Genomic DNA, 65,073 nt, shown 5'->3' with positions numbered 1-65,073 from the left:
ATGTTTTAGAAAGTTTGTCTTACCTGGGGTACAGTCTTTTTTTTTTCAATTTGACTAGTTTTTTCTTCGAAAACTTGCGGGCAAATTAGGCTTGCGAGGGTGCAAAATGCTGTTTTTTATTGCGTCATTCTTGGCGTGAGAATTTTCGTGGCACGAATGTGTGTCTTTAGTGATGCAAGTTCGTCATTTCCTGTGTCTTAGTTGACGCCAGGTTGTTTGGCGTGAATTTGCGTTTATTATGACGCAAGTTGCGTAATTTCTGGATCTTTGTTGGCACCAAAAAAAAAATTCAACCCACATCCTGTATGCTCCTTGCCTACTTTATGCTCAGAGGGCTATGCTATTTGCTTTTTTGTCAATTTTAGCATTTGCATTTTTCCCCATTCCTGAAACTGCTATATGTGGAAATAAGATATTTCTGTTTAAATGTTATTTTTTTCTTTTACATTTTACAAGATGTCTCAATCTGATCCTGTCTCAGAAGCTGCTGTAGGAACCATGCTGCCTGAACACAGTTCTACCAAAGCTAAGTGTATCTGTTGTAAGCCAGTGGAGATTTTATCTCCAGCTGTAGTATGTAACAGTTGTCATGATAAGCTTTTGCATGCAGAAAAGGTTTCTATTAGTGCTAGCACAGTATCTGTTGTTCCTTCAACATCTAAAGTACATGATATCCCTGTTGATATGAAAAATGATATTGCTGATGCAATACAGAAGGCTATGGCTGCTATACCGCCTTTAAATAAACTTAAAAGGTCTTTTAAAACTTCTCATAATACTGATGAAATTTCTAATGACCGACAACATACTGATATATCCACCTCTGATGAGGATCTCTCTGATGAGGAAGATCCTACTTCAGACATTGACCCTAATAAATCTTACCTTTTTAAGATTGAGTATATTTGTTCTTTGTTAAAAGAAGTGTTGATAACTTTGGATACTGAGGAGTCTGGACCTCTTAATAATAAATCAATTAAATGTTTAAATTCTGTCTATAAACCTCCTGTGATTACTCCTGAGGTTTTTCCTGTTCCTGATGCTATTTCTGATGCAATTGCTAAGGAATGGTCTAAGCTTGGTACTTCTCTTGTTCCTTCTTCAAGGTTTAAAATGTTGTATCCTTTGCCAGTAGCTAAATTAGAGTTTTGGGGAAAAGTTCCTAAGGTTGATGGGGCTATTGCTACTCTTGCTAAGCATATTACTAATCCTATGGAAGATAGTACCTCTTTTAAAGGGACACTGAACCCAAAAATTATGTTTTGTAATTCAAAAAGAGCATGCAATTTTAAGCAACTTTCTAATTTACTCCTATTATCAATTTTTCTTTGTTCTCTTGCTATCTTTATTTGAAAAAGAAGGCATCTATGCTTTTTTGGGTTCAGAACTCTGGACAGCAATTTTTTTATTGGTGGATGAATTTATCCACCAATCAGCAAGGACAACCCAGGTTGTTCACCAAAAATGGGCCGGCATCTAAATTTACATTCTTGCATTTTAAATAAAGATACCAAGAGAATGAAGAAAATATAATAATAGGAGTAAATTAGAAAGTTGCTTAAAATGTCATGCTCAATCTGAATCATGAAAGAAAATTTTTGGGTACAGTGTCCCTTTAAGGATCCTTTAGATAGGAACATTGAATCTTATCTAAGGAAAGCTTATTTACATTGTGGCTATATTGTCAGACCTGCCATTTCTATGGCTGATGTTACGGCTGCATCAACGTTTTGGTTGGATAGCTTAGCACATAGGGAAAAAGATTCTGATTTGCATAGCATTGTTCGTTTGCTTCAACATGCTAATCATTTAATCTGTGATGCTATTTTTAATATCATCAAGATTGATGTTAGATCTATGTCTTTGGCTATTTAGCTAGAAGAGCTTTATGGCTCAAATCATGGAATGCTGACATGGTATCTAAATCTAGGTTACTATCTCTATCATTCCAGGGTAATAATTTGTTTGGTTCTCAGTTGGATTCTATTATTTCCACTATTACTGGTGGGAAATTAGTTTTTTGCCCCAAGATAAAGTCTAAGGGTAAATCTAACTCATTGGATTCAGAATATTGTCTCTCAAAATAAGACCTCCTGTGAGAAGATTTTTTTTCTCTCATGTTCCAACAAATCCTGTGAAAAGCTCAGCCTTTCTGAGTATGTTTCAGATCTAGAGCCTTTCAGTGGTAATTTACCAGTTCCACTTCTGGAACAGGGTCTGGGTTTTATTCAATCTATTCATTGTCCGGAAGAAGGAAAATTCTTTCAAACCAGTTTTGGATCTGAAGTTTTTGAATAATTTTGTAAGGGTCTCCAACTTTCAAGATAGTGACTATAATGGACTATTCTACCCTTTTTTTCAGCAAGGTCATTACAGGAAGCGTATCTTCACATTACAATTCATCCAGACCACTATCAGTTTCTCAGATTCTGTTTTCTAGACAAGCATTACCAATTTGTTGCTCTTCCATTTGGCCTAGCAACAGCTCCAAGAATCTTTTCAAAGGTTCTCAGTGCCCTTCTATCTGTAATCAGAGAGCAGGGTATTGCGGGGTTTCCTTATTTGGACGATATCTTGGTACTAATCTTTACATTTAGGAGAATCTCACACAAATCAACTTGTGTTGTTTCTTCAAAAACATGGTTGGAGGATCAAATTACCAGAGTTTCTTGATTCCTCAGACAAGGGTCACCTTTTTAGGTTTCCAGATAGATTCAGTGTCCATGACTCTGTCTTTAACAGACAAGAGACAAAGGAAATTGGTTCTGCCTGAAGAAACCTTCAGTCTTGATCATTCCCTTCAGTGGCTATGTGCATGGAAGTTTTAGGTCTCATGACTGCAGCATCGGACGTGATCCCCTTTGCTCAATTTCATATGAGACCCTCTGCAGCTTTGCATGCTTAATCAATGGTGCAGCGATTTATACTTGGATATCACAGTTGATATACTTAAATCCCAACATTCACTCTCTGTGTCCTGGTGGTTGGACCATCATCAGATTATTCAACGGGCCTCTTTTGTTCATCCTTCCTGGACTGTGATTTCAACACATGCAAGTCTCACAGGTTGGGAAGCTGTCTGGGGGTCTCTGACAGCACAATGAGTTTGAAATCCTCAAGAGGCGAGGTTACCAATCAATATTTTAGAACTCCATGCTATTTTCAGGGCTCTTCAAGCTTGGTCTCTATTAAAAAGAGAATCATTCATTCATTTTCAGACAGACAATATCACAACTGTGGCATATTGTCAATCATCAGGGAGGGATTTGCAGTCCCTTTTGCGATGAAAGAAGTATCTCGGATACTTTCTTGGATGGAATCCAACTCCTGTCTAATTTCTGTGATACATATCCCAGGTGTAGACAATTGGGAAGCAGATTATCTCAGTCATCAGTCTTTACATCCAGACGAGTGGTCTCTCCGTCCAGATGTATTTTGTCAGATTGTACAAATGTGGGGTCTTCCCGAAATAGATCTGATAGCTTTCCATCAAAACAAGAAGCTTCCCAGGTACCTTTCCAGGTCCAGGGAACCTCAGGCGGAGATGGTGGATGTGTTAGCAGTTCCTTGTTTTACTGACCTGCTTACATTTTTCCGCCTCTCGTTCTTCTTCCAAGGGTGATCTCCAAGATAATAATGGAACAATCGCATGTGTTTCTGATAGCACCGGCATGGCCTCACAGGTTTTGGTATGCAGATCTTGTCCGGATGTCCAGTTGCCAACCTTGGCCACTTCCCTTAAGGCCAGACCTTCTGTCTCAAGGGCTGTTTTCCATCAGGATCTCAAATCGCTAAATTTGAAGGTATGGAAATTGAACGCTTAGTGCTTAGTCATAGAGGTTTCCCTGACTCAGTGATTAATACTATATTACAGGCTTGTAAGTCTGTTTCAAGGAAGATATATTATCGGGTGTTTTTCTCATAAATTCTCTCGGCATTCTTTTAGAATTCCTAGAATTTTACAGTTTCTTCAGAATGGTTTGGATAAAGGTTTGTCTGCAAGTACTTTGAAGGGACACATCTCTGCTCTTTCTGTTTTATTTCATAGAAAGATTGCTAAACTTCCTGACATTCACTGTTTTGGTTCGTATCAAGCTTGTTGTTAAATCAATCTCTCCTCCTTGGAGTCTTAATTTGGTTTTGAAGGCTTTGCAGGCTCCTCCTTTTGAGCCTATGCATTCTTTAGATATTAAACTACTTTCTTGGAAAGTGTTGTTTCTTTTGGCTATCTCTTCAGCTAGAAGAGTTTCTGAATTGTCTGCTCTCTCTTGTGAGTCTCCTTTTCTGATTTTCCATCAGGATAAGGCTGTTTTGCGGACTTCGTATACATTTTTTCCTAAGCTTGTGAATTCTAACAACATTAGTAGAGAACTTGTTGTTCATTCCTTGTGTCCTAATCCTAAGAATACTCTTGAAAGATCTTCTTTGGATGTTGTAAGAGCTTTGAAATATGTTGAAGCTACTAAAGATTTCAGAAGACTTCAAGTAGTCTATTTGTTGTTTTTTCTGGTCCTAGGAAAGGTTAGAAAGCCTCTGCCATTTCTTTGGCATCTTGGTTAACGCTTTTGATTCACAAGGCTTATGTGGAGGCGGGACAGTCTCCGCCTCAGAGAATTCCAGCTCATTCTACTAGATCAGTGTATATATATATATATATATATATATATATATATATAATATACAAAACACATATTTAGACATTTATATGTACAGTATGTATCTATGTTAAAGCCCTTTGCAGCCTTTTTTTTCTAACACTTAAAACCTCATATCTTTGAGCCCTTATAACTTTTTACTGCAATTTTTTTAAAATAATTTTTATTAGATGGTGTTATTATGTAACTATAATGTATAACTAATGTATAACTGTACTTTTAAATGTATTTTTGTAACAGTTAAAGGGACAGTCTACACCAGAATTGTTATTGTTTAAAAAGATAGATAATCCCTTTATTACCTATTCCCCAGTTTTGCATAACCAACAGGGTTATATTAATACACTTTTTACCTCTGTGATTACCTTAAATCTAAGCCTCTGCAGACTGCCCCCTTATTCCAGTTTCTTTTGACAGACTTGCATTTTACCCAATCAGTGCTGACTCCTAGGTAACTCTACGGGTGTGAGCACAATGTTATCTATATGGAACACATGAACTAATGCCCTCTAGTTGTAAAAAACTGTGAAAATGCCCTGAGATAAGAGGCGGCCTTTAAGGGCTAAGAAATTAGCATTTGAGCCTACCTAGATTTAGCTTTAAACTAAGAGAACAAAGCAAAATTGGTGATAAAAGTAAATTGGAAAGTTGTTTAAAAATACATGCCCCATCCTTTTGAGGTGCTCTGTACCACCTCGGCTATCCCAAGACACCTAATATCACTTCTATATAGACTGCTGTTGGGGGGGGGGATGAGACTGTGATGCCTACCTATGTAGCTGCTTGGCATAGAGAGCTGGGGATGGAAATTGAAATGAAGACATGGTTGTTGATATTTGACAAAGCAAGAAAAGCTTCAGTCTCTGTGAGACTTCAGGAGATGCACTTCAAATTTCTCAGTAGGTGGTATTTGACCCCTCAGAGGATAAAGAAAATATATCCACATACGAGTGTTGGAGGGGCTGCGGCAAAAGAGGGGACACTCTTACACATATGGTGGCATTGCCCTTGTATCCAGCCCTTCTGGGAAAGTGTTTTTCGAGAGAGTGGCCGACTTCTGAAGGTTATACTGCCTCCAAATCCAATTTTTTTAATATAGCAGGAAATGCCCAAATTGGCCGAGGACGCAAAACGTCCATTGCTCCTATTGATGCTGAATTGTGACAAGGGGCTTATACCAAAATACTGGAAATCCTTAGAGGTGCCAAGTGTCAGGGAGTGGAGGGCTGGGGTTGGGGACCTGCTCTGCCTAGAAAGATTTCATTACCTTCGGACTTGGGAAGCTTGTGACACATGAATATATGACACTGCTATGGCAGGGTAGAGAGGTGTGAGGTTAGTTCTCTATTTGACAAGTGTTTGGTATGCACCCACCGGAGATTTTACTAAACGTCAAACCACCCCTTTTTCTTTTTTTTTTCTCTCCTTCTCTTCTTCCCGTCCTCTGATTTCTCCCCTATTCCTCCCTAATTTTCTCTTTCCTTTTTCTCCCCCTTATGAAACCCTGGTCCCATAATGGACAATAGGATCCTTACATCTACTAACTCTCTGTTCAATGAGGTTAAGAACAGAGGTCTTCATATTTATACCAAGGTTAGCCAGGGTACGAATAAATTCTTAAATTTTCAAAACTAGCGACTCCATGAAAACCTAATGAACATGTAATCTATATGTTAACAATGAACATTTTCTTTCTATAACTTTTTTTTGCTGCTTATATAGACTGTGACATAGTTGTTTTGTACACTGGCCCATAATAAAGTATATTCAGTATCAGTATTAGTATAAGTAACACTTCATTGTAAAGAGAAAAAATCTCTAAATTAGGAATGATGTGACTCCTCGATATGCCATAGTTAATATAAAAATTGCAATGATATATATCAGTTTTAATGTGATAATATAGGAGGGTACAGAATTTGTCTGCTTTCAACTACAAATAAATCTGCAAACCCATGAGACCATTTATTTAAGGACAGTAATCTATATGTAAGATGATTGATGACAATGATGAATACTTGAGGGGACAGTAAACATCCTGTAGTTACAAGACATTTCTAAACGTTTTAAAACAAATTAACATCCTTTTTACTGCAATTGTTTTTCAATAGCCACCATTTGCCTTATTTGAAAAAGCAAATCTGAGCTTTAGTCTACAGACAACAAAGTTAGCTACAGTCATAATGATAGTATAAAAACATAATTTATGTAAGAACTTACCTGATAAATTCATTTCTTTCATATTAGCAAGAGTCCATGAGCTAGTGACGTATGGGATATACATTCCTACCAGGAGGGGCAAAGTTTCCCAAACCTCAAAATGCCTATAAATACACCCCTCACCACACCCACAATTCAGTTTAACGAATAGCCAAGAAGTGGGGTGATAAAAAAGTGCGAAAGCATATAAAATAAGGAATTGGAATAATTGTGCTTTATACAAAAATCATAACCACCCAAAAAAGGGCGGGCCTCATGGACTCTTGCTAATATGAAAGAAATGAATTTATCAGGTAAGTTCTTACATAAATTATGTTTTCTTTCATGTAATTAGCAAGAGTCCATGAGCTAGTGACGTATGGGATAATGATTACCCAAGATGTGGATCTTTCCACGCAAGAGTCACTAGAGAGGGAGGGATAAAATAAAGACAGCCAATTCCTGCTGAAAATAATCCACACCCAAAATAAAGTTTAATGAAAAACATAAGCAGAAGATTCAAACTGAAACCGCTGCCTGAAGTATTTTTCTACCAAAAACTGCTTCAGAAGAAGAAAATACATCAAAATGGTAGAATTTAGTAAAAGTATGCAAAGAGGACCAAGTTGCTGCTTTGCAAATCTGATCAATCGAAGCTTCATTCCTAAACGCCCAGGAAGTAGAAACTGACCTAGTAGAATGAGCTGTAATCCTTTGAGGTGGAGATTTACCCGACTCAACATAGGCAAGATGAATTAAAGATTTCAACCAAGATGCCAAAGAAATGGCAGAAACTTTCTGGCCTTTTCTAGAACCAGAAAAGATAACAAATAAACTAGAAGTCTTTCGGAAAGACTTAGTAGCTTCAACATAATATTTCAAAGCTCTAACAACATCCAAAGAATGCAATGATTTCTCCTTAGAATTCTTAGGATTAGGACATAATGAAGGAACCTCAATTTCCCTACTAATGTTGTTAGAATTCACAACTTTAGGTAAAAATTCAAAAGAAGTTCGCAACACTGCCTTATCCTGATGAAAAATCAGAAAAGGAGACTCACAAGAAAGAGCAGATAATTCAGAAACTCTTCTGGCAGAAGAGATTGCCAAAAGGAACAAAACTTTCCAAGAAAGTAATTTAATGTCCAATGAATGCATAGGTTCAAACGGAGGAGCTTGAAGAGCCCCCAGAACCAAATTCAAACTCCAAGGAGGAGAAATTGACTTAATGACAGGTTTTATACGAACCAAAGCTTGTACAAAACAATGAATATCAGGAAGATTAGCAATCTTTCTGTGAAAAAGAACAGAAAGAGCAGAGATTTGTCCTTTCAAAGAACTGAAGAAACTGTAAAATTCTCGGAATTCTAAAAGAATGCCAAGAAAAATGATGAGAAAGACACCAAGAAATATAAGTCTTCCAGACTCTATAATATATCTCTCTGGATACAGATTTACGAGCCTGTAACATAGTATTAATCACAGAGTCAGAGAAACCTCTTTGACCAAGAATCAAGCGTTCAATCTCCATACCTTTAAATTTAAGGATTTGAGATCCTGATGGAAAAAAGGACCTTGCGACAGAAGGTCTGGTCGTAGCAGAAGAGTCCACGGATGGCAAGAGGCCATCCGGACAAGATCCGCATACCAAAACCTGTGAGGCCATGCCGGAGCTACCAGCAGAACAAACGAGCATTCCTTCAGAATCTTGGAGATTACTCTTGGAAGAAGAACTAGAGGCGGAAAGATATAAGCAGGATGATACTTCCAAGGAAGTGATAATGCATCCACTGCTTCCGCCTGAGGATCCCGGGATCTGGACAGATACCTGGGAAGTTTCTTGTTTAAATGAGACGCCATCAGATCTATTTCTGGAAGCTCCCACATTTGAACAATCTGAAGAAATACCTCTGGGTGAAGAGACCATTCGCCCGGATGCAACGTTTGGCGACTGAGATAATCCGCTTCCCAATTGTCTATACCTGGGATATGAACCGCAGAGATTAGACAGGAGCTGGATTCCGCCCAAACCAGAATTCGAGATACTTCTTTCATAGCCAGAGGACTGTGAGTCCCTCCTTGATGATTGATGTATGCCACAGTAGTGACATTGTCTGTCTGAAAACAAATGAACGATTCTCTCTTCAGAAGAGGCCAAGACTGAAGAGCTCTGAAAATTGCACGGAGTTCCAAAATATTGATCGGTAATCTCACCTCCTGAGATTCCCAAACTCCTTGTGCCGTCAGAGATCCCCACACAGCTCCCCAACCTGTGAGACTTGCATCTGTTGAAATTACAGTCCAGGTCGGAAGCACAAAAGAAGCCCCCTGAATTAAACGATGGTGATCTGTCCACCACGTTAGAGAGTGTCGTACAATCGGTTTTAAAGATATTAATTGAGATATCTTTGTGTAATCCTTGCACCATTGATTCAGTATACAGAGCTGAAGAGGTCGCATGTGAAAACGAGCAAAGGGGATCGCGTCCGATGCAGCAGTCATAAGACCTAGAATTTCCATGCATAAGGCTACCGAAGGGAATGATTGTGACTGAAGGTTTCGACAAGCTGAAATCAATTTTAGACGTCTCTTGTCTGTTAAAGACAGAGTCATGGACACTGAATCTATCTGGAAACCCAGAAAGGTTACCCTTGTCTGCGGAATCAATGAACTTTTTGGTGAATTGATCCTCCAACCATGATCTTGAAGAAACAACACAAGTCGATTCGTATGAGATTCTGCTAAATGTAAAGACTGAGCAAGTACCAAGATATCGTCCAAATAAGGAAATACCACAATACCCTGTTCTCTGATTACAGACAGAAGGGCACCGAGAACCTTTGTAAAAATTCTTGGAGCTGTAGCTAGGCCAAACGGCAGAGCCACAAACTGGTAATGCTTGTCCAGAAAAGAGAATCTCAGGAACTGATAATGATCTGGATGAATCGGAATATGCAGATATGCATCCTGTAAATCTATTGTGGACATAAAATGCCCTTGCTGAACAAAAGGCAAGATAGTCCTTACAGTTACCATTTTGAACGTTGGTATCCTTACATAACGATTCAATATTTTTAGATCCAGAACTGGTCTGAAGGAATTCTCCTTCTTTGGTACAATGAAGAGATTTGAATAAAACCCCATCCCCTGTTCCAGAACTGGAACTGGCATAATTACTCCAGCCAACTCTAGATCTGAAACACAATTCAGAAATGCTTGAGCTTTCACTGGATTTACTGGGACACGGGAAAGAAAAAATCTCTTTGCAGGAGGTCTCATCTTGAAACCAATTCTGTACCCTTCTGAAACAATGTTCTGAATCCAAAGATTGTGAACAGAATTGATCAAAATTTCTTTGAAAAAACGTAACCTGCCCCCTACCAGCTGAGCTGGAATGAGGGCTGCACCTTCATGTGGACTTAGAAGCAGGCTTTGCCTTTCTAGAAGGCTTGGATTTATTCCAGACTGGAGATGGTTTCCAAACTGAAACTGCTCCTGAGGATGAAGGATCAGGCTTTTGTTCTTTGTTGAAACGAAAGGAACGAAATCGATTATTAGCCCTGTATTTACTCTTAGATTTTTTATCCTGTGGTAAAAAAGTTCCTTTCCCACCAGTAACAGTTGAGATAATGGAATCCAACTGAGAACCAAATAATTTGTTACCCTGGAAAGAAATGGAAAGTAGAGTTGATTTAGAAGCCATATCAGCATTCCAAGTTTTAAGCCATAAAGCTCTTCTAGCTAAAATAGCTAGAGACATAAACCTGACATCAACTCTGATAATATCAAAAATGGCATCACAGATAAAATTATTAGCATGCTGAAGAAGAATAATAATATTATGAGAATCATGATCTGTTACTTGTTGTGCTAAAGTCTCCAACCAAAAAGTTGAAGCTGCAGCAACATCAGCCAAAGATATAGCAGGTCTAAGAAGATTACCTGAACACAGATAAGCTATTCTTAGAAAGGATTCAATTTTCCTATCTAAAGGATCTTTAAACGAAGTACCATCTGACGTAGGAATAGTAGTACGTTTAGCAAGGGTAGAAATAGCCCCATCGACTTTAGGGATTTTGTCCCAAAATTCTAATCTGTCAGACGGCACAGGATATAATTGCTTAAAACATTTAGAAGGAGTAAATGAATTACCCAATTTATCCCATTCTCTGGAAATTACTTCAGAAATAGCATTAGGAACAGGAAAAACTTCTGGAATAACCACAGGAGATTTAAATACCTTATCTAAACGTTTAGAATTAGTAACAAGAGGACCAGAATCCTCTATTTCTAAAGCAATTAGTACTTCTTTAAGTAAAGAACGAATAAATTCCATTTTAAATAAATATGAAGATTTATCAGCATCAATCTCTGAGACAGAATCCTCTGAACCAGAAGAGTCATCAGAATCAGAATGATGATGTTCATTTAAAAATTCATCTGTAGAGAGAGAAGTTTTAAAAGATTTTTTATGTTTACTAGAAGGAGAAATAACAGACATAGCCTTCTTGATGGATTCAGAAACAAAATCTCTTATGTTATCAGGAACATTCTGCACCTTAGATGTTGAGGGAACTGCAACAGGCAATGGTACATTACTAAAGGAAATATTATCTGCTTTAACAAGTTTGTCATGACAATTAATACAAACAACAGCCGGAGGAATAGCTACCAAAAGTTTACAGCAGATACACTTAGCTTTGGTAGTTCCAGCACTAGACAGCGATTTTCCTGAAGTATCTTCTGACTCAGATGCAACGTGAGACATCTTGCAATATGTAAGAGAAAAAACAACATATAAAGCAAAATTGATCAAATTCCTTAAATGACAGTTTCAGGAATGGGAAAAAATGCCAATAAACAAGCTTCTAGTAACCAGAAGCAAAGAAAAAATGAGACTGAAATAATGTGGAGACAAAAGCGACGCCCATATTTTTTGGCGCCAAATAATACGCCCACATTGTTTGGTGCCTAAATGCTTTTTGGCGCCAAAAATGACACCACATCCGGAACGCCGACATTTTTGGCGCAAAAGGACGTCAAAAAATGACGCAACTTCCGGCGACACGTATGACGCCGGAAACAGAAAAGATTTTTTTGCGCCAAAAAAGTCTGCGCCAAGAATGACGCAATAAAATGAAGCATTTTCAGCCCCCGCGAGCCTAACAGCCCACAGGGAAAAAAAGTCAAATTTTTAAGGTAAGAAAAAATGATTGATTCAAATGCATTATCCCAAATATGAAACTGACTGTCTGAAAATAAGGAATGTTGAACATATTTAGAACTTTATAAATAAAGTGCCCAACCATAGCTTAGAGTGTCACAGAAAATAAGATTTACTTACCCCAGGACACTCATCTACATGTTTGTAGAAAGCCAAACCAGTACTGAAACGAAAATCAGCAGAGGTAATGGTATATAAATAAGAGTATATCGTCGATCTGAAAAGGGAGGTAAGAGATGAATCTCTACGACCGATAACAGAGAACCTATGAAATAGACCCCGTAGAAGGAGATCACTGCATTCAAATAGGCAATACTCTCCTCACATCCCTCTGACATTCACTGCACGCTGAGAGGAAAACCGGGCTCCAACTTGCTGCGGAGCGCATATCAACGTAGAATCTAGCACAAACTTACTTCACCACCTCCATAGGAGGCAAAGTTTGTAAAACTGAATTGTGGGTGTGGTGAGGGGTGTATTTATAGGCATTTTGAGGTTTGGGAAACTTTGCCCCTCCTGGTAGGAATGTATATCCCATACGTCACTAGCTCATGGACTCTTGCTAATTACATGAAAGAAATACATTGTTTTACAGTTATTATCAGTTACAGAAAGGTATGTAGCAAGGTTAGCCTTGAGAAGTCAGTAGAATGCATTTAAAGTTCTGAGAATTAGAAAGTCTTCAATTTTTTGAACCTAGTGACATGAAAAGAATGCAAAATTAATATATATATATATATATATATATATATATATATATATATATATATATATATATATATATTGCAAAATTGTTTCATTAGGCATAACTAAAGGGACAGGATATGTTATATAAAGTGCAGAATTATGTAACATAAGAAGGATAGTCTTTGCTATTATTAAATAATGAAAAATACTGAATTTGGCATCTGAAACTTTACTTACATTGTAAGCGCAGCCGTCCACTTTAGCACAGAAGGTTATTAACAAGTGTCATGGGCTGGCTGTCTAATGACAGGGAGACAGATCATGTCATTCAGCTACTGTAGCATGCTCCTGTGATAAGGCAAAGCTATTGGATGCTTTACCTAGCACAGAAGCACACTACATTTAGTTGAAACGCTCAAACTGTCAAGCTTGTGACACATTTGTTAAAAATTTTGCTGTGCCATAGAGGATGGCTGCACTTTCCATACTTTTAAACATTTTTTTAATAGGAAAGAGTATCCTTATGTTACACTATTCAGCTCTATGACATTCCCTGCCTATTTAGTTAGGCATAATGAAACAATTGAGCAATATAAATATTTATTTTGCTCTGTTTTCATGTAATTAGGCTATGAAAAAGACTTTCTAAAGCACAGAATGTTTTATATAAAAATCTCAAGATTTGACTTTCCCTTTAATCACCTAGACAACATAGATTACATACGGAGAGCAACTTTGCACTTCTGCGAACCCGTATTCATATAAATATACACATACAAATACATAAATATATATGTATACATTCATAAGAGAAATATTAATAAATGTGTCCCAATGGATCCCTATGCAAAACTCCTTTTCTAACGCCTGACATTTCATAACTTTGAACCTTTATAACTTTTTAATGCAATAAAATGTATTTATCATTTTATCAGACAGTGTTAATATGAGTGTTACTATACTGTCCAATGTATTTTTGATATGTTTTATGCAACTTTTTAATCAGTTTTTTAGAAGCGTTGTTAACCAAAGTGCAAACCACGATCACAAGAGTGTGATCGCATAAGGGGGTAGATTTATTAGAAATACTTGTGCAATGATAAATGCCAACAGCTTATGCTGTCGGCATTTAGCAAGGCCGCGCGGACATGATTTGATACAGAGAATCATGTCCACTCGACCCTTTGTAAATCTACCCCTTACTATCAACATGTAATAGGAGTAAAATTACATTTGCGCTCTTAAAGTCGCAATTTTGCCCAAATGCGAGCGCACGGAAGTGTGCGCTTAAACGGACATGTTAGGTTAGGGGGGTTAGCTGGTTAGGGGGTATTTTATGATGGAGTGTGTGGCAGTTTAAGGGTTAATAGAGTAGAGGGGACTGTGATGGGCTATGCAGCTGGTTAGAGGTTAATAGGGTAAAGGGGACTTTGCGGTGGACAATCTGGCAGTTTAGGGGTTAATAGTGCAGTGGGCAATTTGTGCTGGCTTTGTGGCAGTTTAGGGGTTATTAGAGTAGGGGGCTTATGGCGATTCGGGTTAGCGCCTGAGTATAGGTGCTTTTTCCACTTTTCTCTCTCCATTGAAGTCTAAGGGAAGTACATTAATGCAGTCACAATATTCTAACTTCTGCTCTTTCAGTGCGTCGGGATAGCACGCAAGCAAAAAATATTTACTTTCAACTTGTTATACATGCGCTACCAAAAGAGAGCAAAGAGCAGAAGTCAGGCGGAGTGGGAGCGGGAATTACCGATCCACTCATAATCTAGCCCAGTATGGCAACTCAGGTCTTTTATTATCATAATCCTGCTAGCCCTAGCGAGAGCCTAGTTAAGAGAAAAATCACCAAGCTGGTCCTGGATATCATTGAATATATTAGGGAAATGGAAGAATATGTGCATAACCCCCTATGGTACTATTGACGTGCATATATTGTATGGGCACAGTGGCAGAGTAATCAGATCTAATCCATAAAACTATCTGCTCAATATTTTTTTTAAGCTCCTTTTTACTGGTGAAGTCAAAGGTGTAAGGGGAGTCTTTAGCCCACCCCCCCCCCTTTTTTATCTTTTCTCTTCTAGGGCCTGAACATCTAAAACTCACCACCATGGAGAGAAATCACACAAAATCTTTGGGAGTTTTTTTAGACCTTATATTGTAATACAGGAGTCTTTCCTTCAAACAGAGAAGCCTGCATAGTGAGATAAACATCTCTTAAAGGAACACAAAACCCCCCAAAATGATTTCATATTTAGATAGAGCATAACTTTTTAAACAACTTTCCAATTGACTTCTTTTATTTAATTTTTCTTCATTCTCTTGATATCCTTTGTTGAAAAGAATATCTAGATAGGCTCAGGAGCTGGGAGCTAGCTGTTTATTAGTGTCTGCGCATATATGCCTCTTGTGATTGGCTTACCGATCTGTTCAGCTAGTTCCCAGTAGAGCATTGCTGCTCCTTCAAGAAAGGATACCAAGAAAATAAATCAAAATTGAAAATAGAAGTAAATTAGAAAAATGTTTACAATTGTATGCTTTATCTAAATAATGAAAGAACAATTTTGTGTTTCATGTCCCTTTAATGTAAAAATTGCATTTCTAAAATGATTTGAGGGGCCGCGCTGTTCTGTCGAGACTACTGAGATCATCTCACCAGATCAGAGAGCTTTAGATCATCCGGCCCCTAGTCTCAACCTGTTTATCACTAGGTCAATTACACTTGACTTGATACATTACCGTATTCTGATAATCACTGATATATGCAGAGATGTAATTATATTATTGATACCCAACGCTATCTCCCTACCAGAAGTCTGATGCCTCAACACTTTAGGGCTCATGCCTCAAATCAGAGTTATAATGTATTTGTCCCTCTCTATTCCTCATCTGTGTCACATATCTGAATATGCTATGGCCTAATAGTTTATGCTTCTTGAATTACTAGCTTTTCAGAGATGTTCTGCTGCCTTCCTAGTTTAAGCTTTTATGTTCCATTCATTATTACTGTGATTTCTACTCTTCTAAAGTTCTCTCACTATTTGATCTTATGAAAGCAGATGGCTAATTGTGCTTTTTAACTATACCGTTATTTTATGATCTAAGAGTTACTGATGCATCTCTGTTTTCTTGGAGTTTTGACTGTGTACAATTTCATAATGTGAGTAAATTGGAAAGGTTTTTTTACTTTTTATTACAAACTCTAACTGAATCATGTAAGTTTAATTTTAACTTTAGTGTCCCTTAAAGGGACATTAAACACTTTGAGATGGTAATATAAAATGATAAATTGTATATAATAAAACAACTCTGCAATATATTGCATTATTTATTTTGTCCTCTTTGCCTGTAATTCCATTCTGAAATTGTGAGCTTTTCAGTTCCCGTTAGAAATGGAAGTGCAGAACACTGTTAAATCCAGCACAACCATTGGCTGCACACTCTAGTGACCTATTTATAACTGACCCTAATTGGCCACAGCAGAGAAAGTAACACAAGTTACAACATGGCAGCTCCCAGTGTTTTATAGACACTAAAACTTTACACTTATTTTGTCACTTTTTAAACAACTAATGAAACTTTAAAAAATACATCTACATGTTAGTCATGGACTAATCTTTTCTTTATGCATCATTCTATCTAGCATGTATTTAGTGTTTAATGTCCCTTTAAGCTTCAGTTGTAAATAAAGGAATTTAAGGAATGAAGCATTTATTTTCTAAAAACAAACCAACAACTTATGTTCTGTGCTTTTAATCATTCACTGCCTCCACCTCTTCATAAAGCAATTTTATTTTTTTTGACACTTGGTTATTCCAGCTACTAATGGCTGACTATGAAAGTCTATAGCTGTGCACTACAATGCCGCTGCTAGACTGAAACCTCAGCTTGCGCTGCTATAGACTTACATAGAGCAGGGGGTTAGCTCCTGTTTGCTGTACTGCCGCATGTCAAAAGAAAAAAAAAATGCTTTGTGGAGGGGGGTTGATTAAAAGCACGGAAACTAAAGTAAATTTTCATAGAAATGAAGCACTTTCATTTCTTAAACTTAGTTACATTTAACCCCTGAAGCTTAACGTATATAAAGCACTTTGAATGACTTTACCATCACTGTAAAAGTTGCAATATTCCAATTTTGCTCACGCATTCAGAGGTGAAGGCAAATTCAATGTGCAGCTGCAATTTTCATAACCTGACTAACTTTTATACTGATTTTATTTGTTATAACATTCTAGATTTATATAGAATTAGAAAGTTATATTAATATAAAGTATGTATCAAATTAGGATATTTTCTTATTTGATTGGCGCTTATTTTTAGAAATGCATAATTATGCAGCCCTGCGTGACTAGCTGACCGTGCAATTTCAGAAATCAGCCATTTTGGAATATAAGATTCCTAAGAGTAACATTTTGTACTAGAGAGGGTCTATAGCATATTTTGAACATTCACAAAATAAATAAAAAATAAGAATTACAATAGCTTGTGACTAGAGTGTGATGTTCTATCTAGGGGATGACGACCATAGCAGGGTAGGTTGAATATTTGGCTAACAGAGCGCCTAGCATCATTATGTTTGCAGGATATATTACTGTGCTACTTAAGTCTAAAAAAAAAAAAAAAGAAGGCACTTTTCTCATTCCCCTTTGGTTATTTACCATAGAAAATCCAAAAATGTCCCCTCTACCTTTTAACTGCCACCTGAAGCATAACGGTAATGTAGAATTTACCATAGTTATTAACAAAATATTTATTTAGTTTATTAATAAAGGGACATAAAACCCAACATGTTTTTTTTCATGATTCAAGTAGAGCATGCAACTTTAAAGAACTTTTAAATTTACTTTGTTCTCTTTGTATCCTTTTTTAAAAAGAATACATTGTTAGGCTCAGGAGCTGGCTGCTCATATCTGCCTGTTGTCATTGGCTTACAGATGTTTTCAGCTAGCTGCAACAAATGCATTGCTGCTCTTTCAATAAAGGATACCAAGAAGACAAGGCACAATTAATAATATAAGTACATTAGAAAGTTGTTTAAAATTGTATGTTCTATCTCAATAATGAAAGAACATTTTGGGATTCATTTGTCCTTAACCTTATATTACTGACAGGCAAGTAAAATTGGGGTACACATGATAAAAGTTGTTTTTTCACTTTCCTATTTTGCCTTTATTTACAGCTTCAGGACAAAGTCATGCAAGAACTGTTAATGAATACTCAGGATAGCTTGGGATATGCATTAGGGTAGAGTATATGGGGCTTTCTGGTTTCTGCCATCAAAATGTGTTTTTGTGTTGGAAATGTGTACATTTAATTTTTATTTTTTTCTCATGCAAAGTGTATTCCACAACAAAGCAAGAAGAGATGATGAACAAAAACTGCACAAATGTCATGGATGTAAATTCATTGCTGTCGGGTTCTGGCCGCAATAAATTTGCCTGTCAGTTTACAACTAACATGCTTGGAAACTGCTCTGGGAAAGATGATCCAACCTTTGGCTTCGCATCTGGACAGCCCTGCATTCTTATTAAAATGAACAGGGTAAGCTTTTTTTTTATGAGGATTTAATCAAGATTCAGCAATAAATCACAAAGGTTAATCAAATGTATATATTATAAATTAATAAACTAAAGAATGTTTCTATCAACAAAAAACTCTACACTCTATCTGCCTTATTTATGCTGCGTGTAAGCATATCTGCCTCAAGACTACAGTTTGTTATTTAAAGGGGCACTAAACCCAAATTTGTTATTTTATGATTCAGATAGAGCATGCAATTTTAAGCAGCTTTCTAATTTACTCCTATTATCATTTTGTCTTTGTTCTCTTGCTATATTTATTTGAAAAGCAAGAATGAAAGCTTAGGAGCCGGACCATTTTTGGTTGAGAACCTGGGTTGAGTTTGCTGATTGGTGGCTTAATGTAGCCACCAATCAGCAAGCGCTATCCAGGGTGCTAAATCAAAAATGGACCGGCTCTTTAGCTTAGGTTCCTGCTTTTTCAAATAAAGATAGCAAGAGAATGAGGAAAAAATAATAATAAGAGTAAATTAGAAAGTTGCTTAAAATTGTATGCTCTATCTGATTCATGAAAGAAAAGAAAACAATTGGGTTTAGTGTCCCTTTAAAACTACTTAATTTATAACTGCAGAAAATTATGAATTTCAGAGAGGGCCATAATAGTTAAAAAGTTACATGCTCTAGTTTCTTATAGCATGTAATTTTAAAACTAGTGACCCTTCAGTGATATGTGTTTAACCCCCACAAAAGGGTTATATGTTTAACCCCTTTACAGGGTGGTTGTAGATATGTGGTATATATGTGTGTGTATGTACGTGTGTTATTTTTATTTTATTTTTTTTCCAAAAAGCTTTATTGAATTAACATAGACAGAGTGTTCTTTTTATTTATATAAATAAACTGGCATTCAAAAGTTTGGGGTCACTCAAACATTTTCTTATTTTCCATGAAAACATACATGAATTGAGTTTGAATAGGAAATTTAGTCATTGACAAGGTTAGAAATAATGAATTGTAAGTGAAATAATAACTATGTCCGTCAAACTTTGCTTTTGTCAAAGAATCCTTCACGTGCAGCAATTACAGCCTTGCAGACCTTTGGTATTCGAATTGTCAATTTTTTGAGGTAATCTGAAGAGATTTCAGCCCCTGCTTCTTGAAGCACCTCCCACAAGTTGGATTGGCTTTATGCGCACTTCTTACGTACCATACAGTCAAGCTGCTCCCACAACAGTTCAATAGGGTTACGGTCAGCTAACTGCATCTTCCCTTAATAGTTCTTTCATAGTTTTGAGCTCTGCTTTGGGTCATTGTCCTGTTGTAGGAGGAAATTGTCTCCAATCAAGCGCAGCCCACAGGGTATGGCATTGTGAACCAAAATGGAGTGCTAACCTACCTTCTTCAAGTTCCCTTTGACCATGTATAAATCTCCCTCTTTACCACCACACCATCACATTGCCTCCAACATGTTTGAAATGTGGCGTCAAGCAATCCTCCAGCGTCTTTTCATTTGGTCTGCATCCCACAAATATTTTTATTTCTGATCCTTACATCTCAAACTTAGATTCATTTGTCCGAAACACTTTTTTCCAATCTTCTTTTGCCCATCATAGCGGCAGATTACAAGTGGAGTGCATACTTTTGCGCCAGAGCGATAAGGGGTTTATCGCGGTGGTTTGTGCATTTATGTAAGAACTTACCTGATACATTCATTTATTTCATAGTGGCGAGAGTCCACAAGCTTGTTACTGATGGGGTATACATTCCTACCAGGAGGAGGCAAAGTTTCCCAGACATCAAAAGCCTATAAATAACCCGCCCACCTCACTCATACCTCAGTTTAACACATAGCCAAGAGGTGAGGTGTTTAAGGAGGAGCTGTAATTCTCTGAGGCGGAGATTGGCCTGCCTCCAAATAAGCTTTGTGAATTGAGTTTTAACCAAGATGCTAATGAAATGGCAGAGGCTTTCTGACCTTTTCTGGAACCATAAAAAAGAACAGAAGTCTGCCTAAAATCCTTAGTAGCATCAACATAGTATTTAAAAGCTCTTACTACATCCAAAGAGTTTAAAGATCTTTCAAGAGTAGATCTAGGATTAGGACATAAGGAAGGAACAATAATTTCCCTACTAATGTTAGAATTCACAACGTAAGGTAAAAATTTGAAAGAAGTCTGCAAAACTGCTTTATCTTGATGGAAAATCAGATAAGGAGACTCACAAGAGAGAGCAGACAATTCTGAAACTCTTCTAGCAGAAGAGATAGCCAACAGAAACAACACTTTCGAAGAAAGTAATTTAATATCCAAAGAATGCATAGGCTCAAAAGGAGGAGCCCTTTAGAATATTTAGTACCAGATTTAGACTCCAAGTATGAGAAATAGATTTAACCTCTTAAGGACATATGACGGAATTTTTCCGTCATAAAATAATTGAGCAAACTGAAAGCTGTGTCCTTAAAGGGTTAATGACAGGTTTAATACAAATTAAAGCCTGAGCAAAACAGTGAATATCAGGAAGTTTAGCAATCTTTTTGTGAAATAAAACAAAAAGAGCTGAGATTTGTCCTTTCAAAGTACTGGCAGACAAACCTTTATCCAAACCATCTTGAAGAACCCTAGGTATCCTGAAAGAATGCCAGGAATAATCATGAGAAGAGCACCATGAAATATATGTTTTCCAAACCTAATGGTAAATCTTCCTTGAAACAGGCTTGTGAGCCTGAATCATAGTGTTAATCACAGAGTCAGAGAAACCTCTATGACTGAGGACTAAAAGTTCAATTTCAATGCCATTAAGTATAGAGATTTGAGATCTGGATGGAAGAACAGACCTTGGGATAGAAGGTCTGGTCTTAAAGGAAGAGGCCAAAGCAGACAACTCAATATTTAAACAAGGTCCGCATACTAAATCCTGTGTGGCTATGCTGGAGCTATCAGAAACACATAAGATTGCTGCTAGAGCATCTAACATCTTTGCCTGAGGATCCCTGGAGCTTCAGAGGTATCTGTGAAGTTTGTTGTTCAGACGAGAGACCATCTATTTCTGGAGGGCCTCACATCTGTACAATTTAATAGAATAGATCTGGATATAGACCACTCCCCCAGATGTAGAGATTGACGGCTGAGATAATCCGCTTCCCAGTTGTCTACACGTGGGATATAAATTGCAGTGATTAGACAAGAGAGTATTCGAGATATTTCTTTCATAGCTAGGGGACTATGAGTCCCCCCTTGATAATTGACATGTGCCACTGTTGTGATATTGTCTGTCTGAAAACGAATGTAAGGTTCTCTCTTTAATAGAGGCCAAGTCTGAAAAGCTCTAAATAGAGCATGGAGTTCCAGAATATTGATTAGTAACCTCGCCTCTCGAGGATATCAAACTCCCCAACCTGTAAGACTTGCATCTGTTGTGATCACAGACCAGGTAGGACAAAGAAAGGAGGCCCCTTGAAGAATAAAGTGGTGGTTTAACCACCAAGTCAGAGAAAGCTGTGCATCAGGATTTAAGAAAATCAGTTGTGATACCTGAGTGTAATCCTTGCACCATTGGTGTAACATGCAAAGTTGTAGAGGTCTCAAATGAAAATGAGCAAAGAGGATTGCATCCAATGCTGCAATCATGAGACCTAAAACATCCATACACATGGCAATTGAAGGCAATGATAGGGACTGAAGGCAATGATAGGGAGTGAAGGTTTAGACAAGCTGAAACCAATTTAAATCGTCTCTTTTCTGTTAGGGATAGAGTCATGGACACTGAATCTATCTGAAAACCTAAAAAGTTGACCTTTGTCTGAGAAATCAAGAAACTCTTTGGTAAATTAATCCTCCAACCATGTCTTTGAAGGAATGACAATAGTTGTTTTGTGTGAGATTCTGCTAAATGAAAATATTGAGCTAGTAGCAAGATATCATCCAAATAAGGAAACACCGCAATACCCTGCTCTCTGATTACAGATAGAAGGGCATCAAGAATCTTTGATAATATTCTCTGAGCTATTGCTAGGCCTAATGGAAGAGCGAAAAATTGGTAAGAAAATCAATAATGATCTGGGTGAATTTGGATGTGAAGGTAAGCATCCTGTAAGTCTATTGTGGACATAAAGTGACCTTGCTGAACAAAAGGCAAAATGGTCCTTATAATCAACATCTTGAGTCAGGACTCTTACAAATCAATTTAAAGTTTTCAGATCCAAAATTGGTCAGAAAGAACTTTCCTTCTTTGGGACACTGAAAAGATTTGAATAGAAACCCAACCCCTGTTCCTGTGGATGAACTGGGACAATCATCCCCAAAAGTTCTAGATCTTAAACACATTTCAGAAATGCTTGGGCCTTCACTGGGTTCTTTGGTACATGGGTGAGAAAGAATCTTCTTCCCACGAGAGGTCTTATTCTGAATACAATTCAATACCCCTGAGAAATAATATTCTGAATCCACTGATTTTGGACAGAATCTGCCCAAAATTCTTGAAACAGTTTTAGTCTGCCCCCACCAGAAGAACTTTATTGGGGGCAGCACTTTTACGCAGGCTTAGGGGCCAGATTTGGTTTCTTAAATGGTTTGGATTTATTTCAATTTGGAGATGGTCTCCAATTAGAGCCAGAGGCTTTAGGGGATGGAACAGTTTTCTGTTCTCTATTCTGATGAAAGGAACGAAAACGGTTAGAAGCTTTAGATTTGCACTTAGATTTTTTATCTTGAGGCAAAGATACTAAGATACAAAGATACTAAGAGAAAAAAAGGGAAGAGAAAACAAAAAGGAAGAGAAAAACAGTATGCCCTATGCCAGCACAATCCATTAAGGGGAATATAGAAAAGATAAAGCTATCAGGTGGTGGCTACTGGTCTGAGAGAAACACAAGCCCCGCTCCCAAAAACACTGTATTGCTAGCAGATGAATTTACAAAAAGAAGTATTTATTAAACAATTCATACATATAAACTTAAAACAATAAATGATAAGTGCCTATATAAAATTGGTACCAATCCTCCAAAAGCCATTGGGAAACACAAAAAATCCCCTTTAAATGAAAAGAGCTCAAAAAGGATGATGATAGATGATAGTAATAAGGTGACTGATGTCAGCGTCTATGAGCCTTCATAGATTAAAAAAGAACAGCTAATATGATACTCCCATATGCTTATTTCACATCAGAGTCTCTTTCACATAGAGTCCATGCCAAATAACAGACAATATTCCAAGCAAGTGACAACGAGCACATAAGCAGTGAGAATAAAGCAGCAGGCAATTTCGGAGAATGTTAGCTAGCAGGGAAGCAGCTGAAACACAGCTTAAATTTCTGGGAGGGATTACAAACCACAAGGAAAGTTACGCCTTAAAAAAGCCGCATTGAGTATCCCCAGCGGCGAAGCATGTGTAGTGTTTTGCTTTACTACCTCGGCAAGGCCAGTCAAGCATCCTAATCCACTCTGACCATTTGGATGACTGCATGCCATACTGGCCACATAGACCAAGCTACAAAGTTTCAGCAATAGCAATCCACATTGGGAGATACAGGGGGAACGCTAATGACCTGGATAGCCGTAAACAAATCAACATATACATGGCCTCGGTACAGCCATGAAGATTGGTGAGACCTAACCTCTCTCTCGCTTTATCATTAGGGTCCCTTAGGCGAGGGCAAGCCCTCAGTAGGTCATACCCTGCAAGTGAGAAATACTTAGTTGTGATCTGGGAACCTGTACTCAATGTCCATATTTACGGATGGTCTGTATTGCATGGACTGCCTAAATGTCGCTCCATTGCTAACCTGTCTGTGCATTGCATGAACTGCTTCCCTGCTAGCTAACATTCTCCGAAATTTCCTGCTGCTTTATTTTTGCTACTTATGTGCTCATTGTCACTTGCTTGGAATATTGTGTGTTATTTGGCATGGACTCTATGTGAAAGAGACTCTGATGTGAAATAAGCATACAGTATGGGAGTATCATATGAGCTGTTCTTTTTTTCATCTATGAAGGCTTATAGACACTGACATCAGTCACCTTATCCCATTACTATAATCATAATTGTTTTGAGCTCTTTTGATTAAAAGGGAATTTTTTGTCTTTCTCGATGGCCATTGGAGGATTGGTACCAATTTTATATAGGCACTTAGTTATTGTTTTAAGTTTATATGTATGAATTGTTTAAATACTGCTTTTTGTAAATTCATCTGCTAGCAATACAGTGTTTTTGGGAGAGGGGTTTGTGTTTCTCTCTGACCAGTAGCAGACATCCCAACCAGCAAAAACTACTTTCAGGGAGGTGGCTTCACTAGCTACTGCGCCGCCACCCCCACCCTCGCAGTAATATATTGGACACCTTGAAACCCTAAATAAGATAGAGACTTATCATTAAAGTAGCTTCCCGCTAAAGTCACATTAAAAAAAAAATTGCTTTATTGCTCACCCACATAAAACAAACCTATTTTCCAGTGATCGTATGCTTGTTGAATGCTTAAATATTTTAGAATACGAAGTTTAATTACGTGCAGTAAATAAGGTAGTATTTTTGTTTTTATTTGATTAAAATCAGTGGGGACTTTTTGGTTACTGATGCATGCTTTGAGGGTTCTATAACGTCCCAGTAACTAAAGGCATTCCTTAAAGAAACACTTTTCTGAATTTTGGCCACATTGGATCATGGTACTTGGAGTTTCAGGGACATTGCATTCCATTTGCTGGCATCAGGGAGCCGCTATTACAATCAGGGAGACTCCCTGAACTTCAAGGAGAGTTGGGATGTCTGCAGTAGCCACCACCCCCTGCGCTGATAGCTTTATCTTTCCTATATTCCCCTTAATAGATTGTGCTATTCCTTTTATTTCTCTTAATATTTATTATACCCCCTTGCACCCCTGGAAACATTATTTTTTAGATATTCAGGGTTATCCATTATATTATCTGATTGGGATTTAGCTGGTGCACCGCCACCCTCTTTATATATGTGTTTGTACAGATGTATTTAAGTATTTGTGTTTTACTGTATATTTACTGTAAATATTTTACATTCAAATGTTCTTCACTTACAATACTTTTTATTGTACATACATATATATATATATATATATATATATATATACAGGGAGTGCAGAATTATTAGGCAAATTAGTATTTTGACCACATCATCCTCTTTATGCATGTTGTCTTACTCCAAGCTGTATAGGCTCGAAAGCCTACTACCAATTAAGCATATTAGGTGATGTGCATCTCTGTAATGAGAAGGGGTGTGGTCTAATGACATCAACTCCCTATATCAGGTGTGCATAATTATTAGGCAACTTCCTTTCCTTTGACGAAATGGGTCAAAAGAAGGACTTGACAGGCTCAGAAAAGTAAAAAATAGTGAGATATCTTGCAGAGGGATGCAGCACTCTTAAAATTGCAAAGCTTCTAAAGCGTGATCATCGAACAATCAAGCGTTTCATTCAAAATAGTCAACAGGGTCGCAAGAAGCATGTGGAAAATCCAAGGCGCAAAATAACTGCCCATGAACTGAGAAAAGTCAAGCGTGCAGCTGCCAAGATGCCACTTGCCACCAGTTTGGCCATATTTAAGAGCTGCAACATCACTGGAGTGCCCAAAAGCACAAGGTGTGCAATACTCAGAGACATGGCCAAGGTAAGAAAGGCTGAAAGACGACCACCACTGAACAAGACACACAAGCTGAAACATCAAGACTGGGCCAAGAAATATCTCAAGACTGATTTTTCTAAGGTTTTATGGACTGATGAAATGAGAGTGAGTCTTGATGGGCCAGATGGATGGGCCCGTGGCTGTATTGGTAAAGGGCAGAGAGCTCCAGTCCGACTCCGACGCCAGCAAGGTGGAGGTGGAGTACTGGTTTGGGCTGGTATCATCAAAGATGAGCTTGTGGGGCCTTTTCAGGTTGAGGATGGAGTCAAGCTCAACTCCCAGTCCTACTGCCAGTTTCTGGAAGACACCTTCTTCAAGCAGTGGTACAGGAAGAAGTCTGCATCCTTCAAGAAAAACATGATTTTCATGCAGGACAATGCTCCATCACACGCGTCCAAGTACTCCACAGGTTGGCTGGCAAGAAAGGGTATAAAAGAAGAAAATCTAATGACATGGCCTCCTTGTTCACCTGATCTGAACCCCATTGAGAATCTGTGGTCCATCATCAAATGTGAGATTTACAAGGAGGGAAAACAGTACACCTCTCTGAACAGTATCTGGGAGGCTGTGGTTGCTGCTGCACGCAATGTTGATGGTGAACAGATCAAAACACTGACAGAATCCATGGATGGCAGGCTTTTGAGTGTCCTTGCAAAGAAAGGTGGCTATATTGGTCACTGATTTGTTTTGTTTTTGAATGTCAAAAATGTATATTTGTGAATGTTGAGATGTTATATTGGTTTCACTGGTAAAAATAAATAATTGAAATGGGTATATATTTGTTTTTTGTTAAGTTGCCTAATAATTATGCACAGTAATAGTCACCTGCACACACAAATATCCCCCTAAAATAGCTATAACTAAAAACAAACTAAAAACTACTTCCAAAACTATTCAGCTTTGATATTAATGAGTTTTTTGGGTTCATTGAGAACATGGTTGTTTTTCAATAATAAAATTAATCCTCAAAAATACAACTTGCCTAATAATTCTGCACTCCCTGTATATATATATATATATATATATATATATATATATATATATATATGAAAGGGCAAGTAGAATGTTACAGACCAGATCACTGGAATGATAACAAAAAGCACTAATAGATATGCGCCAGTATTGAAAAAGAAAGAATTGCAGCTATTGTGATAAAAAATAGAGCAGGTGTTAGTAAAACACTCGCACCTGTTCAGATGTGTAAATGTAGAAGGAGAAAGGGTTTCAACAGCGCAAATAATTTCTATACTATAACATGAAACATAAAAAAGCAATAGGACATATAAAAACCAAATGCAAAATGACAAAACCAATATAAAAAAGTCAATAAAGATAGTAATTATCTCTATATAACTCATGATTCCAATGTAGAAATTAGATGGGTTAATATTCCCCTTACCAGAATATACCTCAATCTAATTAGGTAAGTTGCCGCAACTGGTAGAGGGTGATGCAATTCCAGTGTGTATATATGAAGAACAGTGTTGTGCCATCCACCACTATATCAGCCTTTCTCTCTTCTATAATATCCCTGGGGAGGAAAAATCACGGAAGAACACCTACTCCAAGAGGTGGATTGCACGACACTGATCTTCATATATACACACTGGAATTGCATCACCCTCTACCAGTTGCGGCAACTTATCTCATTAGATTGAGGTATATTCTGGTAAGGGGAATATTAACCCATCTAATTTCTACATTGGAATCATCAGTTATATAGAGATAATTACTATCTTTATTGACTTTTTTACATTGGTTTTGTCATTTTGCATTTGTTTTTTATATGTCCTATTGCTTTTTTATGTTTCATGTTATAGTATAGAAATTATTTGCGATGTTGAAACCCTTTCTCCTTCTATATATTTATATATATATTTATATATATATATATATATATATATATATATATATATATATATACCTATATATCTATTCCTAAAGATATATAGGTATATATATGTATTTTACATTAGGAGTATGAGATATGTATAGAAATATATATTTAATAATAAAAAGTACATTATTTTCTATGTGAAGAACATAGAAATGTTAAATATGTGTAACGCTTCGGGGATCGCAACTTAAGACTAGCGCTGTTGGGTTAGTGCACATGAAGAATTGCTATTGTCAATGTGTGTTCTTGAAATATTATATATAAAAAATAATTTATGTAAGAACTTACCTGATAAATTCATTTATTTCATATTGGCAAGAGTCCATGAGCTAGTGACATATGGGATATACAATCCTACCAGGAGGGGCAAAGCTTCCCAAACATCAAAATGCCTATAAATACACCCCTCACCACACCCACAATTCAGTTTAACGAATAGCCAAGTAGTGGCAGGATAAAATAAGGAGTAAAAAAGCATACAAAAAAGAGGAACTGGAAATAAAATTGTGCTTTTATACAAAAATCATAACCACCATTAATTTCTTTCATATTGGCAAGAGTCCATGAGCTAGTGACGTATGGGATATACAATCCTACCAGGAGGGGCAAAGTTTCCCAACCCTCAAAATGCCTATAAATACACCACCCACCAAACCAACAATTCAGTTTAACGAATAACCAAGAAGTGGGGTGATAAGAAAGGAGCAAAAAGCATCAACAAGGAATTGGAATAATTGTGCTTTATACAAAAAAATCATAACCACCATAAAAAGGGTGGGTCCCATGGACTCTTGCCAATATGAAAGAAATTCATTTATCAGGTAAGTTCTTACATAAATTATGTTTTATTTCATGTAATTGGCAAGAGTCCATGAGCTAAAGACGTATGAAATAGCAAACACCAAAGATGTGGAACTCCACGCAAGAGTCACTAGAGAGGGAGGGATAAAAATAAAGACAGCCAATTCCGCTGAAAAAATAAATCCACAACCCAAATCAAAAGTTTTAATCTTATAATGAAAAAAAATGAAATTATAAGCAGAAGAATCAAACTGAAACAGCTGCCTGAAGTACTTTTATACCAAAAACTGCTTCTGAAGAAGAGAAAACATCAAAATGATAGAATTTAGTAAAAGTATGCAAAGAAGACCAAGTTGCTGCTTTGCAAATCTGATCAACAGAAGCTTCATTCTTAAAAGCCCAGGAAGTGGAAACTGACCTAGTAGAATGAGCCGTAATCCTCTGAGGCGGGGATTTACCCGACTCCAAATAAGCATGATGAATCAAAAGCTTTAACCAAGATGCCAAAGAAATGGCAGAAACCTTCTGACCTTTCCTAGAACCAGAAAAGATAACAGACTAGAAGTCTTCCTGAAATCTGTAGTAGCTTCAACATAATATTTCGAAGCTCTTACCACATCCAAAGAATGTAAGGATCTCTTCAGAGAATTCTTAGGATTAGTACACAAAGAAGGGACAACAATTTCTCTACTGATGTTGTTGGAGTTCACAACTTTAGGTAAAAATTTAAACGAAGTCCGCAAAACCGCCTTATCCTGATGAAAAATCAGAAAAGGAGACTCACAAGAAAGAGCAGATAAATCAGAAACTCTTCAAGCAGAAGAGATGGCCAAAAAGGAACAACACTTTCCAAAAAAGTAATTTAATGTCCAGAGAATGCATAGGCTCAAACGGAGGAGCCTGTAAAGCCTACAAAACCAAATTAAGACTCCAAGGAGGAGAAATTGATTTAATGACAGGCTTGATATGAACCAAAGCCTATACAAAACAATGAATATCAGGAAGTTTAGCAATTTTTCTGTGGAACAGAACAGAAAGAGCAGAGATTTGTCCTTTCAAAGAACTTGCAGACAAACCCTTATCTAAACCATCCTGAAGAAACTGTAAAATTCTAGGAATTCTAAAAGAATGCCAAGAGAATTTATGAGAAGAGCACCATGAGATGTAAGTCTTCCAAACTCGATAATAAATCTTTCTAGACACAGATTTACGAGCCTGCAACATAGTATTAATCACTGAGTCAGAGAAACCTCTATGACTAAGCACTAAGCGTTCAATTTCCATACCATCAAATTTAATGATTTGAGATCCTGATGGAAAAACGAACCATGAGATATAAGTTCTGGCCTTAATGGAAGTGGCCAAGGTTGGCAACTGGACATCCGAACAAGATCCATATACCAAAACCTGCAGCCACCAGCAGCACAAACAATTGCTCCATGATGATTTTGAAAATTACTCTTGAAAGAAGAACTAGAGGCGGAAAAATATAAGCAGGTTGATAACGCCAAGGAAGTGTCATTGCATCCACTGCTTCCGCCTGAGGATCCCTGGACCTGGATAGGTACCTGAGAAGTTTCTTGTTTAGATGAGATGCCATCAGATCTATTTCTGGAAGCCCCCACATCTGAACAATTTGAAAAAACACATCTGGGTGAAGAGACCACTCTCCCGGATGTAAAGCTTGACGACTGAGATAATCCGCTTCCCAATTGTCTATACCTGGGATATGGACCGCAGAAATTAGACAGGAGCTTGATTTTGCCCAAACAAGTATCCAAGTTACTTCTTTCATATCCTGAGCACTGTGAGTCCCACCCTGATGATTGACATATGCCACAGTTGTGACATTGTCTGTCTGAAAACCAATAAACATCTCTCTCTTCAATAGAAGCCAAAACTGAAGAGCTCTGAGAATCGCACAGAGTTCCAAAATATTGATTGGAAATCTCGCCTCTTGAGATTTCCAAACCCCTTGTGCGGTCAGAGATCCCCAGACAGCTTCCCAACCTAAAAGACTTGCATCTGTTGTGATCACGGTCCAGGTTGGATGAACCAAAGAGACCAGTAGAACTATACGATGGTGATCTAACCACCAAGTCAGAGATAGTTGAATATTGGGATTCAAGGATATTAAATGTGATATCCTAGTATAATCCCTGCACCATTAATTCAGCATTAAAAACTGGAGAGGTCTCATATGAAAACGAGCAAAAGGAATCGAGTCCGATGCTGCAGTCATGAGACCTAAAACTTCCATGCATATAGCTACTGAAAGAAATAATAGAGACTGAAGGTTCTGACAAGCTGAACTCAATATAAATTGTCTCTTGTCTGTTAGAGACAAAGACATTGACACAATCTATCTGGAAACCTAAAAAAGGTGACCCTTGTCTGAGGAATCAAGGAACTTTTTTGGTAAAATGATCCTCCAACCATGTCTATGAAGAAACAACAGAAGTTGAATCATATGAGATTCTGCAGAACGAAAAGACTGAGCAAGTACCAAGATATCGTCCAAATAAGGAAACACAGAGAACCTTTGAAAAGATTCCTAGAGCTGTCGCTAGGCCAGAAAGGAAGAGCAACAAATTGGTAATGCTTGTCTAAAAAGAGAATCTCAGAAAATGAAAATAATCTGAATGAAAGATAATATGAAGATATGCATCCTGTAAGTCTATTGTGGGCAAATAATGCCCTTGCTGAACAAAAGGCAGAATAGACCTTATAATCACCATTCTGAAAGATGGTACTCTTACATGACAATTCAAAAGATTTTCTTTCTTTGGGACAATGAATAGTTCTGAATAAAACCCCAGATCCAGTTCTTGAAACAGAACTGGTATGAATACCCCAGATAACTCCAGGTCTGAAACACACTTCAGGAAAGTCTGAGCCTTTACTGGGATTGCTGGAATATGTGAGAGAGAAAAAGACTTCTCACAGGCGGTCTTACTCTGAAACCTATTCTGTACCCCAATCTAAGGAGTTTGGACCGAATTGAACCAAATAACTTTAGAAAAATCTTAACCTACCCCCTACCAGCTAAGCTGGAATAAGGGCCGCACCTTCATGCGAATTTGGGGGCTGGTTTTGACCTCTTAAATGGCTTGAATTCATTCCATTTTGAAGAAAGCTTCCAATTAGAAACATATTACTTGGGGAAGAATTAGGTTTCTATTCCTTATTAAGAACAAAAAGGTAATAAGCTTAAAATTTACCCTTAGAACTTAATCTTGAGGCAAAAAAACTCCCTTCCCCACAGTAACAGTTTTAAGTATTGCATCCAACTGTGAACCAAATAATGTATTACCTTGGAAGGAAAGAAAATAGAAATCTGGATTTAGAAATCAGTCAGCATTCCAAGATTTAAGCCATAAAGTTCTTCTAGCTAAAATAGCTAAAGACATAGATTTAACCTCAATTTTGATAATATCAAAAAATGGCATCACAAATGAAATTATTAGCATGTTGAATCAAGTTAACAATGCTAAACAAATCATAATCCGATACTTGTTGTGCTAAAGTTTCCAACCAAAAAAGATGAAACAGCTGCAACGTCAGCAAAAGAAATTACAGGCCTAAGAAAAGGACCTGAAAATAAATTAATTTTCCTTAGATAAGATACAAGTTTCCCATCTGAAAGATCTTTAAAATAAATACTATTTTCCATAGGAATAGTAGTACGTTTAGCAAGAGTAGAGATAGCCCCATTAACTTTGGGGATCTTTTCCCAAAACTCCAAACTAACTGCTGGCAAAGGATACAATTTTTAAAACCTTAAAGAAGGAATAAAAGAAGTACCAGGCCTATTCCATTCCCTAGCATTAGGAACTGGAAAAAAAAACCTCTGAAGTAACCACAGGAGGTTAATAAACAGAATTTAAATGTTAGCTAGCCTTAAAATCAAGAGGACTAGTCTCCTCAATATCCAATATAATCAACACTTTTTCAACAAAGAACGAATGTACTCCATTTAAAAATAAAAAAGTAGATTTGTTAGTGTCAATATCTGATGAAGGATATTCTGAATCAGATAAATCCTCATCAGAGAAGGATAATTCCTTCATTTGAAAATTCATCAACTAAATGAGAAGTTTAAAAAAGACCTTTACATTTTATTAGAAGGTGGGATGGCAGACAAAGCCTTCTGAATAGAATCAGAAAAATATTCTTATAAATTCCTAGGTATATCTTGTACATCAGGGGCGCGATCCGATATGCAGCGTAGTTTGCTGCGCAAGCGAGGGAACCCCCGCCGCCCGCAGTTTCAGCTCACAACTCGAGCTATCCTATATACGGCGCCGTCAGATGCTAAAGTGCCGTAAGTCTCACAAACCAGCGATGTCCAGAAATCTGCGTGAGTACAAATTTCTGGAGTCGCCAGTGACTTATGGCACTTTAGAAACTTCCAGCGCCTACAAAAGCTGACTAAATTATAAAATCTCCCGTACTGTCTAACATGCCTCCCTAACATAGCCCGACACGTATACCCCTCTATCCGCTATCCCCCCTCACTATCCTAACAATAAAAAAAATGTATTAACCCCTAAACCGCCGCTCCCGGACCCCGCCGCCACCTATTAAAGTTAATATCCCCTAAACCCCGCTCCTGGACCCCGCCGCCAGCTATATTAAATATATAACCCCCTAATGTGAGCCCCTACCCCGCCGCCATCTACCTTACCTACCCCCTAAAGTGAGCCCCTACCCCGCGCCATCTATTTTAAAATTATTAACCCCTAATTTAATCCCCCTACACCGCCGCCACCTATATTAAATTATTTAACACCTAATCTAATCCCCCTACCCCGCCGCCACCTATATTAAATTATTTAACCCCTAATCTAATCCCCCTACCCCGCCGCCACCTATATTAAATTAATTAACCCCTAATCTAATCCCCCTACCCCACCGCCACCTATATTAAATTAATTAACCCCTAATCTAATCCCCCTACCCCGCCGCCAGCTATATTAAATTATTTAACCCCTAAAATACTAAACTATCCCTACCACTAAACCTAAGTCTAACCCTACAAATAAACCTGAAAAGGGCTTTTTGCGTGGCATTACCCCAAAGTAAACTGCTCTATTGCCAGCCCTTAAAAGTGCTTTTTGCGGGGCATGCCCCAAAGAATTCAGCTCTTTTACCAGCCCTTAAAAGGGCTTTTGGTGGGGCTTTGTCACAAAGTAAACAGCTCTTTTGCCTACAATCTAAATCCTCCTACACCGCCGCCACCTATAATAAATTTATTAACCCCTAATCTAATCCCCCTACACCTCCGCCACCTATATTAAACACATTAACCCCTAATCTAATCCCCCTACACCGCCGCCAGCTTTATTAACTATATTAACCCTAATTATATTAGGGTTAAAATAGTTAATATAGTTATTATATTATATATTAACTATATTAACCCTAATTATATTAGGGTTAAAATAGTTAATATCGTTATTATATAATATATATATTAAGTATAATAACCCTATCTAACTCTAACATCCCTAACTAAACTCTTATTAAAATAAATCTAATATTAATATTATTAATTAAAATATTAAATCTAAATACTTACCTATAAAATAAACCTTAAGATAGCTACAATATAATTAATAATTACATTGTAGCTATTTTAGGGTTTATATTTATTTTACAGGTAACTTGGTATTTATTTTAACTAGGTACAATAGCTATTAAATAGTTAATAACTATTTAATAGCTACCTAGTTAAAATAATTACCAATTTACCTGTAAAATAAATCCTAACCTAAGTTACAAATACACCTACACTATCAATAAATTAAATAAACTACAAATATCTAAACTAAAATACAATTAAATAAACTAAACTAAATTACAAAAAAAAAAACACTAAATTACAAAAAAAAAAAAGATTACAAGATTTTTAAGCTAATTACACCTATTCTAAGCCCCCTAATAAAATAATAAAGCCCCCCAAAATAAAAAAAATTCCCTACCCTATTCTAAATTAAAAAAGTTAGCTCTTTTACCTTACCAGCCCTTAAAAAGGCCTTTTGCGGGGCATTCCCCAAAGAAAACTGCTCTTTTGCCTGAAAAAAAAAAACACAATACCACCCCCCAACATTACAACCCACCACCCACATACCCCTACTCTAACCCAAACCCCCCTTAAATAAAGCTAACACTACCCCCTGAAGATCTCCCTACCTTGTATTCACCCAGCCGGGCAGAACTCTTCATCCGATCCGGCGATGTCTTCAATCAAGCGGCAGTGAAGTCTTCTTCCATCCGGGCGATGTCTTCAAGCAAGCGGCAGAGAGTCTTCTTCCATCCAGCGATGTCTTCAAGCAAGCGGCAGAGAGTCTTCTTCCATCCGGTGATGTCTTCAAGCAAAGCGGCATCTTCAATCTTCTTTCTTCGCTCCTCCGCCGCGGAGCATCCATCCGGCACGACGACTTCCCGACGAATGATGTTCCTTTAAATGACGTCATCCAAGATGGCGTCCGTCGAATTCCGATTGGCTGATAGGATTCTATCAGCCAATCGGAATAATGGTAGAAAAATCTGATTGGCTGATTGAATCAGCCAATCAGATTCAAGTTCAATCCGATTGGCTGAACCAATCAGCCAATCAGATTGAACTTGAATCTGATTGGCTGATTCAATCAGCCAATCAGATTTTTCAACCTTAATTCCGATTGGCTGATAGAATCCTATCAGCCAATCAAAATTCGACGGACGCCATCTTGGATGACGTAATTTAAAGGAACATCATTCATCAGGAAGTCGTCGTGCCGGGTGGATGCTCCGTGGCGGAGGAGCGAAGAAAGAAGATTGAAGATGCCGCTTTGCTTGAAGACATCACCGGATGGAAGAAGACTCTCTGCCGCTTGCTTGAAGACATCGCCGGATGGAAGAAGACTCTCTGCCGCTTGCCTGAAGACATCACCCAGATGGAAGAAGACTTCACTGCCGCTTGATTGAAGACATCGCCCGGATCGGATGAAGAGTTCTGCCCGGCTGGGTGAATACAAGGTAGGGAGATCTTCAGGGGGGTAGTGTTAGCTTTATTTAAGGGGGGTTTGGGTTAGAGTAGGGGTATGTGGGTGGTGGGTTGTAATGTTGGGGGGTGGTATTGTGGGGGGTTTTTCAGGCAAAAGAGCAGTTTTCTTTGGGGCATGCCCCGCAAAAGGCCCTTTTAAGGGCTGGTAAGGTAAAAGAGCTAACTTTTTTAATTTAGAATAGGGTAGGGAATTTTTTTTATTTTGGGGGGTTTTATTATTTTATTAGGGGGCTTAGAATAGGTGTAATTAGCTTAAAAATCTTGTAATCTTTTTTTATTTTTTGTAATTTAGTGTTTATTTTGTAATTTAGTTTAGTTTATTTAATTGTATTTTAGTTAAGATATTTGTAGTTTATTTAATTTATTGATAGTGTAGGTGTATTTGTAACTTAGGTTAGGATTTATTTTACAGGTAAATTGGTAATTATTTTAACTAGGTAGCTATTAAATAGTTATTAACTATTTAATAGCTATTTTACCTAGTTAAAATAAATACCAAGTTACCTGTAAAATAAATATAAACCCTAAAATAGCTACAATGTAATTATTAATTATATTGTAGCTATCTTAGGGTTTATTTTATAGGTAAGTATTTAGATTTAAATAGGAATATTTTAATTAATAGTATTAATATTAGATTTATTTTAATAAGAGTTTAGTTAGGGATGTTAGAGTTAGATAGGGTTATTATACTTAATATATATATATATAATATAATATAATAACGATATTAACTATATTAACCCTAATATAATTAGGGTTAATATAGTTAATATATATATATATAATATAATAACTATATTAACTATATTAACCCTAATATAATTAGGGTTAATATAGTTAATATAGCTGGCGGCGGTGTAGGGGGATTAGATTAGGGGTTAATGTGTTTAATATAGGTGGCGGCGGTGTAGGGGGATTAGATTAGGGGTTAATACATTTATTATAGGTGGCGGCGGTGTAGGGGGATTTAGATTGTAGCCAAAAGAGCTGTTTACTTTGTGACAAAGCCCCACCAAAAGCCCTTTTAAGGGCTGGTAAAAGAGCTGAATTCTTTGGGGCATGCCCCGCAAAAAGCCCTTTTAAGGGCTGGCAATAGAGCAGTTTACTTTGGGGTAATGTCACGCAAAAAGACATTGCGCATGCGTTAGGTGTTAGGTTTTATTTAGCAGATAGCGGTTGACAGCTAGATAGACATTGCGCATGCGTTAGGTGTTAGGTTTATTTTGTAGCTAGTTTAGGGAGTTACGGGGCTCCAATAGACAGCGTAAGGCTTACTACGGCTGCTTTTTGTGGTGAGGTGAAAATGGAGTAAGATTTCTCAATTTTCGCCACGTAAGTCCTTACGCTGTATATTGGAAACCAAACTGCGCTGGTTTGGTATACCTGCCTATGGCCCAAAAAACTACGGGCGACGGCAGAAATATACGAGCGTAACTTCTAGGTTACGCCGTATATAGGATATCAAACCAGCTCAAAATTCAGCGTTGCCGGCATTTGCGGGCGACGCTGCATATCGGATCGGGCCCCAGATGTTAAAAGAATAGCAATAGACAATGCATTAATACTGATGGACATTTTCTCTGCATGTAAAAGTTTATCATGATAACTAATTACAAACCATAGCTAAAGATAAAAATTCATAACATTAAAATAAATGAACTTAGCTTTGGTAGGACTGATATCAGTCAGCAGGAATCCAACAGTGTTTTCTGATACAGGAACGGTTTTGAGATATCTTGCAAATGTAAGAGAAAAAACAACATATAAAGCAAAATATCAATTTCCTTATATGACAGTTTTAGGAATGGGAAAGAAATGCAAAACAAAATAAGCCTCTGAAAACCAGAAGCAAAAAGAAATGAAGTCTTAAATAATGTAAAAAGTTTGGCGCCAAGAATGACGCCCACAACTGACAAAATATTTTTTGGCGCCAAAAACGTCTGCAACAAAAATGAGCGTCATAGATGACGCAACCACGTGAAAAATCTCGGCGCCGGAAATGACAAAATTACGTCAACAAACGTAATTCTCGTGCCAAAAAAGTCTTGCGCCAAGAATGACGCAATAAATTATAGCATTTTGCGCTCCCGCGAGCCTAACAGCCCGCAATTTAGAAAAGAGAGTCAATTTGAAAACTTCAGGTAAGAATTTTTTTTTTTTTATATGCATTTCCCAAATATGAAACTGACAGTCTGCAAAAAGGAAATATACTGATAAACCTGAATCATGGTAAATATAAGTACAAACATATATTTCGAACTTTAAATATAAAATGCCAAACCATAGCTGAGAGTGTCTTAAATAAAGGAAACATACTTACCAAAAGACACTCATCTACATAAAGTAGATAGCCAAACCAGAAACGAGAATCAGCAGAGGTAATGGTATATAAGAGTATATCATCGATCTGAAAAGGGAGGTAGGAGATGAATCTCTACAACCGATAACAGAAAACCTATGAAATAGATCCCCGTTAGGATGACCATTGTATTCAATAGGTAATACTCCCTTCACATCCCTCTGTCATTCACTGCACTCTGAGAGGAACCGGGCTTCAAAAAAGCTGAGAAGCGCATATCAACGTAGAAATCTAGCACAAACTTACTTTACCACCTCCATAGGAGGCAAAGTTTGTAAAACTGAATTGTGGGTGTGGTGGGGGGTGTATTTATAGGCATTTTGAGGGTTGGGAAACTTTGCCCCTCCTGGTAGGATTGTATATCCCATACTTCACTAGCTCACGGACTCTTGCCAATTACATGAAAGAAACAGCTATTTCCACTAAAAAAATAAAATCCACAAAAAAAATAAGTCTCTCATAAATTTCAAGAAAAAACTTAAATTATAAGCAGAAGAATCAAACTGAGACAGATGCCTGAAGAACTTTTCTACCAAAAACTGCTTCAGAAGAAGCAAATACATCAAAATGGTAAAATTTACTAAATGTATGCAAAGAAGACAAAGTTGCAGCTTTGCAAATCTGATCAACGGAAGCTTCATTCTTAAAAGCCCAAGAAGTGGCAACGTATCTAGTAGAATGAGCTGTAATTCTCTGAGGCGGAGACTGTTCTGCCTCCAAATAAGCCTTGTGAATCAAAAGCTTTAGCCAAGATGCCAAAGAAATGGCAGAGGCTTTCTGACCATTCCTAGGACAAGAGAAAACAACAAATAGACTAGAAGTCTTCCTGAAATCTTTAGTAGCTTTGACATAATATCAAAGCTCTTACAACATCCAAAGAATGTAAAGATCTTTCAAGAGTATTCTTAGGATTAGAACACAAGGAAAGAACAAGACTGTCTTTACTAATGTTGTTAGAATTCACAACCTTAGGAAGACATTTAAACAAAGTCTGCAAAACAGCCTTATCCTGATTAAAAATCAGAAAAGGAGACTTACAAGAGAGAGCAGACAATTCAGAAACTCTTCTAGCTGAAGAGATAACCAAAAGAAACAACACTTTCCAAGAAAGTAGTTTAATATCCAAATAATGCATAGGCTCAAAAGGAGGAGCCTGCAAAGCCTTCAAAACCAAATTAAGACTCCAAGGAGGAGAGATTGAATTAACAGGCTTGATATGAACCAAAGCCTGAACAAAACAGTGAATATCAGGAAGTTTAGCAATCTTTCTATGAAATAAAACAGCAGAAATTTGTCCCTTCAAAGTACTTGCAGACAAACCTTTATCCAAACCATCCTGAAGAAACTGTAAATTTCTAGGAATTCTAAAAGAATGCCAAGAGAATTTATGAGAAAAACACAATGAAATATAGGTTTTCCAAACTCGATAATAAATCTTTCTTGAAACAGACTTACGAGCCTGTAGCATAGTATTAATCACTGAGTCAGAGAAACCTCTATGACTAAGCACTATGCATTCAATTTACATACCTTCAAATTTAGAGATTTGAGATCCTGATGGAAAAATGGCCCTTGAGACAGAAGGTCTGGCCTTAAAGGAAGTGGCCAAGGTTGGCAACTGGACATCCGGCAAGTACCACATACCAAAACCTGTGAGGCCATGCTGGTGCTATCAGAAACACACGAGATTGTTCCATTATGATCTTGGAGATCACCCTTAGAAGAAGAACTAGAGGCGGAAAAATGTAAGCAGGTTAGTAAAACCAAGGACCTGCTAATGCATCCACCATCTCCGCCTGAGGATCCCTGGACCTGGAAAGGTACCTGTGAAGCTTCTTGTTTAGATGGGAAGCCATCAGATCTATTTCGGGAACACCCCACATTTGTACAATCTGACAAAATACATCTGGATGGAGAGAACTCAGAATATTGTGATGCAGCAAAGTATATGTTTTTTTATGGCTTCAGTGGTTGGTGTATACAGTCCTCTCTAGAAGATCAGTTGAGAGAAAGCTGTTTGCTGGTTACCAGGAAGTTTGTAGCATTGGAAAAACCCATTATGCTTGATATATCACTTTCAGTACAAGTGCCCCTACCATTGTTCGGAATCGGCATACGAAGAGGGAGGTGTGTTAGCATCCAGCGTTCCTGATTGGCCACACGGAACTTGGTCCGGCTTGAGGATTGGTTGTTGCCGTTGTGAGTCTTCCGGGCGACGCTGAGGTCCCGGCCCGCGTGGTTAGGCACGTTCAAGTGCCGCCCTGCTTGTGAGTACCCTTTTTCCTCTTACTTACATGTCCGGGTCCTTTACGTTATCACCCTATTGGCGCCTTCCTGTTTCCCCACTACAGATTTCCTAACCGTCGACATACGTTACAGAAGAGCGGCCTCACATCGGATTGTTTCAACTGATTTTCGCTTCCGTTACCGTAGGCGCACCTCCATCAAGAACTTTTTTTGTTTTTGATTTCTTGTTCCCACTGGATGGAGAGACCACTCGCCTGGATGTAAAGATTGATGACTGAGATAATCCGCTTCCCAATTGTCTACACCTGGGACATGTATCGCAGAAATTAGACAGGAGTTGGATTCCACCCAAGAAAGTATCCAAGATATTTCTTTCATAGCTAAAGGACTGTGAGTCCCCCCTGATGATAGACATATGCCACAGTTGTGATATTGTCTGTCTGAAAATAAATGAATGAATCTCTCTTTAAAAGAGGCCAAGCCTGAGCCCTGCAAATAGCACATAGTTCTAAAATATTGATTGGTAACCTCACGTCTTGAGGATTCCAAACTCCTTGTGCTGTCAGAGACCCCGAGACAACTCCCCAACCTGTGAGACTTGCATCTGTTGAAATCACAGTCCAGGAAGGACAAACAAAAGAGGCCCCTTGAATAATCAGATGATGATCCAACCACCAGGACAGAGAGAGTTGAATGTTGGGATTTAAGTATATCAACTGTGATATCCGAGTATAATCCCTGCACCATTGATTCAGCATTCAAAGTTGCAGAGGTCTAATATGAAAAAGAGCAAAGGGGATCGCGTCCGATGCTGCAGTCATAAGACCTAAAACTTCCATGCACATAGCCACTGAAGAGAATGATCCAGACTGAAGGTTTCGACAGGCAGAAACCAATTTCATTTGTTTCTTGTCTGTTAAAGACAGAGTCATAGACCCTGAATCTATTTGGAAACCTAAAACGGTGACCCTTGTCTGAGGAATCAAGAAACTCTTTGGTAAATTGATCCTCCAACCATGTTTTTGAAGAAACAACACAAGTTGATTTGTGTGAGATTCTGCTAAATAAAAAGATTGAGCCAGTACCAAGATATCGTCCAAATAAGGAAATACTGCAATACCCTGCTCTCTAATTACAGATAGAAGGGCACCGAGAACCTTCAAAAAGATTCTTGGAGCTGTTGTTAGGCCAAACGGAAGAGCAACAAATTGGTAATGCTTGTGTAGAAAAGAGAATCTGAGAAACTGATAGAGGACTGGATGAATCGGAATGTGAAGATACGCATCCTGTAAGTCTATTGAGAACATGTAATGACCTTGCTGAACAAAAGGCAGAATAGTCCTTATAGTCACCATCTTGGAAGTTGGGACCCTTACAAATTGATTCAAAAACTTCAGATCCATGACTGGTCTGAAAGAATTTTCCTTCTTCGGGAGAATGAATAGATTTGAATAAAAACCCAGACCCTGTTCCAGAAGTGGAACTGGTACAATTACTCCTGAAAGCTCTAGATCTGAAACACACTTCAGAAAGGCCTGAGCTTTCACAGGATTTGTTGGAATGTGAGAGAAACATTTTTCTCACAGGAGGTCTTATTCTAAAACCTATTCAATACCCCTGAGAAACAATATTCTGAATCCAATGATTCTGAACGGAACCTGCCCAAATGTCTTGAAATAATTTCAATCTTCCCCCCACCAGCAGAACTTGATTGAGGTCCGCACCTTCATGCAGACTTGGGGGCTGGCTTTGGTTTCTTATAAGGCTTGGTTTTATTCCAACAGAATTTGGCTTCCAATTGGAGCCAGAGTCTATAAGGGAAGGAGTGGTTTTTCTGTTCTCTATTCTGACGAAAGGAACAAAACCGATTAGAAGCTTTAGATTTACCCTTAGTTTTTTTATCTTGGGGCAAAAAAACTCCTTTCCCCCCAGTAATACTGGAAATAATAGAATCCAACTGGGAACCAAACAAATTATTAGCAGTGAACAAGTGCTGTTTGAGCACGAAACATGTCTGCTCTGTGCACCTGCTTTACAACCAGGATTTTATCATGTCCTCCTATTTAGGACGAATTGTTTGTTTTTAAATTTTGTCCCAATAAACATTTTTCACTTTTTACTACAAGGACTTTGAGCGCTTTTTACCCTCTACGTGGATATCTTGGTTTATAGCGTGTGGAACAGACACGCTGGAATCAGCTGCCTCAGTCCTCATCTAACCAGGAATCATTGAATCCAGCCCACTCTCCAACAGAGCCGTTACAACGTATACTATTTACCGGATGGTTTTCTTTGCAGCGCTCCGTTGTGCAGGTTAGTGAATGGCAAACAAATTATTACCCTGGAATGATAGAGAAAGTAACCTAGATTTAGATTCCATGTCAACATTCCATGATTTGAGCCATAAAGCTCTTCTAGCTAAAATAGCCAAAGACATAGATTTAACATCAATCTTGATGATATCAAAAATAGCATCACAGATGAAATGATTAGCATGTTGAAGCAAACAAACAATGCTATGTAAATCAGAATCTTTTTCCCTATGTGCTAAGCTATCCAACCAAAAATTTGATGCAGCCGCAACATCGGCCATAGAAATGGCGGGTCTGAGAATATAGCCAGAATGTAAATAAGCTTTCCTTAGATAAGATTCAATTTTTCTATCTAAAGGATCCTTAAAAGAGCTGCTATCTTCCATAGGAATAGTAGTACGCTTAGCAAGAGTAGAAATAGCCACATCAACCTTAGGGACTTTTTCCCAAAACTCTAATTTAGCTATTGGCAAAGGATACAGCTTTTTAAACCTTGAAGAAGGAACAAATGAAGTACCAAGCTTAGACTATTCCTTAGCAATCACATCAGAAATAGCATCAGGAACAGGGAAAACCTCAGGAGTAATCACAGGAGGTTTATGAACAAAATTTAAATGTTTACTGGATTTATTATCAAGAGGTCCAGACTCCTCAATATCAAAAGTTATCAACACTTCTTTTAACAAAGAACGAATATACTCAATCTTAAAAAGATAAGATGATTTATCAGTGTCAATGTCTGAAGAAGGATCTTCCAAATCAGAGAGATCCTCATCAGAGGTGGATATATCAGTATGTTGTTGGTCATTACAAATTTCATCAGTATTATGAGAAGTTTTAAAAGACCTTTTACGTTTATTTGAAGGCAGTATAGCAGCCATAGCCTTCTGTATTGCATCAGCAATATAATTTTTCATATCAACAGGAATATTATGTACTTTAGATGTTGAAGGAACAACAGATACTGTACTAGCACTAATAAAAACATTTTCTGCATGCAAAAGCTTATCATGACAACTGTTACATACTACAGCTGGAGATATAATATCCACAAGTGTACAACAGATACACTTAGCTTTGGTAGAACTGTGTTCAGGCAGCATGGTTCCTACAGCAGCTTCTGAGACAGGATCAGATTGAGACATCTTGTAAAATGTAAAAAAAAAAATAACATTAAAACAGAAATATCTTATTTCCACATATAGCAGTTTCAGGAATGGGGAAAAATGCAAATGCTAAAATTGACAAAAAAAGCAAATAGCATAGCCCTCTGAGCATTAAGAAGGCAAGGAGCATATAGGAAGTGGGGTAAAATAAATCTACATTTTTGTCGCCAAGTATGACGCACAATGCAAGAGGAAGTTTAAATTTTTTGGGGCGCCAACATATATCCAGAAATGACGCAACTCGCGCCAAACAACCTGGCGTCAACTAAGATGCAGGAAATTACGAACTTGCGTCACTACAGACGCACATTTGTGCCAAAAAAATTCTCCCGCTAAGAATGATGCAATAAAAACCAGCATTTTGCGCCCTCGCGAGCCTAATTTGCCCGCAAGTTTCAAAGAAAAAACAAGTCAAATTGAAAAAAAGACAATACCCCAGGTAAGACAAACGTCCTAAAACATCATTCCCATAATGAAACTGCCAGACTGCAAAGTAAAATACATATATTTAAAACTTTATATTAATACATAAAGCGCCAAACCATAGCTGAGAGTGTCTTTAAAAAAAAAAAAAGATACATACTTACCAAAAGACACCCATCCACATATAGCAGATAGCCAAACCAGTACTGAAAACTAACAGCAGAGGTAATGGTATACAAGAGTATATCGTCGATCTGAAAAGAGAGGTAGGAGATGAATGCCTACGACCGATAACAGAGAACCCTTGAATTGGGTTTCAGAATGCTTAGAAGCGCATATCATAGAAGAAATCATAAAAATCAAGCACAAACTTACTTCACCACCTCCATAGGAGGCAAAGTTTGTAAAATTAAATTGTGGGTGTGGTGAAGGGTGTATTTATAGGCATTTTGAGGTTTGGGAAACGTTGCCCCTCCTGGTAGTATTGTATATCCCATACGTCACTAGCTCATGGACTCTTGGCAATTACATGAAAGAAATATAAATTATTAAAATATTATTATACATTATATTATTATACATTTATTTTTACACTAGCTTCCTTTAAACCAGGATTTGTTTTGTACATTTGAGTTAACACACATTTCTTGACTTATTCCCATGCTTTTTAAAATATATAACTGAAAAAACCCCATAAACCTTATATACTTTTTATCTTAAATTTAGATTATAAATTTTATGCCTGGCAACAAGACAGCGCCCTATGTAAACTGCACATCAAATGTAAGTATACTACAAAAATAAAATGACATCTTGCACTTTATATCCTGTTACACCAACTGAAAAAACTTTTCGATCATAATATACTGTATGTTATGTGTAGTAAAAAAAAAATGCAATTTACTTTTATAATTTATTATGTCCTATCTACATGTATAATCCTGCACATAGTGGGCTTTCCAATTCCAACTAGAATTGGTAGTGCAAACTCCAGACTGAGAATGCTATATTCCATACAGATGATGTTTATTAGTTATTTATAGAATTCCTTAAAGAGACAGAAAAGTCAATATTAAAAATTCCTAATTCAGAAAGAGCAACTTTCAAATTTACTTCTTTTATCAAATTTATTTTGTTCTCTTAGTATTCTTAGTTGAAGAGTAAGTCTAGGTATGCTTATAGGAGCTTATGGGTGTGCACATGTCTAACAACCTATCGCCTAGATTACGAGTCTTGCCTAGATTACGAGAGGTCCCAATGCTGCTTTTTAACGCCCGCTGGTATTACGAGTCTGGCAGGTACAGGTGTACCGCTCACTTTTTTTCCGCGACTCGAGCATACCGCAAATCCACTTACGTCAATTGCGTATCCTATCCTTTTAATGGGATTTGCCTAATGCCGGTATTGCGAGTCTTGGAAAAAGTGAGCGGTACACCCTCTCCTGTCAAGACTCCTACCGCATTTAAAAGTCAGTAGTTAAGAGTTTTATGGGCTAACGCCGTAACATAAAACTCTTAAATAAAGTGCTAAAAAGTACACTAACACCTATTAACCCCTAAACCGAGCACCCCCCCCCCCCACCCACATTGCAAACACTTAAATACATTTTTAACCCCTAATCTGCCGACTGGACATCGCCGCCACTTCAATAAATATATTAACCCCTAAACCGCCACACTCCCGCCTTGCAAACATTAGTTAAATTTTATTAACCCCTAATCTGACGTCCCTAACATCGCCGACACCTACCTACATTTATTAAACCCTAATCTGCCGCCCCCAACATCGCCACAACTATATTAAATTTATTAACCCCAACAACCCCTAACTTAAATATAATTTAAATACATCTAAATAAAAATACTATTATTAACTAAATAATTCCTATTTAAAACTAAATACTTACCTATAAAATAAACTCTAAGCTACCTACAATATAGCTAATAGTTACATTGTAGCTAGCTTAGGGTTTATTTTTATTTTACAGGCAAGTTTGTATTTATTTAACTAGGTACAATAGTTATTAAATAGTTATTAACTATTTAATAACTTCCTAGTTAAAATAACTGCAAATTTACCTGTAAAATAAACCTTAACCTAAGTTACAACTACACCTACCACTACACTATAATTAAGTTAATTACCTAAACTAACTACAATTAATTACAATTAAATTAAATAAACTAAAGTACAAAAAAACAAACACTAAATTACAGAAAATAATAAAATAATTACAATTTTTTAAAACTAATTACACCTAATCCCCCTAATAAAATAAAAAAGCCCCCCAAAAGAAAAAAAATCCCTACCCTATACTAAATTACAAATAGCCCTTAAAAGGGCCTTTTGCGGGCATTGCCCCAAAGTAATCAGCTCTTTTACCTGTAAAAAAAAAGACAATACCCCCCAACATTAAAACCCACCACCCAACCCACACACCCAACGCTGCTCTAAAACCCACCCAATCCCCCCTTAATAAAACCTAACACTAACCCCTTGAAGATCACCCTACCTTGAGACGTCTTCACCCAACCGGGCAGAAGTGGTCCTCCAGACGGCCAGAAGTCTTAGATTTAGGGGTTAACAACTTTATTATAGTGGTGGCGGCGGTGGCAGATTAGGGGTTAATGAGTGTAGTTAGGTGGTGGCGACATTGGGGGTGGCAGATTAGGTGTTAATAAATAAAAAGTAGGTGTCGGTGATGTTGGGGGCAGCAGATTAGGGGTTCATAAGTATAATGTAGGTCGCGGCAGTTTACGGAGCGGCTGATTAGGGGTTAATAATATAATGCAGGTGTCGGCGATGTTGGGGCGGCAGGTTTAGGCGTTAATAAGTGTAAGATTAGGGGTGTTTAGACTCTGGGTTCATGTTAGGGTGTTAGGTGTAGACATAAAAGTATTTTCCCATAGGAATCCATGGGGCTGCGTTAGGAGCTGAATGCTGCTTTTTTGCAGGTGTTTTTTTTCAGCCGGCTCTGCCCCTTTGATTCCTATGGGGAAATCGTGCACAAGCACGTTTAGCCAGCTTACCGTAAACAGCGCTGGTATTGCGGTGAGATATGGAGCTAAATTCTGCTCTACGCTCAACTTTTTGCGGCTAACGCCGGGTTTAAAAATACCTATAATACCAGCGTTACTTTAGGTGAGCGGTAAGGAAAAACTGTGCATTAGCCACGCATACCATTACCGACAAAAACTCGTAATCTAGCCGTATGGCAGTAGCATTTGCAACTATGTATAACACCACTAATAATCTTAGGTAGGCTGATAGAAGCTTAGGAGCATGTTTGTGTCTTTAATAATTTATGGTAGCAATGGTTGCAATTACAGTATGTATAACATTTCTACAAACACTGTTGTTAATAGACATGTGCCCTTGGATCCTTCGTTAGGATCCGAATGCGGAAGAAGGTGACCACTTTTGGCATTTGGCTCTTTTCAAAGCCAGATTTATTCTTGTGAAAGTTTAACACAATAAGATCAGGGCAAATCCAGATCTTAGTTTGTTAAACTTCACAAGAATAAATCTGGCTCCGAAAAGAGCTGAATGCCACAAGCAGCGACCTTCTTCTGCATTTGGATCCTAACAAAGGATCCAAATGCACCTATCTATTTGCAAACACCGCTGACACGTGGGTAAAGACACGTGCATGCTCCTGAGCATACATAGGATTACTCTTTAATAAAGGATACCAAGAGAAATTAGCACACTTGATAATCAAAGTAAATTGAAATGTTGCTTCAAACTGCATGTTCTATCCAATACATTTCTTTAATTTTGACTTTACTGTCCCTTTAATTGTCCTAAGCAGAGATAAAAAGCAGTATTTATTATTTTCAATATTTAAATAATTAAGTTTGCTTGAATACATTATACTGTATAGTTTTGATTTAGTAAATGTTCCTGTTCTTATAAGCCCTTTGTTATACTAAACAGAGTGAAGACATGGGACCATTAGAATATTTTCCACCAGGAGGGACATTCGGCTTACAGTACTTCCCTTACTATGGGAAAAAAGCTCAGGTATTTTCATCATAATTCGTTTGATTGAAAGATAAGTGTTCTCTGGTTTATAAGTGATTACATACCTGTTATTTTCTGTTTGCTTTTTTTACCAGCCAAACTATACCAATCCATTGGTAGCAGTGAAATTCCTAAATGTTGTAAAGAACACCGATATACCTGTGGTATGTAAAATAGTTGGACATGGAATTTCTACAGACAATCCTCATGACCCCTATGAAGGAAAAGTGTCATTCAGCCTTAAAATAGAAAACTGAGTTACAAGATAAAATGCAAACATTTGCAAGGTAAGTTTACATAGCAGATATGCTTTATTATGTTATCTTGCACAGAGAAGGTGAAAATAGTTTTGGAGACTGTGGTGTTTGTGAGATAAGGTAACTTACTTCAAGGTGACACAGAGTTCGATGTGAAATGCATATCCAGCTATAACTGATAGCTATATCAGTATTCTTATTTACAAGAAAACAGTATCACCTGCATGCAAGAAAAACACACTGTGCAGCCACACTAAACTATATTTCTGAGTTACATAAGAGTTAAATGTATGTCTCAGTTGTGTAGTTCAATCTAGGATGCAACCAAACTTTCCAGACCACACCAGTTCGAGAAAGATCAGAGCTAACAGGTAAAGAGGTGAAACAGCACTAAGCAAATGCAAATAAAAGTATATGGGGAGCAGAGTCTGTGACTGAACCATATTGCAAGAGAGAAATAAAGATCCTCACAGTGAAATGTAAAGGGAGATTAAGCACCTCTTGCATTTCTTCACAAATTAAGCTTGTTCTCACCCTCCCCTTGAGAGCAAAAATATAATTTATGCTTACCTGATAAATTAATTTCTTTCATGGTGATGAGAGTCCATGAGTTACTCCTGGGAATTTCACTTCTGTCCACTAGGAGGAGGCAAAGATTCCCAAAACGCCAAGAGCCCTTAAAGCCCCTCCAACTTTACTGGTAAGCCAGGCTGACATATAGCCAAGCATGGAGATAAGAAAGATAGGAAAGGACAAAAAAAAAGTAGCAGGTAAAAAAGAGGCGTCTACTTAAACTGCCGCCAGAAAAATAATATATATATATATAAAATTAAAATCTAGCAAAAAAATGGTTGGGTCTCGTTGACTCTCACCACCAGGAAAGAAATTAATTTATCAGGAAAGCATAAATTATATTTTCTTTCATAAAGGTAATGAGAGTCCACATGCCATTACCTCTGGGAAACTTATAACTAAGCTGCTGATGAATACATGAGTAATTTGGGTGAGACAATATATCCTTTAAATCAAACACTCTTTTTTAAAAAAAATATCAACGGTCCAGAAACTACTGCTTGAAGGATTTTCCTACTAAAAGCCACTTCAGAACAAGTAAAAACATCAAAAAAGAAGAATATAGAAAAGATATGTAAAGAAGAACCAGCACCCATAACTGTGTTCAAATATACAGCCTCCAACTTGTAAAGCAGATAAGCTACCTGCTAGGCAACACTGGTCTGTTCCCAATTAGCTGCCTTGCAAATTGTATCAACAGAAGCCTCATTCTAAAAAAAAACAAGAAAAAGTAACTGACCTAAGAGAATGAGCAGTACAATGTTTAGGAGGAGGCTAACCCACCTCCAATAAACTTATCAATCAACAGCTAAGCACAAACAAACTAGAGGTTTGTCTAAAATCCTTAGGAGCCTGCAAATTGAATTTCAAAGTCCTAACAACATCCAAAATAAGAAGAAGCTTCTCCTTAGAATATTTTTAGATTAGAAAAAAAAGTAAGAATCAAACTAATTCTGAAAACTGCCTTATCCTGATGGCAAACAAGATAAGAAAGTCCACAGAAATGAGCAGACAACAGCAGGAATTACCTAAAGAAACAAAACCTTCCAAGAAAAAAAGTGAGTATTTAAATGGTGCATAGACTTAAAAAAACAACCTGCTAAATTTTTAGAACCAAATTAAGGTTCCAAAGAGAGGAAATTGGTTTTACCACTGGCTTGATCCTGACTAAAGCTGGAACAAAACTCTGAAAGTCAGGAAGGTTAGCATACTTCTTGAGAATCAAAATTGAAAATCCAAAATCAGGCTCTTTAAAAAATGTGCGGATAAACCCTTATCTTGAAGAAACTGAAGACTTCAAGGAATTCTATAAGAGTGCCAGCTAACATACTTTACAAACCAAAAAAAAGGTCTTCCAAACACTATGAAAAACCTTTTTTGTCAAAGGATAACGGTCCTGAATCAAGATCTCAATAACAGAAACAAAAAAAACATTTCTGTTTAAAAACTAAACATTCAATCTCCAAGCCATCAAGTTGAAAGATTTGAGACAGAAGGTCGTGGATCATAGGAAGAGGCCATCGAGCAAACTAAAGATATGCACCAGATCCCCAAACCAGGATCTGTGAGGAAAAGTTGGAGCAATCAGAATTACTTATGATACTTCCTGCATGATCCGGGCTATCATCACTCTTGGCAACAGAACAAGAGATGGAAAGATATAAGCTAGACAAAACAGTCAAGAAGCTATTAGAACAACCACAAACTCCACCTGAGGATCCCTGTACCTCTCAAAATGATTGGGGAGCTTGTTGTTCAACAGAGAAGCCATCAGAACTATTTCTTGAAGACCCAATTGATCCACAATTTGATAGAAAACTTCTAAATGAAGAAACACTCCTCTGAATGAAGAGAAGCCTGCTTCCCAAAAGCTCACTCCTGGAATATGAACTGAAAAAATGTAACAAAGATTAGTCTCTGCCCAGAACAAAATTCAGTACAACTCCCTCATTGCAAGGTAACTGTGAGTTACTTCTTGATGATAGAAGTAAGCCACCACTGTGAAATTGCCTGATTGGAAACACAGATACACAGATAAATATTACCCCTCCACCAGTTAAGGCTAAAGCAAACAGAGGAGTGATATAAATCCACTAAACAATGAGCAAGGCGTGCTAACTAACGGCTAGATTTAGAGTTTTGTCGGTAACGACCCAAAAAGCTAACGCTGGCTTTTTTCTGGCCGCACCATAAAAATAACTCTGGTATTGAGAGTCCACATAAAGGCTGTGTTAGGCTCCAAAAAAGGAGCGTAGAGCATATTTAACGCAACTTCAACTCTCGATACCAGAGTTGCTTACGCAAGCGGCCAGCCTCAAAAACGTGCTCGTGCACGATTCCCCCATAGGAAACAATGGGGCTGTTTGAGCTGAAAAAAAACCTAACACCTGCAAAAAAGCCGCGTTCAGCTCCTAACGCAGCACCATTGTTTCCTATGGGGAAACACTTCCTACGTCTGCACCTAACACTCTAACATGTACCCCGAGTCTAAACACCCCTAACCTTACACTTATTAACCCCTAATCTGCCGCCCCCGCTATCGCTGACCCCTGCATATTATTATTAACCCCTAATCTGCCGCTTCGTAAACCGCCGCTACTTACATTATCCCTATGTACCCCTAATCTGCTGCCCTAACATCGCCGACCCCTATATTATATTTATTAACCCCTAATCTGCCCCCCACAACGTCGCCTCCACCTAACTACACTTATTAACCCCTAATCTGCCGAGCGGACCGCACCGCTATTATTATAAAGTTATTAACCCCTAATCCGCCTCACTAACCCTATAATAAATAGTATTAACCCCTAATCTGCCCTCCCTAACATCGCCGACACCTAACTTCAATTATTAACCCCTAATCTGCCGACTTGAGCTCACCGCTATTCTAATAAATGTATTAACCCCTAAAGCTAAGTCTAACCCTAACACTAACACCCCCCTAACTTAAATATAATTTTAATCTAACGAAATTAATTAACTCTTATTAAATAAATTATTCCTATTTAAAGCTAAATACTTACCTGTAAAATAAATCCTAATATAGCTACAATATAAATTATAATTATATTATAGCTATTTTAGGATTAATATTTATTTTACAGGTAACTTTGTATTTATTTTAACCAGGTACAATAGCTATTAAATAGTTAAGAACTATTTAATAGCTAAAATAGTTAAAATAATTACAAAATTTACCTGTAAAATAAATCCTAACCTAAGTTACAATTAAACCTAACACTACACTATCAATAAATGAATTAAATAAAATACCTACAATTAAACCTAACACTACACTATCAATAAATTAATTAAATACAATACCTACAAATAACTACAATAAAATAAACTAACTAAAGTACAAAAAATAAAAAAGAACTAAGTTACAAAAAATAAAAAAATATTTACAAACATAAGAAAAATATTACAACAATTTTAAACTAATTACACCTACTCTAAGCCCCCTAATAAAATAACAAAGCCCCCCAAAATAAAAAAAATGCCCTACCCTATTCTAGATTACTAAAGTTCAAAGCTCTTTTACCTTACCAGCCCTGAACAGGGCCCTTTGCGGGGCATGCCCCAAGAAGTTCAGCTCTTTTGCCTGTAAAAAAAAACATACAATACCCCCCCCCCAACATTACAACCCACCACCCACATACCCCTAATCTAACCCAAACCCCCCTTAAATAAACCTAACACTAAGCCCCTGAAGATCTCCCTACCTTGAGTCGTCTTCACCCAGCCGAGCCAAATTCTTCATCCAAGCGGAGCAAGAAGAGGTCCTCCATCCGGTAGAAGTCTTCATCCAAGCGGGGCAGAAGAGGTCTTCCATCCAATTGAAGTCTTCATCCAAGCGGGATCTTCTATCGTCATCCATCTGGAGCGGAGCGGCAGGATCCTGAAGACCTCCAACGCGGAACATCCATCCTGGCCGACGACTGAACGACGATTGACGGTTCCTTTAAATGACGTCATCCAAGATGGCGTCCCTCGAATTCCGATTGGCTGATAGGATTCTATCAGCCAATCGGAATTAAGGTAGGAATATTCTGATTGGCTGATGGAATCAGCCAATCAGAATCAAGTTCAATCCGATTGGCTGATCCAATCAGCCAATCGGATTGAACTTGATTCTGATTGGCTGATTCCATCAGCCAATCAGAATATTCCTACCTTAATTCCGATTGGCTGATAGAATCCTATCAGCCAATCGGAATTCGAGGGACGCCATCTTGGATGACGTCCCTTAAAGGAACCATCATTCTTCAGTTGGACGTCGCCGGATGAAGATGGGTCCGCGGTGGAGGTCTTCAGGATGGAGCCGGTCCTCATCGGATGAAGATAGAAGATGCCGCTTGGAAGAAGATGGTTGCCGGTCCGGATCTACTCTTCTTCCCGGATAGGATGAAGACTTTGGACCCTCTTCTGGACTTCTTCAGCCATCGGATGATGGATGTCTAGCCCCCTCTTGGGTTGGATGAAGATATCGGAGCCAGGACGGATCGGTGAACCTGGTATGGTGAAGACAAGGTAGGATGATCTTCAGGGGCTTAGTGTTAGGTTTATTTAAGGGGGTTTGGGTTAGATTAGGGGTATGTGGGTGGTGGGTTGTAATGTTGGGGGGGTATTGTATGTTTTTTTTTTACAGGCAAAAGAGCTGAACTTCTTGGGGCATGCCCGGTAAAGGGCCCTGTTCAGGGCTGGTAAGATAAAAAAGCTTTGAACTTTAGTAATTTAGAATAGGGTAGGGCATTTTTTTATTTTGGGGGGCTTTGTTATTTTATTAGGGGGCTTAGAGTAGGTGTAATTAGTTTAAAATTGTTGTAATATTTTTCTTATGTTTGTAAATATTTTTTTATTTTTTGTAACTTAGTTCTTTTTTATTTTTTGTACTTTAGTTAGTTTATTTCATTGTAGTTATTTGTAGGTAATGTATTTAATTTATTTATTGATAGTGTAGTGTTAGGTTTAATTGTAACTTAGGTTAGGATTTATTTTAGAGGTAAATTTGTAATTATTTTAACTATTTTAGCTATTAAATAGTTCTTAACTATTTAATAGCTATTGTACCTGGTTAAAATAAATACAAAGTTACCTGTAAAATAAATATTAATCCTAAAATAGCTATAATATAATTATAATTTATGTTGTAGCTATATTAGGATTTATTTTACAGGTAAGTATTTAGCTTTAAATAGGAATAATTTATTTAATAAGAGTTAATTAATTTCGTTAGATGTAAATTCTATTTAACTTAGGGGGGTGTTAGTGTTAGGGTTAGACTTAGCTTTAGGGGTTAATACATTTATTAGAATAGCGGCGAGATTCGGTCGGCAGATTAGGGGTTAATAATTGAAGTTAGGTGTCGGCGATGTTAGGGAGGGCAGGTTAGGGGTTAATAAATATAATATAGGGGTCGGCAGTGTTAGGGGCAGCAGATTAGGGGTACATAGCTATAATGTAGCTGGCGGCTCTTTGCGGTCGGCAGATTAGGGGTTAATTATTGTAGGTAGGTGGCGGCGACGTTGTGGGGGGCAGGTTAGGGGTTAATAAATATAATATGGGGGTCGGCGATGTTAGGGCAGCAGATTAGGGGTACATAGGGATAATGTAGCTGGCGGCGGCGTGCGGACGGCAGATTAGGGGTTAATAAGTGTAGGTAGCTGGCGGCGACGTTGTGGGGGGCAGATTAGGGGTTAATAAATATGATATAGGGGTCGGCGGTGTTAGGGGCAGCAGATTAGGGGTACATAAGGATAACGTAGGTGGCGGTCAGCAGATTAGGGGTTAAAAAAATTTAATCGAGTTGCGGCGATGTGGGGGGACCTCGGTTTAGGGGTACATAGGTAGTTTATGGGTGTTGGTGTACTTTAGAGTACAGTAGTTAAGAGATTTATGAACCGGCGTTAGCCCAGAAAGCTCTTAACTACTGACTTTTTTCTGCGGCTGGAGTTTTGTCGTTAGATTTCTAACGCTCACTTCAGACACGACTCTAAATACCGGGGTTAGAAAAATCCCATTGAAAGATAGGATACGCAATTGACGTAAGGGGATCTGCGGTATGGAAAAGTCGCAGCTGAAAAGTGAGCGTTAGACCCTATTTTGAGTAACTCCAAATACCGGAGGTAGCCTAAAACCATCGTTAGGAGCCTCTAACGCTGGTTTTCACGGCTACCGCCAAACTCCAAATCTAGGCCTAAATAACCAAAGCAGGCAAAACCATAGCACACTAAAAAGATAACAATCTGCACAACAAAACTAAACATGCATGCAAACAAAGCTGACGCAAGCTAAAAAATAGTTACGTATGCGTGCAAAAACTAAACAGAACCCACCACTAACATAAGTCGAACAAGCTCAAAATAACCAATATTTGCTAAAAAAAATTGAAAACATAAGGTGTATATAATAAAAATGTAGGTTCCCGCAGCCCAAATTCCCAAACTGAACATATAAGGAAAAATGCCTGTCATAATAGTCCCCTGGCTAAGATGTAAAACAATAAGTGTACCTATTAATAGCCTATAGGCTATGTGAGTGCCCACTTAAACAACATACTTACCTAATAAGCAGATATAAACAACAGGATAATATGGTATAGCTAAAATACTCCCCTTAAATGGGACTGCTGCCGTCTCACAGTTTTCTCCCAAAAAACGTCAAAACTTGTGCTGTATCTTATAAGAGGTGCTGGACCCAGGGGTACATCCGGTCTTGAGAACACTCTTTGAGACACTTTCAATCTCACTCACAGAGATGATAAGGCACTGCAAGCTGTTGATATCTGCTTTGGAAGTCAAGGAGTTAACACAACACATACACAGAAGGCACATCAGTGTGGAAGTACAAAGTTCTTTTGTAAAAGAGAAAAAGCTGCAGACAGCTCTTGGGCACCTACTGATCCTCTACCTTACCTAATAAGCACCCACACTGCTGAACACTGGATAGCCAATCCAGTGCTGTACACTTGAGAGAGGTTCTGAGTATAACGACGATCCAAAAGGAGAAGGTTAGGGACTGGTCCCTGTGACTAACTACCAATGGGTGTAATTGTGCCACTAACCAATACTCCATAAACTTCCCGCTATCCAAACAGTAGCTCTCTGAGGGGAAAATGGGCCTCAAATTGGTCTGAGAACCCCTCTCACAAAAGAACACCTGGAGCACCTCCATTCTTCACCTTCCTCCTGCGGAGGCAAAAATAAGGAGGTTTTTAAGTGCTCTTGGAGTTTAAGGAATCCTTGACTCCTTCTAGTGGCCAGGAGTGGAATTCCCAAGAGTAATAGCTCATAGACTCTCACCACCTTTATGAAAGAAATAAGTAACTTAGGTTTTCAAAACTCTGAAATGTACCTAAACCAACTATTTGATACGCAGTATTTGCATGTTCTAGAATTAGCTTTTTCGACTTTGCAATGAACGTGGAACAAGCATAATATTTACTCAAAAACAAGAAGTATTTAGTGACCTTTAATTCAGGAAAGAATAACTAATAGGTGAACCCAAATAAAAAAAATCACATCATCTTTAAAAACATGAAACTTCAGTGTTATACCAAACAATACAGAGATAGGAGGCTTTAGACATATACTCACAATATTTAAAAGGCTCTCTGGGTGTTAAAATGCAGGCTGAGATCTCAGCAAAATCAAAACCGGTCACTTGGTTACATCTGCTTAGGTGGTCAAAAGTACTCCAACTGCCAAACAAGGTCACAAAATGAAAACAGTATACATTATTTCAATAAAAACATTCAGTAATAACTGCTACACATTTCTCAGCCATATGTTTCTCTGGTTATTTCCTCTGGCAGTTTATGTACACAACAGAAGATAATTACGTATGTACGTCCAATACAGCATAAACTCCATTTCAAATCCATTGATTTCCACCAATCATTTAAAACTCAAATCTATTAAATTGACTTTATAATCCAAAGCACAATTACCCAAAGACATCAAATCATCACGTGATGTAATTTATCGCAACCAAAAGTGGGCGATATACTCACGTGAAATATAGATCAGGCTTGTATGTATGGTAACAGTAAACAATTGTGCTCCTCGTTAGATTAAATATTGATCAGACTAGTATCTATAGTAACAATCAACAATTATACACATATCAATGCTCATAATCAAGTGATATATATGCTCTCTCAACATATCGAAAAAAATTGTATTGATAGTTATATATATTATATAAATGTGACCTTGCTCAAATCAGATTAGTTCATAAGCAAATAAAACCAAACAATATCAACTTAAAAACAAATGCTAGTTTATGCAAAAGGATAATACCTATATTAATCGCACATTCGTTGACTGACATTAAATAATAATTTCATATAACCACAAAAAAAAAAAATCAAATTAAAGTCAACATTATACAAAACTATTTAAACATAAATAGTGAACAAAAGACTTGATCAGGCTAAAGAACAAAAGATCCATAATTAATAAAAGTTTAATTTAAAAAATGCTAAATCAATATTTTCATTTAGCCCATCATGGTAAAGAGTATATATTTTACATATCCAAAAGGATTCTCTTACTCTTAATTTTTTATATCTAAGTCCTGAATCAATATTGCAGATCTGTTCTATGGGAGTAACTTTAAACATATGTTTCTTGCTACCATGATGTAAACATGTCTAGAAACACTGTAAGCTAAACTAAATTGCTGATATTTCTCAAATGTTCAGACCACCTAGAGGCCTACTTATCAAGCCGTCAACTATGCTGCATTTGACGGCACCAATACGCTCACTGACATCGCCTAACATCGCGGCCGCAGACCTGAATATGCTCTCCATATTTATATAAAAAGCTGTCAAAAAGCCACGCACCAAGTAAGGGGCAATGAGCAGCGGACTGTTGTTAACTAAACAGTCATCGATCTCGCTGCTATTCGGCTTTTTCACAGCTTTATTTATACCCTGTCACTAAACACCGCCAGTATACTAAACTGTTTAACCCCCATCCCGCCACTCCCAGACCCCGCCACAACTAAATAAAGTTATTAACCCCTATCCCGCTGCTTCCAGACTCTGCCGCAACTAAATAAAGTTATTAACCCCTATCCCGCTGCTCCCGGAGCCCATCACAACTCTAATAAAGTTATTAACCCCTATCCCGCCGCTGCTAACTAAAGGTATTAACCCCTAAACCTCTGGCCTCCCACATCACTACCACTTACTAAACCTATTAACCCCTGAACTGCCAGCCCCCCACATCGCCATAAACTAAATTAAACTATTAACCACTAAACATAACAACCCGCTAACTTTATATTAAATATTATCTCATCCCTATCTTATAATAAATTTAAAGTTACCTTTAGATTTAAATTAAACTATTAATTAACCTACCCTAACTATTATACTAAAATTACATTAAACCATATTAAACTATTAATTAACCTACCCTATTATACTAAAATTACATTAAACTATATTAAACTAATAATCTGCCCTAATTATTATACTAAAATTACATTAAACTATATTAAACTAATAATTAATATATCCTAACTGTTATACTAAAATTACATTAAACTACAAATTAAATTAACTATATTATATATTTAAACACCTAACAATACTCAAATAATTTAAATCTACAATAAAAAATTACAAAGTTACAAAAATCTAAAAACTAAAATACAAAAAATAACAAACAAAAGTTAAAAAAATATATAAACACTAAGTTACACAAAATAAAAAAGAAATGATCAAATATTTAAACTAATTACACCTAATCTAAGAGCCCTATGAAAATAAAAAAGCCCCCCCAAAATAAAAACCTAACCTACAATAAACTAAAAATACCTCTTAAAAGGGCCTTTTGCGGGGCATTGCCCCAAAGAAATCAGTTCTTTTACCTGTAAATAAAAAATTCAAATACCCCCCCAACTGTAAAATCCACCACCCACACAACCAACCCCCCCAAAAAAAAACCTAACTAAAAAAACCTAAGCTCCCCATTGCCCCGAAAAGGGCATTTTGATGGGCATTGCCCTTAAAGTGATGGTAAATTTGTTAATAGTGTTCAACATATTTTATAAACTCTTACCTTAACTAGCACATTGATATGCTTATATTATATAAAAAAAAATCTTTTTACTTATTAACTTTAATTTTATTTCAGTAACGGTACAATGTTATAATCAGCCTCTCTCTAAATTTTTCACAGGGGCTGCTTTGATTGACATAAGTTTTAGCCAATCATCTGCTCACCATGCGCCCCATGTTAAATAGGACCTGCATGCTCCCGTGCTCTGAACTCCCTAATTGCGATGGAATGCACATGCGCAACTCTTACGCTACTTGCGCATTTGTAAATGAGAATCCTCAGCTCTGGTTTCCATACAGAAAACATTCCATCGCAATTAGGGAGTTCATAGCACGGGAGCGAGCAGGTCCTATTTAACATGGGGCGCATGGTGAGCAGATGATTGGCATAAAATATGTTGAATACTATTAACAAATTTACCATCACTTTAAAAGGGCATTTAGCTCTATTGCTGCCCAAACCCTAATCTAAAACTAAAACCCACCCAATAAACCCTTAAAAAACCTAACACTAACCCCTGAAGATCCACTTACAGTTTTGAAGAGCCGACATCCATCTTAAAAGAAGCCGGAAGAAGTCCTCATTGAAGCTGGCAGAAGTCTTCATCCAAGCGGACGAAGTATTCATCCAAGCCCGCAGAAGTCTTCACCCAGACGGCATCTTCTATCTTCATCCATCCGGTGTGGAGCAGCTTCATCTTCAAGACATCCGACGCAGAGCATCCTCTTCATTCGACATCTTCTTGAACAATGAATGTTCCTTTAAATGACGTCATCCAAGATAGCGTCCCTTAGATTCTGATTGGCTGATAGAATTCTATCAGCCAATCGGAATTAAGGTTGAAAAAATCCTATTGGCTGTTGCAATCAGCCAATAGGATTGAGCTTTCATCCTATTGGCTGATTGGAATTCTATCAGCCAATCGGAATCTAAGGGACGCCATATCTTGGATGACATCATTTAAAGGAACATTCATTGTTCAAGAAGACGTCGAACGAAGAGGATGCTCCGTGTCGGATGTCTTGAAGATGGAGCCGCTCTGCGCAGGATGGATGAAGATAGAAGATGCCGTCTGGGTGAAGACTTCTGCGGGCTTGGATCAAGACTTTGGCCACTTGGATGAAGACTTCTGCCGGCTTCGATGAGGACTTCTCCCGGCTTCTTTGAGGATGGATGTCGGATCTTCAAAACTGTAAGTGGATCTTCGGGGGTTAGTGTTAGGTTTTTTTAAGGGTTTATTGGGTGGGTTTTAGATTAGGGTTTGGGCAGCAATAGAGCTAAATGCCCTTTTAAGGGCAATGCCCATCCAAATGCCCTTTTCAGGGCAATGGGGAGCTTAGGTTTTTTTAGTTATGTTTTTATTTGGGGGGTTTGGTTGTGTGGGTGGTGGGTTTTACTGTTGGGGGGTAATTGTATATATTATTTACAGGTAAAAGAGCTGATTTCTTTGGGGCAATGCCCCGCAAAAGGCCCTTTTAAGGGCTATTTGTAGTTTATTGTAGGTTAGGGGTTTTTTATTTTCCGGGGGGGGGGCTTTTTTATTTTCATAGGGCTCTTAGATTAGGTGTAATTAGTTTAAATATTTGATAATTTCTTTTTTATTTAGTGTTTGTTATTTTTTGTAACTTAGCTGTTAGTTTTTTTGTAACTTTGTAATTTTTTTTTATTGTATATTTAAATTATTTGAGTAGGGTTAGGTGTTTAAATATATAATATAGTTAATTTAATGTGTAGTTTAATGTAATTTTAGTATAACAGTTAGGATAGATTAATTATTAGTTTAATAAAGTTTAATGTAATTTTAGTATAATAGGGTAGATTAATTATTAGTTTAATGTAATTTTAGTATAATAGTTAGGGTAGATTAATGATTAGTTTAATATAGTTTAATGTAATTTTAGTATAATAGGGTAGATTAATTATTAGTTTAATATAGTTTAATGTAATTTTAGAATAATAGTTAGGGTAGATTAATTATTAGTTTAATATAGTTTAATGTAATTTTAGTATAATAGTTAGGGTAGGTTAATTAAAAGTTTAATATAGTTTAATTTAAATCTAAAGGTAAGTTTAAATTTATTATAAGATAGGGATGAGATAATATTTAATATAAAGTTAGCGGGTTGTTAGGTTTAGGGGTTAATAGTTTAATTTAGTTTATGGCGATGTGGGGGGCTGGCGGTATAGGGGTTAATAGGTTTAGTAAGTGGTAGTGATGTGGGAGGCCAGGGGTTTAGGGGTTAATACATGTATTTAGTTGCAGTGGGCTCCGGGAGCGGCAAGATGGGGTTAATAACTTTATGTAGGTGGCGGCGGTGTCTGGGCGGTAGATTAGGGGTTAATAAGTATAATGTAGGTGGCGGCGGTGTTGGGGTGGCAGATTAGGGGTTAATAACATAATGTAGGTTGCGGCAGTGTAGGGGGCGGCAGATTAGGGGTGTTTAGACTCAGGGCTTATGTTAGGGTGTTAGGTTTAAACGTAACTTTTATTCTACCATAGGAATCAATGGGATATCGGGCAGCAGCGAACATGAGCTTTTGCTGCTTTCAGACTCCCAACGATTCCTATGGCAGGCGGCGGATTGAAAAGCAGGTACGCTGGGCCGGAATAGTGGCGAGCGTACCTGGTAGGTATTTGTTAACTAGCAAAAGTAGTCAGATAGTGCCAAATTTGCATTCGGAACATCTGTAATGACGTAAGCATCAATCTGTGTCGGACTGAGACCGGCGGATCGTATGTTACATCACAGATTTAAACTTTTGCCGGTCTGTAGGCTTTGATAACTAAGGGGAATGAAGCTCTCCACAATTACGCTGCAGAATTCCAGCGTATTTGCGGTTGACGGCTTGATAAGTAGGCCTCCATGTCTTCAATTTACAACTCACTGGGCCCTGAGTTACCTTAGTAGTAAGTGTATCTAAACTGATATATGTCTCACTTGTCCATGCATCCCACAATATATTAAATATTAAAGTGTATATAAATTACTATGCATAATCCCATTTTTTAAAGACAAACATGGATTGAATATACATAATATCAAGATTATTCAAGTTTGTTAATATATTTATCAGAACACTCTGTGTAAAACCAAGTTTCAATTGAAAATTATTAAATATACTATTAGCACGCTCATTCTTTAAAGGGCTATTGCATTCAAGAAGGTCCCCTAAAAAAGAATATGTAAGTGTATTACAGTGCTTTGATTTAAAAAAAATAAATGATGTTCCATTGTTGAATTAATTACATTTAGTCTAACAGCCACTATGTATTGGATATCTACATATCTGGTGTACACAAAACTGCACTTCCTGTTTGTTTTACTGTAAAAAGCTATCTTGACAAACCTATCCTATACTTATTACCAGATGAGATCCCCTCTCCAAAGGACAGAAATATTAATCATGTCCCTTTTACCTAGATATTACTTACCTGAGCTCCCGTCATCATTCCTAGTTCTTTCTATCATAGAATGATCCTCTCTAGGGCTGCTTACACATTTCCCGCTGATCGAGGCTATCCTTGGTAGTAGGAGGCTGCCTGTGCCCATTACCTCTGCGGATGAGCACCACTATATTGGATGCAGAAGTGACAGTATAATTTAGCCTTTTGTGAAGACTTCAGCATGCATGCGCAGCGGCTTTATTAGTAGGCCTAACACGCCGAGATTGCAGTTGGGGTGTTCTCATCCTGGTTCCTTGCTGTTTGGTGAGTTACTTGGATCATTATGACAATGGCTTTGAACGCTTTTTATGGCTGCACTTTTCTAAAGCTGCTGCCTTGTTCCAGATGGATATCCCAGATACCTCATTTAAATCACGGGAAGTATATAATCAGTTGCCCATGGGTGGCTGGTGAGTTATTTATACTGATCTGGTTTCTGCCTTCTTGTAACTAATTTTTTACTTTCCTCTTGCTGCTCTTTTTAATTCTATTTTATTAGGCTATTTTCTGTCTTGCAGCCCTGAGTCTAAATCTGTTGTTATGCCTAAAAGTTGTGTCCTGTGCAATAAGCCTGCTTATGTAGATAAAAAATATATATACTTTAAATGTATTGGCCAAGTATTTAGAGGATTGTTTTTTAAATAATCAATTTACTGCTGAACCTGAGTCTGATTGTTTACAAGATTGCCTGTTATTATGGAGGATGCTTTTCTTCTGATTGGTATAATGCTGATACTCCTGTACCTGTGGAATATCCTTTGAGACTCTGTCAAACTTGTTTTTGGAAGAGTTTATGAAATCTGATTAACAGCTTATTATTCCTGAGAAATGTACCCATTACCTAAATCTATTGTAGGATTCTGTAATTCCCTTTTAAAAGTAGATGCACCTATTACACGTTTACCTAAAAGATTGTTATTTCCTACTGTAAATTCAGGGGGAATATGTGATGTTATGGATAAAAAGATGGAATATAATCTAAAGAAAACATTTACATTCCAAAGTGCCATGTTTCACCCTATTTTAGCAATGCTCTCTGTTTCTACGGTTGCTGAAAGCTGGGTTTAATATTTTGAGTAACATCCTTCTTAAACTAATGTGGAAAAAAGTGTCTTATTTCATTTTTTTTTTCAACATCTCACCTTCTATTCTGAAGCTATGCATGATTTGTTATGTCTCATTGCCGGTGGTATGGTGGCTGCTAATCTAGCTAAAAGGGTATTATGGCTGAGATTGTGGGAACCTTCATCTAAATTCAACCTATTGAATTTATCCATTTATTCAACTATGCATTTTGGGAAGAAGCTTAAAGATTTAATTGCTATGAGGACTGAAGGCAAAAGTCCTTTGCAACTTTAGATTACTAGACAGTGAAGGCCAGTCTCTGGGTATTTCAGGCAACGTGCTCACGCTTACAGAAACCCGTGATTTAAAGAATACTTTTGCTCACAGCTTTGGAAGTCTAAGTCAGCAACTAGAGGCAGAGGGCGTGGTAATTTTATTTATTTTTCTTCTCGGCCGCAGTAATAGTGTAAGTACTCAGAATGTTCCTGTGGAGCTTGTCTCTCACATTTTAGGGATAACTGGGTACGTGTTATTCCAAATGAATGGGCTGTGGATATTGTTACAATTGGTTATTGTTAAAAAAAGCCTCCTGTCATTTTTTTTTAATCTCAGGTTCCTCAGGATGGAAAGAAGCAAAAAGTAAAGCTCCATTTTAGAAACTCAGGTCATTCAAGAAGTATTTTCTTCAATAACAAGGTTATTCCTGATGAAGAGAAAAGAAAAGACAAGTCATGGAGACCAGTTCTGAATCTGCAATCTCTAAATCAGTTTCTGAAACCCTGAAAATTCACAATGAATTCTCTGCTTATTGTAATTCCTCTAATCCCCAAAACTTCCTTTCTAGTTTCTATAGACCTCTAAGAAGCCTATTTACATATTCCAGTAGCAGCACCTCACAGAAAATATCTCAGCTTTACAGTAAATTGTCAGCGTTTAGAGTTTGTGGTTCTTCCTTTCAGGATAGCACCACCCCAAGAGCTTTCACAAAGGTTTTGGTTCCATTGGTGGCAGAAATGCAAACATAAGGTATTTTTCTTCTGCACTACCTAGACAACATTTTTCTGGTGACATCTTTAGAGCCGAACTTCATACACATACAGTCCTGCAAATCTTAAGAAACTTTGGATGGTTGGTCAATGAAGAAAGAGCCAGCTCAAGCCTTCCCAGACCACAAGGTTTTTGGGCACCCTCTTCAATACTGAAAGAGGTCTAGATTTACTTCCTCACAGTTGTTCCTTTTATAATTCAGAAATACATGTGGTTAACAGTAAGGCAATGGATGAAGCGGATTGGCAAGTTCAATTCTACCATTCCCAGGACATACTTAAAAACGAGAGAAATCTCAATGTATCCTTCCTGGTAAAATATTTTATAAATAAATAAATTCCTATAGTCAAAACAGGTGGAGAGACAGGCCATTCCAATTTCCTTTTCTTGCACACTGGT

The 65,073-nt window shown here is 37.5% G+C and overlaps 1 protein-coding gene across 1 annotated transcript; it reads left to right on the top strand.

The window, feature by feature from the left end:
- Positions 1-18,100: 18,100 nt before the first annotated feature.
- LOC128644229 (potassium-transporting ATPase subunit beta-like) lies at positions 18,101-48,465 on the top strand (the record flags this gene model as incomplete). Its single annotated transcript, XM_053696919.1, has 4 exons — positions 18,101-18,303; positions 44,912-44,968; positions 48,122-48,208; positions 48,304-48,465. Coding segments are annotated over 4 exons (509 nt in total), but the record flags the coding sequence as incomplete, so codon positions are not given.
- Positions 48,466-65,073: the final 16,608 nt, after the last annotated feature.

Source organism: Bombina bombina, unplaced genomic scaffold (genome assembly GCF_027579735.1).
Source record: "Bombina bombina isolate aBomBom1 unplaced genomic scaffold, aBomBom1.pri scaffold_823, whole genome shotgun sequence".
Classification (NCBI taxonomy): Eukaryota; Metazoa; Chordata; class Amphibia; order Anura; family Bombinatoridae; genus Bombina; species Bombina bombina.
The sequence above is the reverse complement of the archived record's forward strand: the minus strand, read 5'-3'. Positions and strand labels throughout refer to the sequence as shown.